The sequence below is a fragment of the Pelodiscus sinensis genome, chromosome 15, assembly GCF_052426305.1.
Source record: "Pelodiscus sinensis isolate ZL-2025 chromosome 15, ASM5242630v1, whole genome shotgun sequence".
Classification (NCBI taxonomy): Eukaryota; Metazoa; Chordata; order Testudines; family Trionychidae; genus Pelodiscus; species Pelodiscus sinensis.
Window position 1 is genome coordinate 11,896,742 of NC_143066.1, and position 72,089 is coordinate 11,968,830.

Sequence of the window (72,089 nt, forward strand, 5' to 3'; positions counted from 1 at the left end):
TTATACTGAGTTAGTAGATAAGGATATTTATCTGATGTTGTTCGCTCTGCACAGAAACTCTTCTGATTTAGATGATAGATAGAAACCATTTATACAGATAAACACAGCAGGGGTCTAAACATGGATCCCCATGGAACACCAGATGTGAGTAAATGAACATTTGATTTTCCTCTTGTCTGCTTCTGACAACCTGATGGATAAGAAACCATCCCCCTGAATTCCCTTAAAACCTGATAGCAGTAATGCAGATAATAACACTGAGAGAGAGATGGTATTAATTAAATCTGCTCTCTAAATATTAATAGGACAGCATCTGTGATCTTTCTACTCTTTGACTGTACTTCTTAAGCACGGTGTCACTTGCTAACAAAGATAAATGCACTATATGGAAGCAGAGGCTTTAAAGACCACAGTAGTTGTTAAATGCTTAAGGTTCATCCAATTTAGAAATTAATATTCTACCTCACAATTGATTAAAAAAGAGTGTGAGAAGTTTACAAAATTGCTTTTAAAATGGAAATAGATTTTTGTGAATGGAATAAAAAGAGGCCATGTTAATTCTTTCTCTCCTATTCCCCCACGAGGGTCTAATGCCAACCACCAAAGAGCATATTAGCAGCAAGGATTTCAGCATTTTATAAATTAGAGATATCATCTTTAAAGTGTCAGCATTTTTCTCTACTTTTTTTCTTTCCCTCTCCATTTCCTCCATATCACAAAGATGAAAGCTTTGTAGAGAAAGAGGCCACTGGAGGCCATGTCTTGGCCAGATGCTTTTATTCACTATGTCATGTCTTTTCCAAAGTTAGCTGTCAAGTGCACTTGTAGTTCAAGCCTTTCTGGAAAAACTCTAGTGCTATAACTTCTTTCCTAAAGCTAAAGCAACCAGGGTTCTTACCTTACAAAAAAAAACTCAGGCTCTGAACTCCCTTGAGCTTATGGGAAGCTTGAAAGCCACATCATGAATCAACCTTTGCGAGACAATTACACATGTCCAAATAAACACAAACTGGAGTGGGAGGAGGGTACATCCTCCATTCTCCTACAATGTTGAAGATTGCAAAGGAAAAACAACTGTGTTGACAACAGAATGGCAAATAAATATATTACTTGGGCAAAATCCCCTCCACAGTGCCAAAGGCCCAAGTATGCAGGTCTTCTGAATGACTGGGAACCTGGACTCTTCCGGACCTGGACTATAGGAGTGATCTCAACTTACTATGATTGCACTGTTATCTTCTCTTTTATCACATAAGCTATGTAGTGCAATGTGACGGCGCATGCAGGAACAAAAGAAGCAATAGATCAAATTATAGAACTGAGTGTTAAAAGTTCAGCTCCTAACATACACACAAGTAGGCTCATTGTCGGGGTGCTGAAAACCTGCAGTTTGCATTAACTTCCACGAGAGCGATGAGTTCTTCTCACCAACAAAAACCAGGCACTTTCATAGGGGTATAGGAGTCTAACTATAGACATGCAGGTTTTAAAATTTGGGGTGATGTTATTAATATTTAAACTACTTATTTGAAATGCATTTGGCCACAGGGTAAACAAATTTCTTTGCTAACAATTTTCTGGACTGCTATGCACAAAATCTATCAGCTCATACTTGAATCGGTTGATTGATGATTTCATACTCCTCACTAGGCTGACCAGCCATCTCGTGCAGGACAATTCAGAAATGCACAGTTCAAGTCCCAGTCTCGGGTCTGAATGAGGCTCAGGGGTGGTGCCAGCCTCTTCTTTTGGGGGAAGTAAGGGGCTGAGTTGGGCCTTAGCTCACCAGGAGGCCTTGCCCCATCCTTTCCCATCCCCCAAGAAGCTGGAATGAAGCAGTAGTTAGCGCTGCCCAAAGCATCCAGACCACTGTAGGGATTCCCAGAGTTGCAGACCTTCCACCTGCCCTAGGTGTAGGGGGCATGGACAAGGCACAGGGGGAGGCAGCTCCATGCCCCTGGAAGGGGCAGGGCCTCACACAAAAGGGGCAGGTCTGGAGTGAGTGTCTCCCAGGTAGCCCTCAGCGCTGCCCAGAGCGCACCGCAACTACATCAGGCAGCCTGAATTGTGCTGTGCAGCACTCTCGCAGTGATTTAAAAGGCTGCTGCAGTAGCAATGATGGTGGCCAGGAGCCCTGGGCCCTTTGAATCACCAGGCCCTGGGACAGTTGTCCCCTTGCCCCCATGTGGCTGGGCCCGGGTGCAGGGTTGCCAGGCATCCAGTTTTAGACCAGAATGCCCAGTCAAAAATGAAACCTGGAAGCTCCAGTCAGCACCCCACGCTGGGCGGTTAAAGGTCTGGTCAGCAGCAGGGGCCTGGGCTATGGCAGGTTCCCTACTTTCCCTGGCTCTGTGCAGTTCCCAGAAGTGGCTGCCAGGACCCTGTGGCCCTTCAGCGCAGGGAGGCTGTACGTGGTACTCGTGCCCAAGTGCAAGCTCCATCCTGCAGCTCCCACTGCTCAGGAACCAAAACCAATGGGAGCTGCAGGGGCAGTGCCTGCAAGAGTGAGGGCTACACACAGCAGAGCCTCCTGGTCACCTCCCAGGGGCTGCAGGGACCTGGCACCCATTCTTGCACCTCAACCTCCTGCCCTAAGCTGGTGACACCTCCTGCATGCCTCCTCCTTCTGTTCCACTACAAAGCCCACACCCCCACCCACAGCCACCACATCCCAGCCCAGAGCCTTCTCCCACACTCTGAGCTCCTCAATCCAAGCCCACTCTAGAGCCCTAAACCCCACACATGTGTTCCAATTCCTAGCCCTGCCTGGCACCCTCTCCCACACCCCTGCCCCTTATCCAAGCCCTTTCCAGAGCCTGCACCCCTCACACACAATCTGCCTCCAATGCCCTGCCCCATCTCTCGCACACCCTGAACCCCTCATTTCTAGTCTTTTGTGAAAACCGCACTCCCAGTTGGAGCACTCATGTCCCTGCACTCCAGTCCGCTGCCGCAGCCTGGTGAAAGTGAATGAAGGTGGTGGGAAGAGTATATATATATATACTATTAAATATATTAGAGGGATAAATACCAGGGAGGGAGAGGAATTATTTAAGTTTAATACCAATGTGGACACAAGAACAAATGGATATAAGCTGGCTAGTAGGAAGTTTAGACCTGAGATTAGATGAAGGTTTCTAACCATTAGAGGAGTGAAGTTCTGGAACGGCCTTCCAAAGGAAGTAGTGGGGGCAAAAGATCTATCTGGTTTCAAGATTAAACTAGATGGGTTTATGAAGGGGATGGTTTGATGAGATAACATGATCTTGGTAACTAATTGACCATTCATTATCAGTGGGAAATAGGTCAATGGAGGGATGATAGGAGTTACTACAGAGAACTTTCTGGGTGTCTGGCTAGTGAGTCTTGCCCACATGCTCAGGGTTTAGCTGATCGCCATATTTGGGGTCGGGAAAGAATTTTCCTCCAGGGTAGATTGGCAGAGGCCCTGGAGGTTTTTCGTCTTCCTCTGTAGCATGGGGTACAGATCACAGCTGGAGGATTCTCTGCATCTTGGGGTCTCAAAGTATTTGAAAGCTTCAATATCTGAGATATAGGTGAGAGGATTATTCTAGGAGGGGTGGGTGAGATTCTGTGGCCTGCACTGTGCAGGGGGTCAGACTAGATGATCATAATGGTCCCTTCTGACCTTAAAGTCTATGAGTCTATGAAGAGTGAGCAACTGAGGAAGGGAAGATAGAGGCAGTGCTGAATGAGGCCTCAGAGAAGGGAAGGGCCTGGGCGGGCTCCAGGGAAGGGATGGGCTGGAGGTGCTCAGTTTTGTGCTGGTTTGGGTCTCCCAGGAGTTGGGGGGAGCTCCTGTGTGTGTCCTGCTTTTGCCTTTTCAGAAAAGGTCATCACTCTACTTGCCACTGGTTCTTTAAGAAGAGCTGGGCCTGTGAGTTAGCAGCTGCCTCCCAGTGATCTCAGATTAGTGGCTTAATAATCATTAAAGACCCTGGGTATGTCTACACTACCACCCTAGTTCAAACTAGGGTGTTAATGTAGGCAACCAGAGTTGCAAATAAAGCCCAGGATTTGAATTTCCCGGGCTTCATTTGCATTTCGCTGGGCTCCGCCATTTTTAAATGTCCGCTAGTGAGGACTCCGTGCCGCACGGCTACACGCGGCACGGACTAGATAGTTCAGACTAGGAGTAACGGTAGTTCGGAATAGGAAGCCTAGTCCGAACTACCTAGTCCGTGCCGCGTGTAGCCACGCGGCACGGAGTCCGCACTAGCGGACATTTAAAAATGGCGGCGCCCGGCGAAATGCAAATGAAGCCCGGGAAATTCAAATCCCGGGCTTCATTTGCAACTCCGGTTGCCTACATTACCACCCCAGTTCGAACTAGGGTGGTAGTGTAGACATACCCCCTAGCTGTCAAAGGGTCAGTGAGGATGACATGGTGAGAGAGGAGAGCCCAGAAGTGGACAGCCCAGGAGAGAAGAGGTAGGCAGTTTCTGCTCTCTGGGATGGGCCTGGTGAAGGCAGACTGAAGAGATCCCTAGGAACAGAGGCGGTCTCTGTGATGGCCCTGGAAAGGCAGCAAAGCCCAGTGAGGCTGTCCTGTGGGTCTGTGTTGCATGGAAGGATTAAGGACCTGGGAGCAGAGCAGTGGTCCCCAAACTTTTTACCACATTCCCCTCTTAACTCCTGTCCACACCCTGCCCTGGAGCTGGGGCCAGATTTGGAGCTGCAGCTCTGCAGGGAGGGGCAGGTATGGGCACAAGTAAGGGATCCAAGGCTGGAGCCACAGCTGAAGGTGGGATTGGAGAGGCTGAGGCTGATTGCCAGGGCCCCAGGCATGGAGCCTCAGGCCAGGATCAGAGCTGTGTGGCTAGTCTGGGCCCAGCTGCATCCCCCTGAAGCTTTCTCCATGCCTGTGCACCCTACCATTTAGGGACTTTGGGCCTAGAGAGAAGTGCTGGGAACCAGAAGGGAGGCTGTATTAAGAGGCGACTGGGAAATAGTTTTGGAGAGTGTAAGTGACCCAGAGAGACAGCAGCATGTCCAAAGAGGCAGAACTAGTTGTTTAACACGGTGTCTTTGTGGCAGAATCCAATGCAAAGGGCCTGGGCACAAGCCGCATAGAACCTAGAACCTAAAAGCCCTGACACAAAGACCACTAAGCCCAGGATGGGGCTGAGGATTGAGTTCAGAACACAGGCTGAGGGGCATCCCGAGAGGAGTGAAAAAGAGATCTGTTTGGATCATTTGGACTTTCGGCAGGACTTTTGTCACCCCAGGAGGGTCCAGAGTAGACATGACTTAGCTGGAGTGCTATATTGGGGTAAAAAAGAAGTCATTAAGGGGCCAAAATGGCAGTCATTTGAGTGCTAGAGGCCAAGACCATTACAATGCCACACTCTAACCATAGAGGGTGCTAGAATGGTAAGCACAACTGAGTATTATACCGAATCCAGTGTTTAGAATAAATCCGTTAATGAGAATGAACAGCGAATGGTGATCTACTGAAAATGATCCACACTGTTTTTGCCATTCTGCTGGTTAGAAATTGGACTGTGGATAATTGAGATGGTGTGAAACACTTTACAATTTTTTAAACCATTAATTCCTGCACTGTCATGCACCTGTATTTGGAGACTGTCACAACAGCTTAGTTCATTATAAACAATTCTGCCCCATTTGCTTTTGAGTTTTGTGCTTGTTAGTCTATTGATATGTGGAATGCAAGCTTGCAAATAAAGGAACTGAGCTAGTAAATTGTGTTGCCAGTCCACTGTTTTACAAAGGGATTGGGGGCACATTTTATAAATAGCAATGTACATTTTGACACAGATGCTAGAATTTCTGCTTGGAGACTACTGGGGTAATTTCAATTCAGAGGCTCAGTCCTAAACTTGACTTGAAGCTGATGAGGATTTTAGAAACATCATGGTTAAAATTATGCTTCACTTCTTTGATCTGTTATCATGTAATAATATCCCTTATTTCATAGAGGGATAAGGGATCTTTCGGAAAAGGCTTTATTTTCCGCAAGATCTGCGTCTAGACTGGCGCTTTTTTCCGGCAAAGCTCCGTGCTGAAAAAAAGCAGCAGCCATTTTTATGCTAATGAAGCAGGGGAGATTTAAATTCCCGCTTCATTAGCAATTGCGATACATCTAATTTACATCCCTTTTACGAAAAAGGGATGTAGTCTAGACGTAGCCAGGGAGTATCTTGTTATAGTCCAAATCATATAGATGTAGCATGTTTGAATTTTTAGTGAAATTGTAATAATTAAATAGCCAAAGACTAGATAATCATGGGAAACGAGGAACGAAGATGACATCCTACATCAATCATTTGTACTTCCCTTCATAGTATGGCTTTGGTGAAATGATTTTTAGGTTTTTTCCAAATTTCCAAGGTAATTGTTCATAGTTCACAGACCTGTTAATTTGCCTCCTAAAGATATACCACACTGATTGGTCCATTGTCCCAGAAGCAGCCGTCAGAAATGCATACCCTGCACTCTGTTCCCCAAGCTAAAATGTCCTGGGTCTGGGAAATCTTACCTAGTCATTCTTTGGCCTCAATACAGCTGGGCTATCCTCAGTTGGGCCTGCAACAGAGAAGTGATTTGGAGGGGGTAACTGGGAATCTAATGTTCATTGTGAAGGAGCAAAAATTCTCATAAGATCCAAGCCTCTCCGCCTTTGGTTGTTTTTTTTCCTTCACTGGCCCATACAGAAAACCTGCATCCTCTCCAATGTTGCAAATGATTTTGTTTGCTTTTTATAAAGGAGATATCAAGCCTCCATTTTTTCTTGTCTAGATCTACAAGAGTCTGATCAACCTAACAGGTATAGAGTGCAGGAGCATTTTTCGTAGTCATATGGAGAGTACCGTCCTGGGCTCTTTTTATCTTTTATTACCAGACTGACACTGCTGCCTTGATAGATTCCTTTGTTGGCAGGAGGATACTACAAGTTATATTAATGTACTTAATTTTGAAATGAATATGCCTTGCCCAGGCTCACTGTTCTCTGGGTTGGTGTTATCCCTTCATAAATAAAAGGCTAAAGAGAAAATACAGCTAAGACAGAGGCTGTAGTAAAAGGATCACAGAAGAATGAATATTTATTTCTGTAAAAATTGTTTCCGTTCCATTGAATCCTAGGGTTGGAAGAGACATCAGGACGTCATCGAGTCCAACCCCCTGGGACTGAAAAATGTGAGGCTAAGAATAGAAATTTCACCATCTCCTTATGAAACCGATTCCAATGCTTCACCACCCTCCTAGTGAAAAAGTGTTTTCTAATATCCAGCCTAGACCTCCCCCATTGCAGCTTGAGACCATTGCTCCTTGTTCTGCCATCCGTCACTACTTTGAACAGCCTCTCTCCATCCTCTTTGGAACCCCCCTTCAGGTAGTCGAAGGCTGTTATCATATCCCCCTCACTCTTCTATTCTGCAGACTAAATAAGCCCAAATCCCTCAGACTCTCCTCCTACGTCATGTGCTGCAGCCACTTAATCATTTTTGTTGCCCTCCGCTGGACTTTCTCCATTTGTTCATTGTGGATGGGGCAGGGCGGGGTGGGGGGAGATGAAGGAAAGCCCACACTCTAACCACCCCCGTAAGTATTGATATAACTCACACTACTATAGTATCACTTCCCATTTAAAGTGTTTACTTAAATTACTGATTATAAGCCCTGGTTTTCAGAGGCATTAAGTATATGGAAATCCCTTTGCATTAAGTCAGAGATACAGGTATGCTCATAAGGACATCCTTAGGATTTATGGGGCCTCATGAATTACTATTAAACTGATGCCTCTATGCCCAATGGCAGCTCGGGAGGAGGGATGATGATTTTTTAGAGATGTAATTGTATAATCTTTAGCAACAGGTTAATGAAATATTTTAAAGCAAATTTTAAATTAAGATCCTGTAGACTAACGCAGTAAATTCAGAAACTGACAGCATCTGCCTGGGGTTGGCAAATGCCTGCTAAATGGCTTCATTACCACTTGAATAACTCTTTCACAGGTTCAGTATCTGCTAAGAGGGCTGGAAAGGTTTTTCACTTTTCAGGTGGGTAGACATTAAGACCCAGTGGTGCCCCAAATTTTTGAGTGCCCCATGCAATTGTATATTCTGCATATGAGTAAGGATGGCCCAATACTTAAGAAACTTAGGTCCAAAGTTTCTAGAAATGTTATGGATGTTTGCAAAACACTATTTGAATAGCAGTTTTGGAGTAGAGACATTCAAAAATCTTTCTTCACTCTGGATTCTCACGTTTCCTTTAGAATCTATGAGCACTAGAGGTAAAAATTCGCCCTCTCCCAAAATTTGACTTTATTGCTGATGAGATACATAAGACAACATAAAGCCTAACATGGCTTAGCTGCTCAGCTACACCTAGGTGCTTTGTACTTCACATCTAAGAAACTTCTGTGCTTGACTCCTAAAAAAGAAATGCTAGAACATACTTCCAGTACTGTTACTCCTAAGCGATGGTACCATATACATGTTCTGGTTCCACAAAAGAGCACCAGAATGGTACTCAGTACTGTTTCAGCTCGACTTGAACCCAGATCTTTTCCCAAAGCATCTCAGCACAGCAGTGGCCCTGACTTCTGTTTCTGTCTCTAGAACAGACCACTATCCTCTTCCTGACAGGTCTAATAGGAGCTTTGTCATCCCATCAAAGAAAACAAAGTAATATTTTAGTCACTCTGTTAGCTTCATATTCAATAACTTTTTTATGCATGTGTATCGTCTCACTGAGGTCTGTGATATAATTCACATGATCTAAGTACATAAATATCTTCTTCATTTAGGAGCATGCAACCAGATCCTGTGCCCATTGAATTCAAGGAGGACTCCTACTAACTAACTAGTTCGAACTAGTTCGAACTAGGCGGTCGCCATTTTGGAAATTGACTAGCCTGGAAGAACTGCCCGCGTCTACACACGGCAAAGAAGGGCAATTCTGAAATAAACCCCTTACTTCGAATTACCAGTTAAACCTCATTCCTAGTTCGAACTAGGGGGCTAGTGTAGACATACCCTCAGAGTTTTAGGGTTCCAATTTAGAATTGCACTGAAGTGCATGTTTCAGTTCTATTGCCTCAGTGGGATTTAAGCATGTGCTCTGATTTAGGAGCCTAAGGCTCTATCTACATAGCAGAGCTATTTCGTGATAGCTATTCCATGTCTTAAGAGCAAGCCCGTTATATTGAAATATTACAGGCTCACTATTCCAACGTCTCTGTAAACTTCATTGCATGAGGGATAAGGGACATTTTGGAATAGCATCTTATTTCAAAATCTGGCTTAGCTTATTTTGAGGCAAGGGTGCTGCATAGTCATACCCTAGTAGGGGAAGAAGAGATGGGGCTGGTTGGCAGAGGAGTGCTGGAGCATATGACCCCAGATAAGGTACAGATGTGAATATGTCAAAAACTTTTTAAAAAATCGATGGGATCACTAGAAAACAAATATTGGTGCCTGAAAAAAGTCCATTTCAGGAAACCCAAATTGAAGGGAGGACTGAAAATAATTCCACTCTCATTCCAGTTTCACAGTAAAAATTAACACTATCAAGGCACAGTAGCAGCATATAGCAAATGTACTCCTTTGCTTTCCTCACCACTGACTGTGCTAGCTCCAGGAGCCCAATGTCATTGCTAAGACCCTGAGGACAAAGCCCAAGCAACAGAATCACAAGTGAGAGCAGCTGGAGGCAGGAAAATTTATGCTCACATTCTATTGAAAACCTGTATGCTAGGCAAGCTTGCCTTTTATTATTCTAGGTAATCAAGTTTTACAGGCAGAGCAGCTCAGGGACCTGGGGACAGTGCGCTCAGCAGCACTCCTTATAGTTAATTTAGAATTGCACTGTGCATTGTACCATAGCCTTTTCCTGGGCCCCAACAGGTAAGCCTAGTGGGGAAGAGCCTGGCCTATGCCCTAGGGGCAAAGGAGATTTGCTGGAACCTATTAACCAAATCCCCTGATCAGTGTCCAAGGTCACTGTTCCACTTGGCTTATGCATAGAATGGAAGGCTAGTGAAGAAGAAAGTCTCTTTCTCTGGTGCAGACGTGTACTCACACACATGACAAGGCAGAGCCTCGCCATCAGGCTGAGCTCAATTAACATCAAGCGGAAGGAGAAAAGCAAGCACTTAAATGCTACAGTGTTTGGAGGCTCACAAACGTGGAATAAATGGAAATATGAACTATTCAGTTGCTGCTGTAGGCGTTTTGGCAGGGCATGTTTTATTGGTCAAGCTGTGCTTCTCTCTCCTATTCCCTCTTTACTTCCATCGCATGTTTTGGGATGAACTTCCCAATGAAAACAGAAGAGGTGAACGGTTTTATATATTTTTCTCCTCTCTCTCTCATAAGCACACTCCGAGTCTCGAGTGTGAGTGCTGAAAGAAACCAACCTCAAAGTCTCTTCAGCTTGGCAATGTTGAATTGGCCATTGGAGAGGCATTGCCATTTCTAACTTCTTTTTGACAAGGCTCACTTGCTTATGGGCCAGTGGTCTCCAACCTTTTAAAAGCAGACGATAATTTTTTTAATTTAAGTGCAATCCAGGATCTACCTCAAACCTAAACACCCTTGCCCTGCCTCCTTCCTGCCCCTTCTCCGAGGCCCCACCCCTCATCACTCCATCCTGCCTCCCCCATCCTCACTCATTTTATCAGGCAGGGGGCAGATGCTTGGGGTGTAGAAGGGGTTCAGAACTGGGGCCAGTGTTCAGAGTGCAGGCTCTAGCTGGGAACAGCTTACCACAGGTGGCTTCTGGGTGTTGGTGCAGGGAGCTAAGGCAGACTCTCCACAACCATGGCCCTGCACCACTCCCAAAAGCTGCCAGCAAATTCTCTCCTGCCCTGCCCCCCTGTGCTCTGTAGAGACGGGGTACAGGGTGGAGGGAGGGGCACCACCTTCTTTTCTTCCTGTGCCTTGCTCAGCAAGCAGAAGGCTCCCAGGGGTGAGGTCACTTCCAAGGCAGAGGGCAGGAGCAGCTTGGCAGTGCTGAGAGGGGCAGTTGAAGTGCCATCACAGCCTTTAACTGTGCTCTAGCTCCTTTGAGGAAGTTCACAGCAACAGCAACCAATCTGTTAACTGGCAGATGAAGTGCCAGCACTTAATAGACTGTTTTGTTACTATTGTGAGATGACCAAAAATCTGCCCATTACTTGGAAGTTTTATACCAGCACAATAATTAAAGCAATGGCTACGTCTAGACTGGCATGATTTTCCGCAAATGCTTTTAACAGAAAAGTTTTCCATTAAAAACATTTGCGGAAAAGAGCATCTAGATTGGCACGGACGCTTTTCCGCAAAAGCACTTTTTGCAGAAAAGCCTCCGTGCCAATCTAGACACGCTTTTGCGCAAAAAAGCCCCGATCGCCATTTTCGCGATCGGGGCATTTTTGCGCAAAACAAATTTGAGCTGTCTACACTGGCCCTTTTGCGCAAAAGGACTTTTGCCTGAATGGGAGCAGAATAGTATTTCTGCAAGAAGCACTGATTTCTTACATGAGATCGTCCTTGTTCAAGCGGAAATTCAAGCGGCCAGTGTAGACAGCTGGCAAGTTTTCCGCAAAAGCAAGTGCTTTTGCGGAAAAACTTGCCAGTCTAGACACAGCAAATTTGTTTTCTACTGATGTTATAACATTCTTCTTTTTTACTATGACTTGTAGCCTAGTCTAGAGGAGAGATTGCTGCCTTGAATCTTAGGGGGAGGTCTCAATTCTCTCCCTGCTACACGTATGATCTTGGGCCCCCTCCCAACTATTTATCTGTCTTGTGTATTTAGCTAAAAGCCATTTGAGACACGCATCGTCTCTTACTACGTGCTTAGCACAACAGAGCCTTGATTTCAGTTGGTACCTTCAAGTGCAACTGAATATAAATCATTGTTCCTACAACTGCTAGAGCTTCTGAATCCAGATGCAAGAGACGTAGTTCCACTGCATCTTCAAGCTTGGTGACGCAATCTGTGGGGCATGCCTACCCTAAGCAAATTCCTAGCATGAAAACCAAAGGAATCACTTACATTTCATATTATTCTGAACTTAAATTTCACAGTAATTGAATCTGCTCCTGGAACTAGTTCAGTTAGTAAATTTCTGGATATTGGCTTTAAAGTGGCAGGAAGGCATATCTTTCCTATTTGCCATAAAGGGACAGAGCATAAATGTAGGTAGCATCAAGAAGTCTGAGCTTCAAACTGCCCATAATCACACATTAACCTTTCTGATCATGCTACAAATTCTATAGACTCTGTTTCACACGCTTTCTAGCTTTCAAGGATGGGAATCATTTACAAGCTTCTGTGCATTTGCCTGCTAAATCAAACCCAAAATGGCTTTTATGCTGAGATGTAATTTATATGATCAAAACTGCAGGATCCACTAAAATCAGAGCAAATGAAAAGTGACTCAAACAGTTTTTTTATGTAGACGCACTATGCCGAGTAAAAGTAAAACACAGATTAGCAATTGATGATGGGCAGTCAAGCTAATCCTGTGCAGGTCATGTTCAGAGAAACATGTCTCAGGGTGGAAGAAAAAGAAAATAAATGCAATTGGGAAAGGAAAGGCAAGAATACTAAACCTTAAAGGTATTGCATCAGGCTGAGATAAGGTGAGTGGCATAGTAGTGAAAAGGTGGAATTGTACATTAGGCAGGCCTGTTAGAAACCTGCACATGATTAGCTTAACTGGCCATCATCAATTGTTAATCCATGTTTTATTTTTCTCTGCACTGTGCTTCTACATAAAAAACTGTTGGAGTCACTTGTCATTTGCTCTGATTTTAGTGAGTCCTGCAGTTTTGATAATACTCTCTTCAGTTTTTTTCAGTGCAAACAGACCCAAAGCTCCATAGTTCAAAGGACTCCAGGACTACCAGCAGATCCCTTGGCCTCTGCTCTAGCTCCTTTGAGGAAGCACACAGCAACCAATCTGCTTCTTAGATCACCCATCATGACAGATGACAGTTGTATCAGGCTATGTCTACACTACAAGTTTTCTCAGCAAAAAATATGCTAACGAAGGACTCATTTGCATGAGTCACAATCTCATTTGCATATTTTCTGCCAATCCGTTTTTGCACTAGGGGTTTTTATGAAAAAACAAGCAGTGCGGACGTTTTCTTTTTGCCCAAAAACCCATTTTCCCACAAGATCCTTATGCCCCAGTAGGATCTTGCGGAAAAGGGTTTTTTTGTGCAAAAAGAAAATGCCCACAACACTGCTTGTTTTTGTGCAAAAACCCCTAACCCAGATATGGATGGGCAGAAAATATGCAAATGAGATTGCAATTCATGCAAATGAGTTCCTCATTAGTGTATTTTTTGCTGAGAAAACTCATAGTGTAGACGTAGCTTCAGGGAAATGAGGTTGCCTGTGGTCTCCCTGGCCTCCACCATTCCCTCCCTGGATCTAAAGAACTGGTAAACTAGCCTCAACATAAAGGAAGCCTATTTTCACATTTCCATCTTCTGAGGGCCCAGAAGATACCTCAGATTTATCATGAACCAGACCCATTACCAATCCACCATCCTTCCCTTTGCTTTATCTGCAGCCTCTTGGATTTTACAATATGCATGATGGTAGTAGCAGACTCTCATAAAGTGAGATGTCCAAGTCTACTCATAGCTTATCAATTGGCTCATCAAACTGGCCACTCAGAGGGTCAAGGAAAGAACAGAATCATCTTGGCCCAAGCCATCTTGGGTATGTCTAGACTGCATCCCTTTCTTTCTCGATAGATCTCCGTCCAGACTGCCACTTTTTGCCGACACAGGGTTGAGTTGGCAAAACGTGGCGGCCATTTTTATGCAAATTAGGCATGGGATATTTAAATCCCTGCCTCATTTGCAATGTCGACCTGCCTAATCTGCATCCCTCTGCCGACAGAGGGTTGCAGTTTAGACATACCCCTTGTGACCATGGGTCTATTGATAAATGAACAAAAGTAGACTCTCCTGCCAATACAGAGAATAGAATGTATTGGGATAGTGCTACACTTGACTCAGAGCAGACCCTTCCTTCTAGGGGCTCAATCTCCTAGATCTGATATCCAGAGTCATGGCCCACTCCCTTACAACAGCTTCCTTTCATCAAGCTTCTGGGACACATGTCTACATAACTATATGCACTTATGAGATATGACATGCAAGGTTACAACTCTGACCACTGGGAGAAATTCCAGAAGACTGGAAAAGGGTAATTATAGTGCCCATCTATAAAAAGGGAAATAAGAACAACCCAGGAAACTATAGAGCAGTCAGTTTAACTTCTGTGCCAGGGAAGATAATGGAGCAAGTAATTAAGGAATTCATCTCAAACATCTGGAAGAAAATAAGGTGACAGGCAACAGCCAGTATGGATTTGTAAAGAACAAATCACGTCAAACCAATCTGGTAGCTTTCTCTGACAGAATAACAAGTCTTGTGGATAAGGGAGAAGCGGTGGACATGGTATACCTAGACTTTAGTAAGGCATTTGATATGGTCTCGCAAGACCTTCTTATCAATAAACTAGACAAATACAACTTAGAGAGGGTTACTGTAAGGTGGGTGCATAACTGTCTGGATAACCGTTCTCAGAGAGTAGTTATTAATGGTTCACAATCATGCTGGAAGGGCATAACAAGTGGAGTTCCACAGATTTCTTTTTTGGGACTGGTGCTGTTCAATAGCTTCATCAATGATTTAGATGACGGCATAGAACAGGGGCCACAGTAATACTCACATACTCACAGCACATGCTAAGGGCCGCAACTTAAGTGTGGTTGTATATACATGCAAATATATATGCAAATATATGCAAACAGCTTCTTTCACACTAACAGGCAGGAATACAAAGCATTTCCAAAAATTCCCCAGCACTCCTGGAACTTTTCCCTGAGGGCTAGAAATGCCAACACTCTGTACCCGTCTGTTCCAGCCAGCCTATCCGCTTTCATCTTTCCATGCTCACCCCACCTGGGAGGCACCTCGCCATTGTGGAGCATGTTCCCAGAGGAGGCCATGTTCAAAGGAACCCCCCCTGCAGGCCGTGTGTTGAGCCCCATGTGAACCCAAACTACATCGTGGGCCGAAACAAATGGGCTGCAGGCTGCATGTGGGTCACATATTGAGTAGCCCTGGCATAGAGAGTATGCTTATTAAATTTGCAGATGATACCAACCTAGGCAGGGTTGCAACTGCTTTGGAGGATAGGGTCATAATTCGAAAAGATCTGGACAAACTGGAGAAATGGTCTGAGGTAAATAGGATGAAGTTTAATAAGGACAAATGCAAAGTACTCACTTAGGAAGGAACAATCTGTTTCACACATACAGAATGGGAAGCAACTGTCTTGCAAGGAGTAGTGCATAAAGGGATCTAGGGGTCATAGTGGACCACAAGCTAAATATGAGTCAACAGTGTGACACAGTTGCAAAAAAATCAAACATGATTCTGGGATGCATTAACAGGAGTGTTGTGAGCAAGACACAAGAAGTCATTCTTCCACTCTACTTTGCACTGATTAAGCCTTAGTTGAAGTATTGTGTCCAGTTCTGGGCACCACATTTCAAGAAAAATGTAGAGAAATTGAAGAAGGTCCAGAGAAAAGCAACACAAATGATTAAAGGTCTAGACAACATGACCTATGAGGCAAGGGTGAAGAACTTGGGCTTGTTTTGTTTGGAAAAGAGAAGACTGAGAGGGGGCATGAAAGCAGTTTTCAGGTATCTAAAAGGGTGTCACAGGGAGAAGCGGGGGTGGGGGGAATGGCCTCTGATGATAGAACAAGAAGCAATGTGCTTAAACTGTAGCAAGGGATGTCTAGCTTAGACGTTAGGAAAAACTTCCTAACTGTCAGGGTGGTTAAACACTGGAAGAAGTTGCCTATGGAGGTTGTGGAATCTCCATCACTGGAGATATCTAAGAGCAGATTAGACAAACATCCATCAAGGATTATATAGACCGGGCGCAGACCTACCATGAGGGCAGGGGACTGGACTTGATGATCTCTCAAGGTCCCTTCCATTTCAAGTATTCTGTGACATGGTTAGCTTCCATCTAGGTCAGTGAGTGACCCAGCCCCAAGTGTCTGACCATACTACAACAATAAAGTCATGCTGCCAGGGAGTTGCCCACTAGCTGCTGGTTCCAAAACATGCCAGATGGGTATTCAGAGCACAGAAGGGAGCACACAGAAGTTAATGCTAATTTCAGGATCAGACTAGACCAGCAGCTCGCAAACTGAAAGTTGGGACGACAAAATGGGGGTCCAGGAATGGCTGAGGCCTGAGGCCAGAGCCAAAGCCCAAGCCCCACTACCCAAGGCCAAACCACAAGGGCTTCATCACTGACTGGTGTGGCTCAGGCTGTGTCTACACTGCAGCCTTCTTGCTCAAGAATCTTTTGTTGGAAGAGATCTGCTGCAAAAACATCTTGTGCAAGAGCTGCAAAAGTGCATCAGAAAAGCGATGAGCTTTTGCAAAAGAGAGCGTCCAGACTGTACAGACACTCTCTTGAAAGTAAGCTCTGATTGTTATCGACAGAATGGCCACTAGAGCACCTGTGCTTTTTCCTCTTTATGCAAAAAAACCTTCTTCCCCGTCCACACACACCTTTTTGCGATAGAGCTCTTTTGGAAAAAGGCTTTCTTCCTCGTAGAATGAAGCATACCTATGCTGGAAAACCCCCTCTGTTCTTTCAATTTTTTTGCACAAAAATGCACTTGAGGTGTGGATGCTCTGAGAGTTTTTTTTGAAAAGCAGCCGTTTTTCCGAAAAAATTCTGTAGTGTAGACATATCCTCAGGTTATAAGCCCTTGCTGAAGTTGAAGCCCTTGGGCTTTAGCCTTCCCACCTGTGGCAATGGGGCTTGGGCTTCAGTTATCCTTCCTGGAGTTGTGTAGTAATTTGTGTTGTCAGAAAGGGATAGCAGTGCAACGAAATTTCAGAGCCTCTAGACTAAATTCAAGTATCAGAGGAGTAGCCATGTTAATATGAATCTTCATAAACAACGAGAAGTCCTGTGGCACCTTACAGACTAACAGATTTATTGGAGCATGAGCTTTCGTGGGCAAAGACCCACTTCATCAGATGTATGTGACATGCATCGGATGAAGTGGGTCTTTGCCCCTGAAAGCTTGTGCTCTAATAAACCTGGACTAGATGATTACAGTTGTCTTTTGCAGGCCTTAAAATAAGCTTCTGTTGCACCTACCAACATATTTTGACTATTATTTGGAGTCGTAAGGTATTAAGAAGGATCACATCAAACCCTGCCTTTTGTTGCTGGGTAGTGTTTAGCTCATAATCGCCCCTTGAAGAGTTTCATGCAGGCAACTTCTGAAAAAATCCTATCTGCACCAAAATGCAGTCGACTTTCCAGGGATACCTCCCTAACTCTTTGCAAAAGTATCTTACGACAATTCATACACTAGATCCACATTCATAGTTTCTAATGATTTATGAAAGACTGTGATTTCCATTAGGCTGCAGACAGGGGATAGTGTGGCTCTCTCAGTGCGCAGAACCCTATTTGTTTCTGTTCCTGTCAGCAGTTTGCATAAGTGAGTGATTTTATTTCATGTGAGAGAGGAGGCAAACACACAAGTTATCCCAGCAGTGGAAGATTTGTCAAATAAAGCTTTTAATAATGGTGGTGTTTGACAGTTTTATAGTGCTTCAACTTTTGAGCAGTTTGAAGGTGGTAGGTTTTCAATAAAAATTAAGTCCTTCTCTGCAGGAAACTCAGTCCCCTGTTGTTTTTAAAAGAACTAGTCCTGGATGTATTGAAGCACCTTAATTCACTATAGAAAGTAAATCTCAATCCTTTTCTGTATTAATAAATCTTGCAATCCATCATCAGTAGGTGTTGTTTGTAATTTTCACCCTCATATGTCTAGAGGGCCTGATAAACCATCTTCCTAACCAAACTTGTTGGGTGATCATTATGTTGCTCACAAGAATAAATTATCCAGTGTAGTTCTCTGTAGTTTACTTAAATAGTCCAGTGATGTTTCTAGTCACTTTTAATTACTAATTTAATTTGTTTAAGGGGTTTGGTAAATTGTTCAGGTGAAAGGAAAAGGGAATGGAAAGGTGCTGGTTTTCATAAGGTCAGTATTAATCCTATACCTGTTCATAAATCATCAGACATCATTGGACAACTCCTCGCCGCTCTTTCATAGGAAACTGCTATAGTGTTAATAAAAACCAAGAGTTCTGCATTGCAAACAACTCTGTTGTTTATGACTGGAATTTCCACAGGACTCTAAAGGATTGAGATGCTCAAATAATCCAGTTTAAATGGAACACGATGGAGACTGAAGGATTAATACATAGTACCAACATAGTGTTTCTTTATCAACAGTTCTTTTACAAATAATAACAGACTTTTGAGAGTATGCAGTGAAGTAGATAATTAAATTAACTTATCCCCATTTTACTAATGGGGAATCTGAGATTAGAGAACAAAGGTTTGATTCTGCCATCTTTGCTCATTCTGTGTGGTACCGTGCCCTGAACAGGTGGAATGAAGTACTACTCACCCACAGTAAGCATGACTTATACAATTTACAGTCAGAGAGCATCATTGTCGGAGCCAGGATTTGAACACAGGAGTTTCTTGGATCCTAGTTTTGTATGCATGCCACTAGTTTGCTAAGCTACCCAGAAGTCTATCCCTTAGCTACCATCATTTGTTCAATGGATATTTACAGGAAGAACAAAAGTAACTAGGTAGAAAGTAATCTGAAAAATTGATTGGATGTATATTTTATAGTGCTCATTCTGGTTTCTCCTTTCTTGCAGTAGGGCCCAATCACAGGAGATACTAGAAATCTTTTTGCCACGGAAAGCACAAAAATGCATATTTTGCATATTTACTAAGAATCTTTAGGGAAAAATGGATAGAACCCCATTTATATGAACCTCCATTATCCAGCTCTCCAGATTAACAAAGCCAGCCAAAGTCCTGGGAGTGGGGGCCCTGGCTGTTAATAGTGGGGGGAGGGTAAGTGCCTTACTGCCTGGGACTAGCAGTGAGAGCCCCCACTGCTCTCCAGATTATCTGAATTTTTAATTAATCTCAGTCCTAATTAGATTGAATAGATGAAGTTCCACTGTATATCAATTACACTTTGCATTAATTTGCTACCTAGATGTATTATGGCTAGAGAACCTACAACTCTGTATTTCAATTTAATCACAGCATACTGCAGATTTTTATGTTTTTTTACTGGAGAATTTTGTGATTTTTTTTTTAATCACAGAAAACCAAGATCCCTGCTGATCACCTATTGCTGAGCTCTCTCGTGATTATTTTTGGGTGATGATTGTTTTCACAGAATTCAAAAGGGTGCAGGGTGCTTTATAGAAGAAATAGAAAGAGATGGTCTGCATTCCAACAATTCCAGAAGCAGGTCTAGTAAATATAATAGACAGTAGCAAAGTAAGGTGAGGGTAAAACGAGTCAACAACAAGATTGTCTGATGCAGTTTTCTGTGTGCATGTTCGGATGTGTCCCATGAAAGGGATTTTTTAAAAAGAATAATTAGAACTGATTGAAACATGACATTTTTTGATGAATTTTTTTTAAATGCCCCCTTTTTGGAAGGAAAATTTTGAAATGTGAACATTTTGTCAAGTTCTAAATAATAATCAGCTCTACACAACTCTTTGTGGCAATAACAGAGGGTATGTCTACACTACCCCGCTAGTTCGAACTAGCGGGGTAATGTAGGCATACCGCACTTGCAAATGAAGCCCGGGATTTGAATTTCCCGGGCTTCATTTGCATAAGCGGGGCACCGCCATTTTTAAAACCCCGCTCGTTCGAACCCCGTGCTACATGGGGCACGAACTAGGTAGTTCGAACTAGGCTTCCTAGTTCGAACTACCGTTACTCCTCATTCCACGAGGAGTAATGATAGTTCGAACTAGGAAGCCTAATTCGAACTACCTAGTTCGTGCCCCGTGTAGCCGCGCTGCATGGGGTTCGAACGAACGGGGTTTTAATAATGGCGGCGCCCCGCTTATGCATATGAAGCCCGGGAAATTCAAATCCCGGGCTTCATTTGCAAGTGCGGTATGCCTACATTACCCTCCTAGTTCGAACTAAGAGGGTAGTGTAGACATACCCAGAGAGAATAAACGGCCTGCCGGCTCCAGCCCAGATAATCTCATTCTGGTGTGATACAAGCAGGTGGACATCCCACCTCCTGCTATCACACCGTTCTGAGACAATAACACGAGAATGCCACACCTGACCACAGCCCCAACAACAGTCAGTCTCCCCACACCAAACTGGTTCCCGCTGGATCAGTAGCTCTCTGGCATGGCGAGTTTCCACAAAGTGATAGCAACCCACTTCTGGAGGGGGACAGAGGGTTGCACATGGGTGTCCCATCACCTGAGGGCTGGGGCAAGCCACTCATACAGCTGCAGGAAGATGTCCTTCCGCATGTGGAAGTTTTGGAACCATTGCTGGTCTCCCACTGCTCCATGACAATACTGTCCTATCAGTCAGAACTGGTGTCCCGTCACCAGAAGTGGCATTGCACGGAGAGTGGGAGGAGTCATGCTTCATGAGCAGTGAATGGAGAGAGGAGGTGCCCTGAAATGAGCTGGGGGTCCTGTTCCTGCAGGGCCAGGAGGGCAGCCTGCAGTAACTGCAGCAGGAAGTGTGGCGTGGGGTCTAAGCGCTGTCAACTGCTTGGAGGCAGATCCGAATCCACAGCAGAAGAGCTGTGGTGTCCACAAGGGTAACCAGAGCGGGCAAAGGAATGGGTTTGCTGTCCCTCAAAGAAGAGGAGCCTGAGTCATGACTGTACAGGGGGGTCCCTTTAAGCACAAGCCTCAGGAAGTGAATGCTGTCCTGATGCCCTGCCCGATCAGGGGGTTTTAAATGCGACTGAGGCTCCAATCACTGTGGATGTGCGATTTCGAAATAGCTCAGCGCTATTTCAACAGGCATTTGCAGAGTAGAAGCTCTATTTTGAAATAAGCATGCAGTGTAGATGCACCCCGAGTAAGCCTCCTAATGGGACACAACATTAGCTAGTCATCTGACTGATTTCCCAAGCCCATTCTCTCCCATTTACACTGAGGAGCACCTTGCTCCTGGAGATCCCGTTGTAAGACTGAGTAAGGATGAGAGAATTTGGACCCTAGATATTAGCGACTTGGTGGGGGGAAGGATGTCTAAGTCCAATAGAAGTCAGCGGGATTTATATCAGCCTTTCCCTGTGATAGCCTCAGACTGAATGCACAGCTGTTTCTGTTTTATATTCAGGCTACTCTATGTATGTCTTCTTTTCCGTATAGCAGAGTGTCCTATTCCTTTGTCTCCTATGAGGAAAATCCAGCAAGATCTTTCTACTTCAGCTGCTCCCTCCTGTCTGTCTTTCTCCATGGTCTCCTCTTGCTTCCTGTTGTTTTCTTACCTCCCTCCATCTTGCTCCTGCTGTTCTCAAATGGCTTGCTTTGCTCAAGATCCACAGACTGGCATGAGAGCAATATGTTCCCATTAAATTTACTCTCTGTGATTCCTTCCTAAAATTAAATTGAATTTTTGTTTGTTCAGATCTCATAATCAAAATCTCCTTGGGTGCAATCACTTTTAATCAAACCCCTTGCCAACATTTACAGTGATAGAGTGCTATTAAAAAGGCCATCTCCAATATTTTTTACAGGGACAAATAAATATACTCCTTAAAATGAGGGGTTCATTTAAAAATCAAATTAACTCTTAAAACCCCAGTGAGGGTTGTGCTCCTTATATGACAGGGATGGGTGACTGGTGGCCAGTAATCACATCTAGCCAACTAGTTCATTTTACTTGGCCCACCAACCAGAGGAGACAACTGTGCCAGTGCCTGGAGTGAAAGAAGAGGCGAGAGGCTTTGCCAGGCTGGAGTGGAAGCAGCTCCCTTGGTATAAGCGTAATGCACAAACCTGTGAGGAACTCAGTACCCTCAACTCTTATTAAAGCAAGTGGAATTTAAGGTTGTTCAGGGGCTCTGCCCTGATCTCCTTCATCAAGGTATCCATTAAAATCACAAATAGAACTGGGCTTAAGGCTGGCCCTTGGTGTAGGCCCTCAGAGTAAATGACTACAGCTGCTTCCCACAGCCTCATGCGTGTCCATGATCATTTGAAGACATCTCTGATAGTTTGCATGACTGCAAGCACCCAGTAACAGTTTTTTAGGAACTCATTCGTAAGCCGTCTCTAAATCCACCACAATGAATGCAATTGCTTGTGTTACTCCCTGTTCTCCTCTAGAAATATTTAGGCTGCACACACTGCATTCATTGCTTCCTGGCGCAAAACTGTATTGTTTGTCATTTTATTTTCTCACTTCTCCCGAAATCATTTCTCGATAATTCTTTCCAGCCATTTCATTGTGTAACTCATTAGCTTGAAGTAATTAATGCATTCCTGCACGTCTCTTTGGTGCTCGAAGATAGGGATTTGTGTGCTCTTAGAATCATAGAACAATAGAGCTAGAAGAGACCTCAGAAGGTCATCAAGTCCAGCCCCCTGCTCTAGGTAGGACCAATCCCAACTAAATCCAGGGCTTTGTCAAGCCAAGACTTAAACACCTCTAGGGATGGAGACTCCACTACTTCCCTAGGTAACCCATTCCAGTGCTTCACCACCCTCCTAGTGAAATAGTTTTTCCTAATATCCAACCTGGACCTCTCCCACCACAGCTTGAGACCATTGCCCCTTGTTCTGCCATCTGTCACTACTGAGAACAGCCTCTCTCCATCCTCTTTGGAAGCTCCCTTCAGGAAGTTGAAGGCTACTATCAAATCCCCCCTCACTCCTCGCTTCTGCAGACTAAGCAGACCCAACTCCCTCAGCCTCTCCTCATAGGTCATATGCTCCAACCCCTAATCATTTTGGTTGCCCTCCGCTGGACCCTCTCCAATGCGTCCACATCCTTTTTGTAGTGGGGGGCCCAAAACTGGACACAATACTCCAGATGTGGCCTCACCAGAGCCGAATAAAGGGGAATAATGACATCTCTGGATCTGCTGGCAATGCTTCTGTTAATACAACCTAATATGCCATTAGCCTTCTTGGCTACAAGGGTCAACACTGTTGACTCATATCCAGCTTCTCATCCACTGTAACCCCCAGGTCCTTTTCTGCAGAACTACTACTTAGCTGGTTGGTCCCCAGCCTGTAACAATGCACTGGTCGGGAATTTTTCAAGTATGGAGAATGAAATAAAAAAAGGGTGTGTGACGGACCCGGCGGGGTCCGCACTCACCCCGGGCGGGGGATCACCCCCTCTCCCGGAGCCAGGCGGGAGGGTCAGGTGGCTCGGGAGACTGCAGCAGTCCCGGGCAGGCTGAGACCTGACTCAGGGAAAAGCGCTCAGCCCCGCACCGGGGAAGGTGGGGCCAGGAGCGGCATCGGCAGGCGAGCCGGGAGCCCGAGCGGCACGCTGGCCGGTCGGGGCCGCGCAGGGCTGGCGGCGGGGAGGCAAACCCTGGCCCCCATGTCGCGGAGCATGAGGACACCCAGGGGGCGGAGCCAACGTCCCCGGCGTCCTCGCCTGGGACGTTTGAAAAGTGTCTGGGCAGGACAGCTGGAGGCGGCACCAGGAGGAGCCACCAGCGACCCCGCAACCAGGTGGAGACCCCTCCCCCCATTGGAGGACCAGAGGGCCAATGCTGGAACCACCAGGACGGCCGCCGGACGGGGCCGACGCTTTGGGCGGGGTAAGCGCCACCGGCAGGCATGCCGGCAGGGTGGACGGGAGTGGGGAGTGGGAGGAGCCCAGGGCAGGGGCCTTCTGGCACCCATGGACAGGTGTGTTACAGGGATAGTCCCCACCTGTCATGGGAGGAACGCCCCGTTGTTCACCCACTTAGGACCCCGGGCTGGGACCCGGTGGAGAGGGTGGGCCCGGGTCCCCCACACTCCGCCCCTCCACGCATAGTCTCGCCCCGCCCTGCAAGTCCCATCAAAGCCACGCACGGCTCAGCGGATGACGGGCAATTGAAACTGCGCAGTTAGACGCTCAATACTCCTCACCCCGCTCCCGGCGAGGACCTTGCCCTCAGACAGGCCGCCGGGACTTCCCACCACCTTTCCCCCGTTTTTTACTGTCTGACTGAACCCAGGGACCCCCAAAAGGGCCAGGGCAGTGAGTTCGCCGAACCCCGGTCCGGACCTCCGGCCGGGTGATCGCACTCAAACCCCGGGACAGTAACGGGTAACCCTAGACGGCGGGTCCGCTGAACCCCTCTGCCCTGTCAGAAGGGGGCGCTCGCACCCATAAGAAGCCGTCACAGGGTGTCATTATACTTTCCCAATGGGGATCTGGAGGGGGTATTGGAACAGGATGAGTTTAGAAGATGCAGTCAATCCATGGTGCTGAGAGAGGAACCTGTAGTTCTGACAAATCTTTTTCACTTTGAACCACTCACATGTCACCTATGAAGAAATTCAAACGATGAGGGGCACTGTGACAGGTCCAGTGGAAAATGTTTCTTTGAAAGATCTATGTTGGAATCTCTATTGTCTGAAGAGATTAGAGATGCTGTCATTTCCTGGAATGTAGGTGGTCAGACCTAGTGAGGAGAGAATGGACAGTCACGTCTGACAGTTGTGACAGAGGTGGTCATGCCTAAGAGCAGTCAGTGACCAGGAATAGTGCTGAAAATCAAAGTCCAAATCAGGAACGAAGCAGGAAAGCAAGCCAAGGCAAAGTGAACAGGACAGGAGCAAAGCTGGGAAGGAGGCTGGAACAAGGCTAGAAGCAAGGCAGGCATAGGAGAAACTGCAACTGCAGGCATGTGCATTGAGATTATTTGTTACTTAACACGGTCATTCCCAACTGTCTGTCTGTGGACTGGTGCTGGGCCATGAACATCTAGCTGCCAGGCTGTGGCACATTGCAGCATGATGGGTACAGCAGCAGCAGCAGCAGCAAGAGCTGGAGGAAACAATCACTGGCTCAGGTCCAGCAGCAAGAAGCAACTCGCAACCACTGCCCATGGGGACTCTGGGATCAAGGTTCCAGGCCGGATCCCTGAGTCCCAGTGGGGGCTGCTGCAGGGCCTCTGGAGCCTGGGCATCTCCAACAGGGACAGTCCCCAGCAGCCTCTCCCAGGAGAGCACCCCTATCCTGGCCCGGGCCCTGCTCGGCCCAGACTCTGCCAGTACCCTGGGGATGCAGGGGGAGGGTTTTGCCCTGAGCTGCTCCCAGAGGAGCTGGCTGCAATCCCTGCCTGGGGCCCAGGTAAGCTGTCACCAGCTCCCAGCATGTGTGGGGTCAGGGGAGCCAGCCCTGGGGGGGTTGGGAGGAGGCCAAAGAGGGACAGGGGTAGAAAAGGGAGGTGAGGGGGAACAGGGACATGAGAGCTGGTGGTGGGAGGGGGATGCAGGAGGTACTGAAGGGAGGTTGAGGGGATATAGGGGAGACTTCTGGGGTGGATGGAATCAGGAATGCAATGGAGGGAAACTCTGAGGGGGGTCACAGGGAGGGAAAGGGGGAATGAGGGGAGGGGAGGCTGGGGGAGACTATGGGAGCAAGAGCAGCCTGGGGAAGGGAGTGACACAGGGCAGGTGCTGTACAGAAGGAAATGGGGGAGGTACCATGGAAGCTCCCCCACTCCATGGGGCAGGAGAGGGGGAGGGCAGAGGTGACTGGGGGTAGCCCTCGGAGACACCAGCTCCTATGCTCCTGACAAAATTTCAGTTACTAAATAGGGTGCCCCACATGCCCGCTGCCCCTGTGGGTGCCCCTCTCTGCGCCCCTCCCTCTGCAGGCACCAGTTGTCCCTGGGGGAGGAGCTGCCCCACCCAGCAGCCAGAGGGGAATTCTTCCTGTGAATATTTTTTTAGTGTTCTAGGGTATGTCTACACTACCCTCCTAGTTCAAACTAGGAGGGTAATGTAGGCATACCGCACTTGCAAATGAAGCCCGGGATTTGAATTTCCCGGGCTTCATATGCATAAGCGGGGAGCCGCCATTTTTAAAACCCCACTGGTTCGAACCCCGTGCAGCGCAGCTACACGGGGCTCAAACTAGGTAGTTCGCACTAGGCTTCCTATTCCGAACTACCGGTACACCTCGTTCCACCTCGTTCGAGCCCCGTGTAGCTGCGCTGCACGGGGTTCAAACCAGTGAGGTTTTAAAAATGGTGGCTCCCCGCTTATGCAAATGAAGCCCGGGAAATTCAAATCCCGGGCTTCATTTGCAAGTGCGGTATGCCTACATTACCCTCCTAGTTCGAACTAGGAGGGTAGTGTAGACATACCTGTAGATATCTGCAAACTGTGATCCTTTACGACATGTACAGTGTGCATACAGATGCGATGCAAAATAATACGTGACCTCTTAAAATTAGTTACCATCATGAATATGCAAATATGCAAATAAAATTTTACCAGTTCACCAAAAGTTTGCGAATGGGTTTGCCAGTCTGTGGTATAAAAAAGGTTGGGACCCATTGACTTAACAGATCGGTCAGCCAGGTGCAGAGGTCAGTTAGGTGATCCTGCTGCAGCTCAGCTGTGCCCAGACACTGAGTCACCAGTTAGGCATAGAGCCAAGACTATCTACTCCCCCATCCACCTGAAACTAATTCCTGTAGACCTGGAGCCAAGGTCAAGCAGTCCTCTTGAGGCAATAAAGATACTTGTTACTGTCTGGTTCCTCCCAGTGATTTAGCTGAAAGTTTTCTGACTGCATCAAAACAAAGGGGGCAGAAATTGAGGGAAAACTTCAGGATTTGGACCTAAGCTATCGAATAAAATAATATGCAAGCACAATATCAGACAAAGCAAGAACAGTATTTAATGGGTTCTCTGCTTGGACATGCTTTCGATATTAATTGTCACTCTCAAGAGCAGTTATAATATTGAGAAGGCTAATAAAACACATGCTTTAGACCATCAGAAAATAAGAGTGATTCCCTTAATTGACTATTGGATAGCAATAATTCCACCCTATGATGTGCTGTAGTCCCAGAGACAGGTTTATTGGCTCTCCAGTTAGGCATTCTCCTAAGCCTTAGTATTTAGTTGTCTGCTTCCACAATATGAGAACATGGGAAGAGATTGGGAGTTCTCAGGTGAAACTCAGAGTTTGAATCTTTCCTCCTCATTTTCTGGAATGGTAACTGAAATAATCAGTCATTCCCTATGTGAGCAGGACACAAAGGAAAAGGGAGTCAGACAAATGAGCTGATATTTGAATTTAAGGAGAGAAAGGGTATGTCTACACTACAAAGTTAATTCGAACTAACGGACGTTAGTTCGAATTAACTTTCATAGGCGCTACACTAGCGCTCCGCTAGTTCGAACATAATTCGAACTAGCGGAGCGCTTAGTTCGAACTAGGAAAACCTCATTTTACGAGGATTAAGCCTAGTTCGAACTAGCTAGTTCGAATTAAGGGGTGTGTAGCCCCTTAGTTCGAACTAGTGGGAGGTTAGCCCTCCCCAGCTTTCCCTGGTGGCCACTCTGGCCAACACCAGGGAAACTTGTCTTCCCCCCTCCCAGCCCCGGAGCCCTTAAAGGGGCACGGGCTGACTATGGTACCAGTGCCAGGTGCAGCACCCAGCCAGCAGACCCTGCACCTGGCATGGATCGAGCCACCCACCCGATGCCCCCCAGCCCTCCCCCTCTTCCTGAGACCAGGCTGGCGGCTCCCGGGAGCTTGCCCGGGACCGCAAGAGGTGGGCACCCACCTGGGCTAGTGCTGACATCGTGGACCTTGTCCACGATCTTCACACTAGGCACAGGAAAGTGGCCAGCTAGGGCAGGAGAGCTGCCAGCCTGGCCACCCAGGAGCAGGTGTACATGAAAATCAAGGTGGTCCACTGAGACCCCCGACCCTGAGCCCTGAGCTTACAATGGCCGTCCTGGGTCAGACCAAAGGTCCATCTAGCCCAGTAGCCTGTCTGCCGACAGCGGCCAACCCTAGGGACCCTGGAGGGGATGGACCGAAGACAGTGACCAAGCCATTTGTCTGGTGCCATCCCTCTCCAGCCTTCCACAAACCTTGGGCAGGGACACCACTCCTACCCACTGGCTAATACCACTCCATGGACCCAACCTCCATGACTTGATCTCACGTCCCTTTAAACTCTGTTCTAGTTGTAGCCTTCACAGCCTCCTGCAGCAAGGAGTTCCACAGGTTGACTCTTTGCTTTGTGAAGAACAACTTTCTGTTACTAGTTTGAAGCCTGCTACCCATTCCTTTCCTTTGGTGTCCTCTAGTCCTTCTTTATGGGAACTAATGAAGAAATTTTCTGTATGCACCCTCTCCACCCAACTCCTGCTTTTAGAGACCTCTATCCTGTCCCCCCTCCGTCTCCTCTTTTCTAAGCTGAAAAGTCCCAGTCTCTTTAGCCTCTCTTCATATGGGACCTGTTCCCAACCCCTGATCATTTTAGTTGCCCTCCCCTCTCCCACCCTCTCTCTTCCCCTCTCCCACCTCCTTTTCCCAGTCTCCCCCAGTTTTGTTCAATAAAGACAGATTCCATTTTTGAACACAATTGTCCTTTATTTTGTACATCAAGAAGAGGGGCTAAGGAAGGTTAAGTGGAAGGAGGTGAGGGAGGAATGGGGCACGAGCCCCCGATGGGGAGGACTGCGCTGGCTCTGCGGGCTTCTAGGGGTGGAAGCTCTCCTGCAGCCCCCCCAATTGCCCCCTCTCCCCAGATGGCAGCCTGCGGCAAGTGCAGCCGGGCTGATGGCCGAGTGCTGTGATGTGCCCAGTGTGGGTACTCCGGGCACTCCAAACCAGGACTGCGTTGCAAGCGGGGCACCCCTGAGAACTGTCTGTCCAGGGTGGGTGTTGGGACCCTTTAAGCACAGCCCTTGGCTAGCCTGAGACAGCATCTCCATGCTCTAAGTCCTCCTCTGATGCCCTGCCGGCACTGCTTCCAGCCATCCTTAAGCCCGGTTCAGGGTCCACTTAATATGGACTTGCTAGTTCAAATTAGCAAAACGCTAATTCAAACTAGTTTTTTAGTCTGGATCCGTTAGTTCGAATTAGCTTAGTTCGAATTAACTAATTCGAACTAAGTTAGTTTGAATTAACGTTGTAGTGTAGACATACCCAAAGAGAAGATTATGAGGCCTGTTATATAATCTATAAGGCCCACATTCACACTGTAATTCTGTCTCTTACCTCGCTTAGGGTTCGTCTAGATTGCAGGGGTTTTTTTTTGGGATACCTTGATATCCTGGAAAAACTCTGCTGCGTCCAGAGAACGTGTTTGCTTTTCCACTTTTTTTTGAGGAAGAGCAAACGTGCTCTTTCAGAAGTCCTGTCTTCCTCATTCTGCGAGGAAGAAGGGATCTTTTGGAAGAGGGGACTTTTCCAAAATCTGGCCCAGTGTAGACAGGACAAATTTCAGAAAAGCCTCTTCCAAAAAAAAATCAGAAAAAAAATCAGAAATCTTTTTCTGAAAAAAAAAAAGGTGTAGTTTAGACCTAGTCTTAAACAGAAAGGCTGTGTCTACACTGGGCCACTTATTCCGGAAAATCAGCCGCTTTTCCAGAATAAGCTGCGAGCTGTCTACACTGGCCCTTGAATTTCCAGAAAAGCAACGATGCTCTACTGTACAATATCAGCCACTATTCCGGAAAAACTATTCTGCTCCCACTCGGGCATAAGTCCTTATTCCGGAACACTGTTCCGGAAAAGGGCCAGTGTAGACAGCCCCGTAGTCTTTTCCAGAAAAGTGCGTCTACATTGGCCACTGACGCTTTTCCAGAAAAAGGGCTTTTCCGGAAAAGCAGCCTGCCAATGTAGACGCTCCTTTTCCGGAAAAACTTAAAACAGAATAGTATTCCATTTTAAGCAGTTCCGGAAATTCATGCTAGTGTAGACACAGCCAAAGGTTTAGAAATAGCCAGGTGGATGTGGACTCCAGGGAGAGCTGGACAATGCAACCACTGTGTTTGTTAGAGATTAGGAAACAGGTCACATTAAAAAAATAACCCTAATTGACAAGAGAGCTGAGTCACATTAAATGTTTTCATAGTTTGCTTTGATAAAAAGGTGGAGAACATAGCCCAACGAAGGTTATTTATTTGCACCACGCTAAGTTGTAAACAGTGACAAACAAAGTCAGCAACACAGTAAAGAAAGCACAGCTAGCCAGTTCAAGAGAACTGAACAAAGTTTTGGCAGAAGGAATCAAAGGTTAGAATCATAAACTAGAGTTGTAGGAGACAGGCTAATGATATACCACTGATTTGTATTATCTAGGGTTGTAAGACCTTGAGAGACCTTTTGGTCTTCTTGAGGATCTTAAATATTGCCACGGTACTTCCCTATCCACTAGGAACAGAATGGCAAAGGATTAGCTCTCCATCACCTTAGAGATAAATCTTCAGACCTTGGCAACCTTTGGGAAAAAATATAATTGTCTTCCTAATTAAAATTGATTTTTTTTCCCAGAGAATGTGCCCTTCTATAGTTCTCCCAGTTGTATAGGCTGCTTGTACATCCCTTATTACAGCTCATATTTATGGTCACCAATTGACAGCACATTCAGCACTGTACGATATTGTCATTGGCACCTATCCCAGGGTAGTTAACCCTTTCAGAATATACATACCTTGTTAACGACTGGCTGGATAGTGCAGTTTCCATTTGGCTTTGATGAAAGCTTGCTTCATGGGCTATGTATCAAAGAGTTATCTTGATTACATTTTTAAGAATGAAGTTTGGCTAAAGGTGTTAGTGCCTAGATCTATAGAAAGTCTATAGGAGTTCACCAAATGAAATTAATGGGTAGCAGATTTAAAACTTATAAAAGAAAGTTCTTCTTCACAAAGCGTGTAGTCAACCTCTGGAACTCCTTGCCAGTGGAGGCTGTGAAGGCTAGGACTATAATAGAGTTTAAAGAGAAGCTAGATGATTTCATGGAGGTTAGGTCCATAAAAGGCTATTAGGTAGGGGATAAAATGGTGTCCTTGGTCTCTGTCTGTCAGAAGCTGGAGAGGGCTGGCAGGAGACAAATCGCTTGATCATTGTCTTCGGTCCACCCTCTCTGGGGCACCTGGTGCTGGCCACTGTCGGCAGACAGGATACTGGGCTAGATGGACCTTTGGTCTGACCCAGTACGGCCGTTCTTATGTTCTTATGAGTTGGGTGCGTAACCCTGTTAGGCCCCCTTTGTATATCCCAGATTTAGTTGTTTAGTCATAAAAATAGCTCTCAGGTGTAAATGTTTGGAGATTGGATGCTAGATTTAATCCAATTTCCTATGCCAGCCTTATTAATCTTGCATGATATAACTTACTCTCTCTTCAAATTGCACATCCTTCTACCATCACTTCTGAAGAGGGGTTGTGTGACTAATAGGAAAAGAACCAGCTTGATTATCAGATCACAGAGCCAGCACTTAGGAAAACAAAACTCCAACTACCTCCCTTTATTTGTAAACTGAGGAAAAATCCTATGAAAACACTGAGCACTAATAAAGCTGGACCCCTATGGTAACTGGGTCTGTGAACATGGGGAAGTCAATGGATGTGATATACATTAGCAAAGCTTTTGATATGGTCTCCCGCAATATTCTTGCAAGCAAGTTAAGGAAATGTGGATTGGATAAATGGACTGTAAGGTGGCTAGATTGTCAAGCCAATGGGTAGTGAACAATAGCTAGATGTCAGATTGGTGGTCAGTTTCAAGCGGAGTGCCCCAAGGATTGGTTCTAACATTGGTTTTGTTCAACATCTTTATTACTGACCTGGATGAGGGGATGGATTGCACCTTCAGCAAATTTGCGGATGACATTAAGCTAGGGGGAAAGGTAGATATGTTGGAGAGCAGAGATAGGGTTCGGTGTGAGCTAGACAGATAAGAGGATTGGGCCAAAAGAAATCTGAGGAGATTCAACAAGGACAAGAAGGGAAGAATCCCAAGCACTGCCGCAGGATGGGGACTGACTGGCTAAGAAACAGTTCAGCAGAAAAGGACCTGGGGATTACAGTGGAAGAGAAGGTGGATATGAGTCAACAGTGTGCCCTGGTAGCAAAGAAGGCTAATGGGATATTAGGTTACATAAGGGGAAGCATTACTAGCAGATCTAGAGAAGTGATTACTCCCCTTTATTCAGCACTAGTGAGACTACAGCTGGAGCACTGCATCCAGTTCTTGGGCCCTCCACTGTAGAAAGGATGTGGACGCATTGGACAGGGTCCAGCGGAGGGTGACCAAAATGATTAGGGGGCTGGAACACATGACCTATGAGGAGAGGCTGAGGGATTTGGGCTTTCTTAGTCCACAGAAAGGAAGAATGAGGGGGGATTTGATAGCAGCCTTCAACTTCCTGAAGGGAGGTTCCAAAGAGGATGGAGAGAGGCTGTTCTCAGTAGTGACTGATAGCAGAACAAGGAGCAATGGTCTCAAATTACAGTGGGGGAGGTCTAGATTAGATATTAGGTAAAACTATTTCACCAGGAAGGTTATGAAGTACTGGAATAAGTTACCTAGGGAAGTGGTGGAATCTCCATCTATAGAGGTTTTTCAGTCTCAACTTGACAACACCCTGGCTAGGATGATTTAGTTGAGGTTGGTCCTGCTTTGGGCAGGGGGCTGGACTTGCTGACCTCCTGAGGTCTCTTCCAGCCGTTTGATCCTATGATTCTATGATACCATGTTCCTGAGTTACTTTCAGCAGCATAAGCATAACACTCTACCCCTTCAGCTCAGTTAACATAAGAACATAAGAACGGCCGTACTGGGTCAGACCAAAGGTCCATCTAGCCCAGTATCCTGTCTGCCGACAGTGGCCAGCACCAAGTGCCCCAGAGAGGGTGGACCGAAGACAATGATCAAGCGATTTGTCTCCTGCCATTCCTCTCCAGCCTCTGACAGACAGAGGCCAAGGACACCATTTTACCCCCTGGTTAATAGCCTTTTATAGACCTAACCTCCATGAAATTATCTAGCTTCTCTTTAAACTCTATTATAGTCCTCGCCTTCACAGCCTCCTCTGGCAAGGAGTTCCACAGGTTGACTACACGCTGTGTGAAGAAGAACTTTCTTTTATTAGTTTTAAACCTCTCCCCATTAATTTCATTTGGTGTCCTCTAGTTCTTCTATTTAGGGAACTAATAAATAACTTTTCTTTATCGGCCCTCTCCACACCACTCATGATTTTATAAACCTCTATCATATCCCCACTCAGTCTCCTGTTTTCTAAACTGAAAAGTCCCAGTCACTTTAACCTCTCCTCATATGGGACCCGTTCCAAACCCCTAATCAGTTAGCTAATATCAATAGTAATTTCCTGTATTTTGTGGAGGAGCCATTACAGGGGAACACAACCTGCCTTGTAGCGGTGGGTTAAGCAGGGATGTTACCTCAGCTCTGACATATTCTTCATGGATTCTAATAAACAGTTATCCCCTTAGTGCCATTAGGATGGACCAAGTCTTAGCTGACACACTGAGGATTAAACTAGAAACTTTCACAGCTTGGCCTAATGAGCCAAGACTCTGTAGCTGGGCTTCTGACAGACTCATATCCTATGCAGATAGGGTATAGAGAAGGATGTGTAACACACTTGCCATGATAGGAAAGTCCCTTTTTCCTGATTATTAATTGGTTGAGTGCTCCTTACTACACCAGAGGAGGATTTTTTTTCAACTACTTTCTGGTAAGTAAATTTGAAATCTACTTCTCAGCTTAGATGAAAGCAGTATTGATATTCTCAGATGCAGTGCACTGGAGGTGAGAGAGAAAAAACTTAGTAGCTTGGATTAAAAAAAAACCCTAAGTGAACATATTAGTCATCAAATATTTAAACCATCAATATCTCACACAGATGTGCAAAATGTTTAATTATGTATCATTTCAGTTATTATTCATGTTAGATCTTAGACCTTAAGATGTACATACATTTTTAAAAAAAGATTTCAGGAAATATATCCATGGTGTAGAGCAGCATGAAAAATATGTAACATTACTGTGCGCTTTCATATGGTGATTGAGCGACAGTGTCTAGGTCTGAGCATTTTGGTTTTGGTTTTTAGATTATTAAATATATTTGGAAAGCTCTATGTGAACAATATGTATGTCTCTACTGAATCTTTCTGCTGATACACTGACCTGTCCAAGGAAGATCTTTAAAGTTTTAAACGGACTGCCTCCATGTGTTCTTTTACTGCCTTCTTCACTGTGGTCTCAAAAGGTATGTCTACACTACAGCATTATTTTGAAATATCTTATTTCAAAATAGTTAATTTGAAATAAGTTATTTTGAAATAACTTGTCTATACACAAAATGCATTAGCGTTTTGCTATTTCGAAATAGCGCGTCCACACTGAATCGTATTTAAAGCCGGCTGGAACCAGGTCCAGCAGGGCATCAGGTCAGGAGTTATTTCATTTGGCTGCTGGCTAAGGCTATCTGAGGCCTGTGCTTAAAGGGATCCACCTCCCCCCACCCCCCCGGACAGCTGGTTCTCAGGTTTCCTTGCTTGCCTACCTTGATGAGGGACAGCAAAGCATTTTTTCTCTGCATGCTTTGGTTGCCCTCACTTGGGACACCACAGCACTCTGCAACATGGATCCAGAACTGCCCCTGGGCACTCTGGTGCTTCTCTTGGACATGTTGCTGTGAGCCTGGCTGCACTTTATGCAAGCTGCCATCAGGAAGGTCCATCGGGGGGTTGTCAGTATCCAGAAGGCCCAGCGGGAGAGGTTCTACCCTGAGGAACACTAAGAGCCTCCTTGGTGTGCCCCACTGGGGGCTTGGGCCTCATTTCTCCCTCACATCCTTCCACTTACTCCTCCCTAACCCCCCTTCCTGATGTAAAATAAAATACACTTATTTTCATAAACACAAACTCTCTTAATTTAACAAAACTGGGGGGAGGGGTTGAAACTCTGGTGAGACTGGGGAAAGGAGGTGGGAGAGGGGAGAAGAGAGGCTGAGAGAGGGGTGGGGGAAACCTGGGAGGAGGGAACTGGAAGAGGGAAGCAAGGGGAAGGAGGGAGAGGGGAAGCTTAGCGCTCAGGGTTTGGGGTCTCACCAGACCAACTTGATTTTCATGTGAACCTGCTCCTGGGTTCACATGTGGCCTTTGGTGGCAAGGCTGGCAGCTATCCTGCCATAAACAGCCACGTTCTTCTGTCTAGTGTGGAGATCATGGACTTTGGGGGCATCCCCCCAAACCTGAATAAAGTCCATGATCTCCACCCTGGACCAGGAAGGCTCCTGCTGTCTCTAGGCCCTAGTAGGCTCCTGGGAGCTGGCAGACTGCTCCTGGGGAGTGGTGGAGGGCTTGCTGCCAGTGGCTTGCTGGCTCATGTTTTGGGGCCACTGGGTCAGGGGCAGTGACTGCTGGCTCTGGGCTGGCAGGCTTGGAGCCGGCACAGGCACTGTGGTCAGAGTCAACCCTTTTAAGGGCTCTGAGGGGTGGGGAGAAGGAGCGGAGTGCTCTTGGTTGAGGCTGGAGTGGCCACCAGGGCACCTGGAAAGGCTGGAGGCCCCCTATTTTAAAATAAGTGTCTACACAGCACTTATTTTGAAATAGCTATTTCTAATTTAGAGTTATTCCTCATGGAATGATGTTTACAAAATTCGAAATGGCTGTGTAGATGCTAGTAAAGTTCGAAATAACTTTGCTGTGTAGACATACCCAAAGTGTTTTCTTGTTGCATTAAGTGATGTGACTAACACCTGTCATATATGGTTTATTCTTTCTCTCTCCTCTTCTCTTCAGAGGGATTTGTTTTGGTGAGTTTTGTTTCATTAAATGTAAAAAAGATGAAGAGTGCACCTGGCACTTGGAAGAGAAGGTGTTTGGCTGTGTGTGATGATCCTTAGTTTCAGGGAGATTCATGATGCTGCGGATAGTCTTTTTGGGAAAACATTTTCAGGATTGGGCTTTAAACTCTTGGGGTACGTCTACACTGTAGAGCTATTGTGGGATACTGGGAGTATCCTGAAATAGTTTTCTGTGTCTATTGAAGCACTCTGTTATTTTGAAATAATGGGCGGCTTACTCCAACATCCCGGTAACCCTCATTTTATGAGGGTTAAGGGGAATTTTAGAGTAGTGATTTCTTTCAAAATTTGCAGCTGTGTAGACAGTGCCAAATTACGAACTAAGCTATTTCAAAATAGCATTGAAATAAGCTATGTAATTTGTGTAGTGAAAATTATATGGCTTAATTTCAAGCTAAGAATGTTGTGTAGATGCATCCTTGGATTGCAAAATAGAAATTTTTTAGAAGTACTATACTCAACACATGACTGATTTGTACCAGCAGTGTGTATGGTACAAATCTATTTCCCCAGACTAAGTGGGGATGTTAAGAATCTGCATAGACTCAATGGAAATGACTGTCTAGCTAGCAGGACTATGGCTCTCTGGGATGGCCAGGAGGCCAGAGGGGGCAGAGGCAGGTGTTCACATGTTACTGGGGAATAGTGAAAGTGAGTAGTATTAAGAAGTGATGTGAAATATATTTGACCACCACTTTTTTTTTCTAAATAGAGATTTTAAAAGACATGTGCCAAAATCCCTCAACTGGCTCCGAGTACAGACAGAATTCAGTCCTTTGTGCTGAGAAATCTCTTGTTGTAGAGCCTGATTAACAGGCATGTTCAATCTAATTGTATGCAGAAACATGTTAACCAGTGCCCATCTTTATTAAGGATATTGAGTCTTTTTATGGCTAACCAAGGATACCTACCTACTCTCTTTATCAACATACGTAAAGAAAAAGTCATTGACACTGAATAGAGACATCAGCTGGAATTCACATATGACTCCATCTGTGTGCTCAACATTAAAAATAAAACTATAATTAACTCAACCTAACTATATATATGTTTTTAGTGCATTAGTTGCTCTGTGAATGCCATAATACATAAAAAATAAAGGTTATCCCATCTCTTGTGTTGACATTGCAGGAAGGTGGCCAACAAGGGGCCAAGTTTAGGAATGTCCTGATGGCCCTCGTTGATTTAGAGAATCATCTGTGACCCTAATAGCATCCCAGTGTAAGAAGGCAAAGCACTTCATATCTGACAATAAGTATCAGCCAGCCTGACCAATTGAATGTACCCTAGCTCACTGTCATAATATGTATTTAAAGCTGTCAAGATTCAGTGGAAAGCTATTCATATTCAAATTGTTAATATTGTTGTGTGGTATATGTACAGAAGACAAATTCAAAATTACAAACATATTGAAAACTGTATGTCTGCCAGGTAGAGTTAAAGTTACTCCACCCTCGACAAAGGAATGAGATTCAAAAACCTGCAAGCAAGGACACCATTTGGGACACCAAGGGGAGGCAGTAGCCGTGCATGCCGAGACATGGATAGCTTTTCAAGGAGCGAGGGGAAACAACTTGGATTCCATGAATTACTCTTCTGTTCCCTCCTCTCACCATCCAAGAGTGAGATGTGTGCACAGAATCCTAGTACTTTCCCCTCGCGCCCTGATAGTCAAGGGAATGGGAAGAAAGGCAAGCCACATTCAGGTACACATGACTGCTGCCCTTCCTTCCTCCCCCCCACCCCACACACTTATCTCCCAAAATGGCGTCCTTGCCTGCGAGGGATCACAAAGGCACATTAATAGACAATGAGAATGCAAATTACATTGAAACCAACAGGACCTACTGTGTAACAGAGGGAGGCGATTGAATGAAACTAATACATTTGCATTTTGGCAAACACCAGAGGGGACAGAAGCTAGCCAGGCCCCAGGGTCACCTTCCTCACTTTGAACTTTACTTATGTGTGTGTGGTGGAGCTTAATCTTCAGAAGAATCCATTTCAAAGGGTGCCTGGGCTATAAAAGAAAGGGTCAAAGAGCTGTAAGATAGCTATCAGCAAAGAAAACAAAGGCTTTGAGCACTTCAGGCATTGTGAAAGCGACAACGAGTCCTGTAGCATCTTATAGACTAACAGATGTATTGGAGCATAAGCTTTCGTGGGCAAAGACCCACTTAGTCGGGCATTGTGGGAGATCCTAAGCTAAAGAGTAGTTAGCCATCTTGCTGGATGGTGAACTGGTAAGAAAACGACCTTGTCCAAAAGCTTTACCTTGTACATTAAGTCTTATCCTCTAGAAAGCATTTTTATTTACGTTTATTTGCTTGTAACTATTTTGAAGATTATACTTAAACTCACATAAAATTCTATCTCCTCTTGATAGTAAACTTGTTTTAATTTACACACACAGACCCCCCCGTAGCTCCACTGATTTAATTTCAATCAGTGCTCAGGGGCTCTGTGGGTATCAGGATGGACACCTAAATATTAAGGCATCCAAATTTAGTGATGCCTTTTGAAAATTATGGCCTGAGCCATTGCTGGCTGACTGTTTGGCATTGTCATGGTTCTTCTGATGCTTCAGGAGGAAGTCTGAGCTTGTGACAGAGGATGAGAGAAGTGACCCCGAGAGCCCTGTTTTCTCCTACATATATACACTCACCATCTTCCACTGATAAAATAGCTCAATTGCAGGCCTGGATTCCATATTCCTCCACAGACCAGAATTCACATGCCCTTCTATACAATGCCCTCCATTTCCAGGCCACCTTCACCTGTACAGCAAAGGGGGGTATATTTTGGCATTGCTAAACAGTTTTGCCCAGCAGGCAAAATTAAAGGCCATCTATGAGACAGGACAGTGAATGTCCAGCATCCCAAGCAACAGAGCCATTTATTCTAATCTTACATCCCAACTCGCTGCCTGAACGTGCGGTGACCGCCCCCCACCGGGACAGACACTATTAGGGACTGCATGGGGAAAGTGAACCCTTTCACTTTCGCTATTGGGACACATGATCAGCTAAAAGCAGAAAGCAAGCCAAATATAGTAAACCGGAAGCCTGTCTACCATTCTAGCAGGTGAATAATCTTTGCCATTTGTTTAAAAATAAAGTTTGATTCCGTGTGAATGTAGCTTTAGTTATATGCACCTTGATTTCAAAGCATCCAATAGATTTAGCCACATTGAAAAGTGGCTTTTAAAAAAGCTCCAATTGGAGTCAATAGGAACAAAGCTGGGTCCCCAAAGATTACACCGAATTCTAAGCTTGTGCCTTTCATATTGTGCTACAGTATACCTATTTGTGCCTTGAGATTGAAAGCCTGTTTGAGGTAAACATTTATTGATCTGGGCAGTTCCCTTGTTGCATAGTCGTGAGCATCTGTGTAGAGCTCTGTTATATACATTGCAAGATGCATGTAGGGCTTTGTTGACATGAGTTTGAGGCGACCATGTTTCTCGGGGCTACTGAAGACATGAAATGGAATTCTCTCAGCTTGGTTCTATGCTGAGATTTCAGGTTCATTTAAAACTCAAAACAAGTGTGTGTGTGAGGGGAAAATGTGAGCTCATATGGAGGAAAGGCTCTCTAGATCCTCTTTCAATCACAACTGTCAACTACTCATAGGTTTCCTGACATCCTACCTGAATTACAGAGTATTACATCAACTCTCTGCTTCCCAAACCCATAGGGGACAATCAGAAGCAGAGCACTGGTGTAAACATTACCTGCATATGGCCTTAGAAAATGGGGTATGTGAAGGTGGCCAAAAGCCACCTTATTATTCCACTCCTATCTCTGCCCCAAGTGTAGGAACAGAGGAACTGAGATTCAGGATCAATATTTACCAGTATTACAAATTAACTTTTTTGTTGTTTGTTTGTTTTTCTTTGACCTTCCTATCACCTGAGTCCTCTTCTCTGAAGGGAAATGTGTGGAGAGAACTTCAAATGTGGAATCCTTAAATCAGACCTATCTATACACTTGTACTCAGTTTGCTAACTGCTTTTGGATGGCCTGGCTCAGTGCTGGGGGAGCGAGATCTGTAATGCCCAACCTGCAGCCTCTCTGGAGAAATAGCAAATAGTGGGAGTTGAATCTCATATGAGTTATGCCGGTCTTGGAAACATTGAGTTCATGGGTTGCTCTAATGGTTTTCAAATTTGTTTTCAGTATCACCTTCTTATCTATCCTAATTTTATAGCATTCAGAAAGAAAACAAAAATTATTTCTACCAAAAACAATGGGTACTAGCCTTCTTAATGGAACCAACTCTGCAGACAAAGCTGAGTGCATTCATGAATTCCACTGAGCAGCATGGAAGACTGCCCTTTTGCCCTAAAACTCAACAAATAACATTACAAAACAATAACTACCATATTGTTTCAGTCAAGCATGTATGAAGCTACATGGAGATGCCATCATACCTTAATGAATTCTCTCAGTAGTTATTTAGATAAGTTAAAGCTGACAATGGCATAAAATTATGTTAAACCAGTACACAAAATATATTACATAGTTATCTGCCAATTTAGGGTATCCTGCTGTGAAGCATGGTTGTATTTTGCAAAAAAGGCTCATATTTTTCCCTTTTCTTTTATGCTAAAAGTACATTTCAAACCTGTGAATTCTTCTGCTACTTTACACTTAGTATACCTGTTAACATCTTGATTTGGGTCATTTAGCTGTGTCTGTCATCCATTCATTCCCAAACATGATTTACTTTCCCAAACTGTATTATGGAGATACAGAGTCTCTTCACAGTTAAGAGCTTGACGAATTTTGTGTGATAATCCTAGGTTTTGAATCCTCTTTTCCTCCCTAATTTTTTTCATCCTGAACCAACCTGCCAATCTCCCAATCTTAAGTCCTTTACTAGGAAAGAGGAAAAATGGAGGATTTTGGATAAATTATTAAACTCACTGTGAAAATTCAGAGGCATTTCACTTTTTGAAATACCACTTGTATTCATTCAGTGGTTATAACTGCCAGATTATAAAACTGCCAGATCTAGATTCAAACCAGGACCACAAGCAGATATGACTAATTTGCTAGATAAAGCTGTCATCACAAGATGTCCAGCACAACTTTTAAACCCAAGAAATTAGGTTTAGACTAGCTATATTTTGAATAAGAATCAGACCATGTCAGTACTTAATGAATTATTATTACAGTAGAACCTAGATATTTCAACTGATATCAGACTCCACTATGCCAGGTGCTGTACAAATCCTGGTTAAGAAACAATCCTTGTCTTCTACAATCTAAATGGACCAGAGCAACAAAAAGGTGGATGACAGTGGGTATTATTAGTACCATTTTACACATAGGCTGTGTCTACACTGGCACCCTTTTCCGTAAAAGGGATGCTAATGAGACACTTTGGAATTGCAAATTCCGCGGGGGATTTAAATATCTCCCGCAGCATTTGCATGAACATGGCTGCCGCTTTTTTCCGGCTCAGGGTTTTGCCGGAGAAAAGCACCAGTCTAGACGGGATCTTGTGGAAAATAAGCCCTTTACCGATAGATCCCTTATCCCTACTTTCAAGCTGTCCTTTATTTTGAAATCTATTTTGAAATAACGGACTGCTTCAATAGTTGCGGAATAGCTATTTTGGGATACTTCTGGTTTCCTGAAGTAGCTCCACATTGTAGACGTACCCTAAGTGTCTTGCCCAAAGTCACAATGGAAATCTCTGTCAGAGAAGAGAATTGTACTTAGATCTCCAGAAACTTAGGGCCTGAAAAATACCTGCCTTATTTTTCATTTGTTTATAGTGCCCCAAAATGTACTTGGTGCTTTATAGAACAGATAAAAACACCAGACACGGGCTCTGTCCTAAAGAGCTCAAGGGGAGGTTTCATTTGCTACCGTGCCATAAATCAGCGTGGCTTCCAGAGTGATATTTTAAAGTATGCAGAGTATGGAGAGGCCTAGCTCTGTTCTCATTGAAATCAATGGGAGATTTACTAATGACTTCAGTGGAAGTGGGGTTAGGTCAACCCTGGAACCCTTTTGAAAATACCACTCCCAGCACCCAATTGTATACAACATACTTGCTAACTAAATTCTTTGTCTTTTAAGATGCACCTATCACTGCTGTTGGCATACTTTTTCCTCTTCACCCCCAACACTGCAGTTGCCCTTTTAGATCAGGAGGCTGATTTGTAAGTATAGACCTAGTATATACAAACATTGCATGTCTAAATTTAATAGTTAGGTATTTCAGAAGGATGTAAATCACCGGTACAGTTACGGTGCTGGCCTTCGGAATGTACAGAATAGCCTTTCATTCCATTTAGTATTTTATTTAGTTCTGCTTGACAGCACTTTATATCTTTGAGGAATGATCTACATTATTATGAGATTCCTGTTTATGTGATGTTGTTGGGGCATGTGTTATGCAGCATTTTAGTTACACAGAAGGCAAAGTAAGGATGTCCCCATCAGGGAAGAGTGTTTCATATTAAAATAGAAAAAAAGAGAGAAGAATCACTTCTTAATATAGGTTAACTCATGGACACCAACCCTGAGGGTGTGTCTGCACTATGGAGATTATGTCAGCACAGGAATGCAGATGTAGACCTGTACCATAATTGCAGCCTATGCTGAGAGGAGGGGTTATTCTGTTGGTGAAAGAACATCACCTCGCCAAACAATGATAGCTATGTCAATGGAAGCATGCTTTTGATGACATAGCACATCTACATTGTGGTTATGTTGGCATAGCCACATCTGTCAGACGTGTGTGTTTTTTGTTAACAACTTTTCAGCATAGACCAGGCCTATGTAAATCATTTCTTTCATGATAACACACAATCCTTGTGTTGAATACTGCAATACAGAAAAGCAATCTTGAAAACATGTTTAACATATTTTGAGCTTCTTCCAAGGTAGTTAAGCAGATGGAATCAGAATGGGGAGGTAGCACCAAGTCACTAGGTAGCTTGTGGTAGACCACTAGCAAATATTCCATGGGTCAGTGTGAAAACCCACGTACAAGAACATGGGTTTATGCTACTTACCATTACAACCATCCCATTGCAATCACAACCCTGGATTTAGCAGTCTAGTGCTCAAATCACTTGTATCCCTCCCTCCAGTACAAATTACCTATCTTGTAAATCCAAAACCAGAGGGGACCTTGAGTCAAGTCAAGACCATTGCTCTCAGGGCAGGGCCAAGCACCCTCCCTGACAGATTTGCCCCAGATCTTTAAATGGCCCTCTCAAGGATTGAGCTCACAACCTTGGATTTAGCAAGCTAACGCTCAAACCACTGAGCTCTCTCTTCCCCCAATAAGCTACCTACAGAAGCTACAACTAGCTTAATTAATTTCCTTAGGCCTTATGGTGACCAGGCTTAAGGATACATCTCCCAATTCTCTGCCCATGTCCCACGTTATCTTGCCCATTGTGCTTCTGAGGGACAGAGCGGACTTGTACTTTTTGACCTTTTGAAGTGGGGACGTGGCTGTATGAACACACACACACACACACACACACACAATATTTTAAATAGAGAGGCGGATAAAAATATTTAAATAAATAAATAAAATAATATGCAATTTGAGATGTGTGATTTAGTAACAAGTGTTAAAATCAAAAACTTAATTTTTAATTTTTTTTTCATGTTATGACAGAAAACACAGTAAAAGTGTACAAGACAAATAGACTTAAAAATGTTCAGGCTGTGATTATATTGAATTTGGTTCTGGAATATTAATTACAAGTACAATTTGTGTCCAGCATGATCAGAAATCTGCATTATGGTTTGCTTTGTAGAACAACGATCAGTGTATTTCATTGTTTCTAAATCAATTGATGAGTTTCAGGTATAGGAAGGAAAACAGTGGCCTATATAAGCTGAAATCTTCACTATTAATTTGTTTTAAAATCTGGCTTCTCTTCCCTTTTTCAAGCTCCCAGGTAGCTTTTGTTTTATTATGGCAGGGCCCAGGGGATTTTGCATTTATTTCTAAGCTGCAAATATTGTGTTTGCTTGAGGAGATGAAACATTTTTGGACACTTAGAATGCTCTAGAGATATTCATATCTAAAGCATGTAGGGATAATGGCATTAGCTCTCTTTGCACCTCAGTAAATTGTTTCACCGTATTAAACAGTCAATTTTCAGTTGATAGGGCATGAATTCTCCTGATGGGAGTGAAAAGCTTTGTATTTTTCAAAGCAAAATATTGGCCTCAGAATCAATTTCAAAAAACATCTTTGGATCAAGACTTTGTAGATTATATATGGCAGTCAGGGGAGAAGATCTCACTTTGCATAGTTTGGTGAGGCAATTGATTAAACAACTGGTTGCATCTAGCAAAGTATTACTTTCACCCTAGTGAAACTTCAAGTGAAGAGCCAGATATTTAAAATAAATTAATATTTTGTACATGTAATAATTACCCATATTACACAGAGAAGGCCTACTCTTCGGGTATGTCTACACTACAGAGTTTTGTCAGAAAAACAGCTGGTTTTCCGACAAAACCTGAGTTACATCCACACTGCAGTTGCATTCTTCCAAAAGTAAACCGAAAGAACAGAGAGGTTTTTCCAGCATTGGTAATCCTCTTTCTATGAGGAAGAAATCTTTTTCTGAAAGAGCTCTTTTGGAAAAAGGCGTGTGTGGATGGGGAAAGGGAGTTCTTTCGGAAGAAAAGGAAAGAGGAAAAAGCACAGGTGCGTTGGTGGCCACTGCATCCATAGTAATCACAGCAAAAATCCAAGATAGTGTCCATTCAGTGGACTTTTTCAATTTGCTTTTGTGTGTGGATGCTCTCTTTCAGAAGAAGTTTTTTCGGAAGATCTCTAAAAAAAAGGGCTCTTTTGAAAGAAGTCTGCAGTCTAGACATAGCCTTCTTTACACTTAACACAACAGAAGTTTTGTCATTGTCTTCAAATGTATCAGGATCAAATGCAATTAAACCTTACAAAGACACACCATGTATGTGAATGCACGTGATGTGTACTACCTGAAACTCATGATTAGAAACACCATTTGTAGTTACCTGGCAATAACTGGGAAAACTGTTAGAGGTGTTTGATGCAAGTGCTACATTTCTTTGTTCCAGATCTCTCTTTCTTGTGAAATTAAAGGAAGCTTGCAAAGACTCCTTTCTTCCTTCCAAGACAATATACCACCTCTTATCTTCACAATTTAAGTGTTACTTCTTGACCTTTTAATTTTGCTGCCTCCAAACAGGAGCGGTCCAAGGTGGGCTGCGGCAGCTGGCGTCCCAGGTGGAATGCGCTATCGGCGCCCCTGCCTACACGACCATCAATGTTATGACATCATCATCAGGCACCCCGTGACGTCATCATCAGGCGCCATTGAAGGCGGTGTCCTAGGTGACGGCCGAGTCAGCCTATAGCCACGGACTGCCCCTGCCTCTGAATATGCCAATAACAACTCTCATGACCTTGATCTGTCTAATTCTCCTACATATAACTAATGTACTAACATACACTATTTAAAAAACTGAGTTTGAAGATGACACTAACCTAGGGGGAGAGGTAAATACATTGGAGGGTAGGGATAGGGGCCAGAGTTACCTAGACTTATTGTAGGATTAGGCCAATAGAAATCTGAGGAGGTTCAACAAGGACAAGTTCAGAGTCCTGCACTTGAGATGGAAGAATCCCAAGCACTGCTACAGGATGGGGACTGACTGGTTAAGCAACAGCTCAGCAGAAAAAGACCTGGGGATTACAGTGGATGAAAAGCTGGATGTGAGTCAACAGTGTGTGCCCTGGTAGCAAAGAAGGCTAATGGCATATTAAGATACATTAAGTGAGCCAGCAGATCTAGAGAAGTGATTATTCCCCTTTATTCAGCACTGGTGAGACCACATTTTGAGTATTGTCCAAATCTGGGGCCTCCATTACAGAAAGGATGTGGATGAATTGGAGAAAATCCAGGGGAGAGCAACAAAAATGATTAGGAGGCTGTGGCACATGACTTGAGAGGAGAGCCTATGATTCTATGGTACCAATGTAGTACATATTTGCTATATGGCCCAATACTGAGACAAACTGACATTTTTTATATTGTGAACTTTACAACATGAATTTCTCAGAACGGAACTGCCAAATTTAGAATGACTGTGTCCCCAAACTTCATAAGACTGACTGTTTGAGTATGGTGTTTTGCTTCTACACAATCAAATTGAGAAGTGCTTTCTACAGATGTAAACTGTTCATGAGTGTTCAGACCTGGAATTTTGTCTCGGGGTATATCACTATTCAGGACAATATTAATAAGAGAAGCACTCACCTTTAAAATCTGTAAAAATAAGTTTTTTGTATACAAAATGCAGGACAATGTAGCACTTTTTTGTATACAGAATCTGAGATCGCAGGTGGCATTAGTTGTCAAGTAGCACTGGGGAAGTTTGTATAAAAAACCTGATAGCATGACATGGCCTATGGCAATTACACTGGAGGCATAGATTACTGTGAAAAAATGGATTAGGGAATTAGATGTGAAAAAGAAGTTGATGCATCACATTGGTCATTTTAAACCATCGTTTACATATCATAGTGGAGGGAAAAAACAAGTTAAATGGAACAAACTTTATAGAAGAAACATCAGGGACCAATCCTGCATGGAGCTCCCTTTGGTCACACGTATCTGAGCATCTTCTAGTGAGTGATATATTTTCTATCTGCAGTATATTCTGCTGATTTCTTTTTAAAGGACAGCTGTTGAGCAAGAAATCTGCCTTGGGCAATATCTGTTAATTGAAGTTTCCTTAAAAATGTAACAAAAATTGTGAGGTGTCTAATTCCTAACTACATAGCATGACCCTAGACTGCTAAAAGAAGCAGCTGCTTAAGAATAATCCTTTTATAGCTGCTGTTTGTCAAATATGCAAATACACAAATCCTACAGAACGAGGGGAAAAGTGAATTTGGAGTTTTGGAAAAGATCCAGTGTGTTGCAAACAGGACTCAGGAAGGGGGAGTAACTAGCTGAGTTCTTCCAACTTCTGACACATTGTGGAGCAATATTTTAGCAATTCCACCTAGAGTGAGGTATTGCAAAGTAACCTCCTCTGCAAGGGCAAATGGAGCCAACCTGTGCAGCTCTCAAATGAGCAGATCCCACTAAAGGGGACAAGTCCTGAGCATGTGGGAACTGCTGACTCAGTGCATCTCTTATGGAGTCTCTCCAAGAAGTTAAAGCTGCTACGTTAAACCTGTTATGTTGTGCTACCTTGACAAAATACCCTACACCTACAGGGTGAAGCAAACTCCCTGGCTAGGCAGCCAGTGAGATGCAAAAATTCAATAATGCAGATTTATAAAGCAAAACTATGTTCCTTTGAGAACATTTTTAAAAACCTTCCCACACTCAGTATCTAAGGGCATGTCTTCACCACAAGCTGAATTTACGGGAAGCGATTGATCCAGTAGGGTCGATGTATGGCAACTAGTATAGACACGATAAATCAAACACTGAGCTTTCTCCCGTTAACCTCCACTACTTTACCAAAACAAGACGACTAAGCTGAGTCAATGGGAGAGCATCAGCTGTTGACTTACCTCTGTGAAGATACTGTGGTAAGTATGTCAACTTAGCTATGGTATTCTGTAACTTAAGTGACCAGCCCACAATAGTATAAACAAGCCTAACAATAGTTTATTCATTGCAGTGGGAAGAGGAAAGGCAGCCTAAATAAAAGTGCCATGACAAATTTTGCTGATCTATGTGTAGCTATAAAATTAAATGCATAAGAGGGGTGGGTAAGGTAAATAAACCTTTCAGAAAATTGATCCAGACTTGCTTATAGATGAAATGACCTGAATTTGAGTAGCATTACCAATAAAATAAAGCATCATGTGAATATAAAAATGACTGAAGTTTTCTTAGATTTGTGTGGAAAAAGTAACAAGCTTTTTCTACCTGCTATCATTGTGCTTAAAGTTGGAAAGGTGAAGATCAAAGGACGTATCACATGCTCTTGTCTCCATGTGAACTGGGCATCAGTTATTGAACAGTTCACATTCACCTTGGGAATAGCATGATGGGGTAGAGAATGCTGGATGGTAGACATGGCTATCTTATTTATCCTACAGCCTGTTCAAGACTGTTACCTATAATATTAGTTAAAATTTGTCTAGTTTTAAATGACCTAACTAATAAAGTTTTCATCACTCCCCCTGCTGAGACTATTCAGCACTCTATGAGCCCTTAGCAATGTTTTAATACCTAATCAAAATATTCCATTCTTAATTCTTATTGCATATGTGTGGAAGCAGAAAAAAAATCCAATTTGTCAAAGTTACCTATCTGCATCTGATTTTTGCTTTGGAAATCAGCAGTCTATTTTTTATTGGGACAAAGCAAATTTGTTTTAGCCTAATTTCAAGCCTACTGTGGAGTCATAATTAGGAAAGACTCTTATGAGGGTCACAATCCATTTGTATCATGATAGCAGACTAATTCTCCAGGGCTGCTGAGAAATGCTGCATGTTCTTGTGATAATCCTTACCTCATCAGGAAAAGGAAGGACAGGAAATCTCATAAGAGAATCTGGTCTTGTGAAAATCCTATCCCAATTTCACTGATACAAGTGGTTCAGATGAGCTTCAGATAACCATTAAGGGTTAGAAGTGTTCATCTTCAGTATTTCCAGGTGATTTTGAGATTCACTCACCACTAATAAAAAGGTCTGATTGAAAGCAAGAGAAGGTATTAGTTACCTTCTCCCCTATCCCAGGTGCTCTCACTCACTGCCAAAAACCACTGGGAAGAACAATGCTAGCTATTTTTTTGTCCTGCACTTCAGTAATAACACCCTAGCTGTCAATATGACAATTCCACTCCCAGAAAATGGAGAGCTATTTCATTTTTAGTAGGTTGTACACAACTAATTGTTAATAAAAGACTTCACAAAAATGATAGCGGTATTCCCAGCCGATGGCAGAGGTTCAAAGGTGATATGTGATGCAATGAAATCCCATGCTCAAAATACCCCTTGTTAAAATGACTTGTCATGGAAACCTCAAGCATCAGCCAGATCCAATTATAACTTTGGTTTCCCATAAGAGAAACACACTGTAAAGGGCTCTGCCCTTCTTGTGAACGCCCTTCGGTGGCAAAGGGAAATCTTATAGTCTCTCTACCCGGCTGTCTGCGGGAGAGGAAGTATGTGGCCTGGGATCAGGCTTCTTACACCCTGTCGTGACTGCTGGGGGTTGGGGAGGAGAACCCAGGCCCACCTACTCCTCTGGGTCCCGGCCCAGGGACCCTATAAGTATCAGTTACCTGCTGAGTCTCAAAGAGGACAGGTGCTGTCACATTCTCTGGGCCCCTTCCCTGGGAAGCTGCTCTGTCCAGACCTTTCTCTTGCGGCTTGTGGTCAAGTCCAGGATTCTGCAAAGGGTTGCTGTTGGCTTACTGGCCAGTTTTCAGCCTCTGGACCAGGTCTGAAGTCCAGCTCCCACTTGGAGCTGTCTGCAGTGCTGCTGTTCTCCCAGTCAGCCCTTGGGTCTGCCTGGGTCGAGCTCCAGGAAGGAACTGGCAGGCCCTTGCCCAGCAGCTTCTTTTATATCGGCCTGCTGCAGCCTCTGTTTTGCTTGGAGAGCCTCTCTTCTGCGCCTGTTGCTGGGCAGGCTGCAGAAAGGCCTCCAGTCTCCAGCAGGAATATCGGGGCCTAGTGCATCCCATCACACACATGTCAGCAGCAAATGGGTGTGTTGTACAGTACATGGCTCCGCCTCAAAGCTCTGCGCATGTCTGTCCATCTAGCTGTTCATCCATCCATCCATCCATCCATCCCCAAATATGATTCCAAAGAGTTTGCCTAATTTTAAGTGAGACAATTGCTTTCTTGCTTTTTTCTTGGCATTCGCCCACTGAAACACAACTCAGACTGGGGGTCTGATTCCGTGCTGCACGTCCTAGTGTGAATGGGTATGAAAAGATGGTTTTAAGCCAGCTTCGTCTCCTCCTGTCTCCAAGATTTTGGTCCCCAATGTAAGAGCCACATCTGGCTTTGCTATCTTATAACAACTGCTCCTGGGTTGCTGTGCACCCCAGAATACTCATAGCACCATCATGCAGTGTGGGCTTGCATGTCCTGGCCACTAGCGACATTAGGGATTGCCTGCATGCTGCCATGAGCCTAACAGGGAGACATCCATATACAAGGTGTATTGGGGAGTAGGAGAGTGAATGAACTGAATCTGCTTCCCTGTTGCTAGGCAGATGTGCAGTTAGCACTCCACTCTCCGAAACTGGGTATGGCAATTTTGGGTGTGCTTAATAGACTCCCTCTTGCTGAACTCAGACACCTTGGCTATGTCTAGACTACATCCCTTTTTCGGAAAAGGGATGTAAATTAGACGTATCGCAATTGCTAATGAAGTGGGGATTTAAATCTCCCCCGCTTCATTAGCATAAAAATGGCTGCCGCTTTTTTTCGGCACGGAGCTTTGCCGGAGAAAGGCGCCAGTCTAGACGCTGATCTTTCGGAAAATAAAGCCTTTTCCGAAAGATCCTTTATCCCTCTTGAAATAAGGGATCTTTCAGAAAAGTCTTTATTTTCTGAAAGATCAGAGTCTAGACTGGCATTTTTCTCCAGCAAAGCTCCGTGCCGAAAAAAAGCGGCAGCCATTTTTATGCTAATGAAGCGCGGGAGATTTAAATCCCCGCTTCATTAGCAATTGTGATACATCTAATTTATATCCCTTTTCTGAAAAAGGGATGTAGTCTAGACGTAGCCCTTGAGGGCAAGTAATCAGGCCAGGTGCTTTACAAGAGGCAAAGTGCCCTGTGTGAGTTGGAAGAAACTGAGCTAAGGGGCACAAAGCAGAGGGTTTCCCTCTAACTCTGAAGCATTTTGAAGATTTTTTTCTATATACTTAAACTGAGTGATTGGATAATTAGCTGACTAGCTAACTGAGCCTGGTCTACACTAGGGAGTTATTTCAAAAATAATTCCTGTTATTCCAAAATAACAAGCAGAGGTTCCACACTATCAAGCCCGTTATTTTTAAATAAGGAGCTGGTTATTTCAAAATCATAACTCCTGCTTTCCATGAGGAATAAGGCTTATTTTGAAATAGTTATGTCAGAATAGCGGTAGTGTGGACACTCCACTATTGCTATTTCAAAATAACGACTCCCCAGAGTCATTCAGAGTAGTTACTCCCTAGTGCTTCCTGGGGCTCTAAGTCAAAGTAGCATGTCCATATTAAGGGAGCCTGCCTGGGATTAATTTCGAGGCTTCCCTGTAGTATTCCAAACTAGTTATTTTGGGAGTTATTATTTCAAAGTAAGTTATTTTGAAATAATTTTCTAGTGGAGACATGCCCTGCATGATATCAGAAGAGGAAGAGTGCTGGCCCAAAGGTCAACAGACTGTAGATTTTGTTGATCAAAGATTGTTGGCTGAGACTCAGGTGATCTCAGAGTTTTTGGGAACTTGGAATCTTTTCACACTGTCTTTCTGTGGGGACTGCCCTGTTTAATTTTAATTGTTTTTCTTTGTGTTTATATATATGGATTATGAGGTAGCCTTGTAATCTTGCACTGTGGACATTTGATTGATGGTTTTGTTATTGTTATTATTATTTTTCTTTAGCATAAAATTATATAAAGTTTTGTTAGATATTTGGCTGCACATGTGTCAATGGAATAGAGAGACTGACTGGGATTCTTGGGTGGCCCCCAATTTAGGGTGGGCAATGCTCTTGCCAGGAACCAGTTCTAGCACTCCAACTAGAGGAGAAGGGAGGGCTGGCCATGGGCATGGGTCCTGCTTCTTCCACCCAGAGATCCTGCCAGGGAGCATGGTCAGGGCACAGCGGCTTGCCCTGCTATGGTGCTCCATCTGAGGAGTGGAAGTTGGGAGTTTGCAAGCCCCCAGTGTCCCAGTCCTGCTCCCCGGCAAGCACAAAGCAAGAGGAGCAGGACAAGTCCCTGCCTGGGCTCTTCAGCTGGAGTTCCAGGCAGGCAGATTGGCCCTGCATCCCAACCCTGGACCCCAGAAGGAGCACCAGGCGGGAGGAGCAGAGTGAGTCCCTGCAGCCAGATCCCCTCTTCCCAGCTGGAGTGCAGGAAAACACTAAATCACTCATCCATTTGTCATAATTTGCTTTACATTGCTGAAATTATATTTGTTCATGAGTTTTAAATAGTGGTTATACTATTAAAATTTAAGCAAGGGACAGAAAGAGATTTGTATGCTACAACTGGAGTTAAAGTATTTTTACATGGTTTAAGCAAGAGTTGTTTAATTCTTATAGTGGTAAAAATTATCTGAACTCTGTTTATAACATATTAACCGACCTTTTCTTTTTGAGTAACATGGAGGAATTTGTTTTGTTTGTTAGACTTAACTTTTTTTGGGCGGGAGCAGGATAAAAATACAAAAAACAGTGATGCAGCATATGAGGATCTCCTTAGTGCAACTCGACTTATTTACCTGCTGTATATACTGGAAGAGAGGTGGCCACAAATGGCATACAGGCAATTCCTTCTTTCAGGGATCTCAGTCCAAATTACCAATGTCCAATTTCTAGAAAGCAACTCTGACACACAAACTGAGTATCCTTAGAGACTGATGCAGAGTAATTACTCCCTCGCTTCTTGCCACAACTTCCTACAAAAACAGGCATTGGTGACTCCTCTAAAATAATAATTTAAAATCCATACTCAAATGACCACACCACTCAATATAACTTAGTTCCCTGATTGTGAAAGGGGGATAACACTTCCCTTATCTCAACTTTAGTTTTTATCATCTCTTTAGATTTTAAGACGGTTGGGCTTCAGACTGACCCATTATTATGTGTGTGTATAGTACTGATTCTCTTCTCAGTCGGAGCTTTTAGGTTCAAGTGCTTTATAGATAATAAGTTATCATAGCAATGAAAAATTCATGTGGCTGGTTCACCCAGGCTAAACATTGGCATATTGTTGGATGTTTCTTTAGTACTTAAGTGGGGTGAGGCAGAGACTATTTTGCACAGTGGAGATAGCTCACCATTAGACAGTCACATGTAGACTCACCCACTTTCCTTTCTTTGATCAAGGTTATGGGGGGAAATGTAGTCAGAACCCTTTGGGATATGGAAGACGGTTGAGTTTGGTATATTTTGGTTATCTTCCATGAAGTCAAGAACAGTGTCTCCAGACCTAACTTAGGATGGCCATATATCCCACTGTGTGGGACTAACCCAAGCCTTTTCTGCCTTCCTCCTCCCCATGAAGGGCTAGCTAGAGCCACTCACCTGAGCCCCTCTCTCTCTGCATAGGGCTGATGTTGGTCCTTGCCCAAGACCTGCCTGACCCCCCGACCCCCCGCCCAACATTGCTGCTCAACTGAGCCCTGCCTGACCTCCTTCCCTGCCCCCCCAACCACACAAGCTCTGTCTCCCCCACTGCCTGGGTTTGGCATCACAGCTTGCCCCCTGCCCATTCCTCTGCACCCCACTAAATATGTCCTGTAAAATATTCTACTCAGTGACTGCTCTAGCTTCAGGCACTGAACAGGAAGGGTCTTTTTGTAGTGAGCTAAACCTCACAGCTGTTGAAATGGTCAGCTTTGGAATGAGTAGTTCAATGAAAATCTCCAGGGTGAAAATGGTGATGTGAGGAGGACAGCACAGGCAGAGTCTGCAATTAAATAGGCATTAGCCTATATTGACGAGCAGATATGGAGCCTCCAATGGTTTGTGCTCAATGTGGGTCAGTGGAATTCTTTATATAAAGAATCTGAAACAATTGATGGACTGATTTTCAGAAGCTTTGTGTCTCTGCAACTTCTGCCATTTTTTCTTGGAGTAAGGGGTGCTGAGTAACCTTGGATGTCTCAAGCTCACATTTAAAATTAATGGGAACTCTTTAAAATTTGGAAAAAAACATGTAGCCTCCTCAGTGTATTCTTAGACAATCTGTACATTATATCACCATGGTTCAACCAGTGACAAAGTAATTGGAAACAGCAGTCCTTTGGTTCAGCTACACGCAATGGGACTTGGTATTCAGTGTGAAATCCACTTTGGATATTGTTGTTGTAAAGAATCCATATGGATATTAAAATTGAAAACATATTCTTGGCATACTGCTTTTTTTAAATGGGATTTGCTTCACCATCTGATTAATTGTTATTACAATTTAGGTGAGCTGTCATTAGCCAAGGTGGATGTGATATTCCTGCTAAAAATAAATTTAGCTTTACTTGAATTTAAGGGATGCAAAATAGAAAATGTTTGCTGGATTTTATTAAAGTTCTGTTGTTACTCATTCTTTATTGATGACCAAGGAGTACCTACAGAATGCAAACTGGTATCATCAGCATAAAAATGAACTGAAGAGCTAAAGCACTAAATTATTACTATAAAAGAAAAGTCATATTGGGACTAAAATAGACTCTTCTGCAACTCCATTAGTAATCAAATTTGGCTGGGAAATAAAACTGTCTGATTTAACACACTATCTAAAGATAGCTCTGGAAACAGTTCAAATAACCTGTAAGTCTATTTAATAAAACAGTATGATCCACTGTAGCCAGCACTTTCAACAGGCCTGTGAAGGTGGCTCCACAGCCTGATGCAACAGAATTGGAAATGGAGCTGTCCCTTCATAGAGTGTAGCTTGTGAAAATGGAGGACCCAGTTGACGGAGTCAGGGGGGCAAAACAGCCTGAGCATGGTGTAGGAAGGGGCCTGGCTTTGTGCCTCTGGAAGGGGAGGAGCCTCCAGGAGAAGAGGTGGTGCCAGGCTGCTAGCTCTCTGCACAGCTCAGAGCAGCAGCATCCTCCCCAGCTCTCAGTGGTGCCAGGAGCACAGCACAGTGCTCTGGTAGTGGTTTAAAGGGCCCTGGACTCCAGCTATTACTGCTGCTGCAGTACAGAGGCAGCACCCAGAAACTCCAGGTCCATTTGAATTGCTGGGCTCTAGGCCAATTGCCCCCTTTTCCTCCCTCGGTTGGCAGGCCTTGATGGAGCCACAGCTATATACTACCTTAGTGCCCCCCAATCCTGGGTTCTGGTCCTCCTCCCAGAAAAAACATTACAGGCTGCTTTTTAGGTCAGCTGTTGTTGGCCCCCAAGAGTTGTTCTGGCAGAGGTAAACTGGCTGACATGACACTTTAAAACACCCCTTTCACTTGGCCAATTCAATACTGCCAATAGTCAGGAGGAGGAGCTGCTATTGCAGCTTTGCTCCATCAGAGGGAATCCTTTATTGGACAACTTTAGCTGGGTTTAGAGCTCACAGAGCAGTACCAAGTAGTTTAAATATGCCAGCAAATCAAGCCAAAAATTCATTGCACATTCAGTTGTTTATCACTCCCCAGATACGTACTGTTACCCCAGCATTGATAACATAGGAAAAAAACTGTTCTCTCAACCCTGTGTGATAACAATTTTAAAAAAGTGACTCATTAAGGTTATGCATCATAAATGATCAAAATCAATATATTTGTGTCTATATAGAACTACAATCAGCTGCCAAACATTACAAGGAAAAACATATTCTAGTCCCTCAAGTAGGTCCATACTCCACAGCAGGCCTACTCCAAAGAGGCCAATATGTCCTTAACACGTAATAAACCGGCAGGAATGGTTAGCAGAAATGTTCTGCATTAGCAAGTCTTCTAGAGCCACATCTTATTCTCCACACCAAGCCTGCACATAGGGGAAGTAAATCCCCTATGATGGACCAGGAAGCATCATTTGTGACAGTCAGGATAAGTTGGTGAGAACTCATTGGTGCCAGACAGAAGATAATAAACTTCAAATAATACAAGCCAGTGAATACTGTTTTTCAGGGCAGGCAAAATGAGCATATAGCAAAAGAAGAAAGAAAACATAGGAAAATAAATGTGGTGGCAGCCACCTTCTACTAGGAGTTCCTAATCACAGAATAATGCTCTTCCTCTACAACAGTTTGTGAACCTCAGAGAGCCATTGAACTAATTTACCCTTCCTCACAGGGTAAGTAACAAATGTGTGTGCGCCTTTGCTCTACACAGATATAATCTGCTACAGGTTCTTCATCTCTTCTAATTCGTCACAGGCCTCGTAGTCTTAAAAGGAATGACTTCATGATTAGGGAGGGAAGCAGAGGCAAGTGGTTCATGATATTCAGCAGCGTTAGTGTTTTGCTCATTGGGACAACCTGTGTTATACAAAGGAAATACTGACTTTTAGAGAGGTATCAAGATATATTGACCAAGACAAAATAGGAATCAGTATTACCTCAAGAGTCAATAAATCCTAATGTTGACCAAAATAGAAAATCAATAAGTATATTTTTCTGTTCATTCAGAATGTCACCAGAACTGCCTGGAAATCTCTCTATTATATATCTGAATTCCAAAAGTGTGACAGATTTTCCCTTCCAGCTAACACTCTGAGGGGAAGATTAAGTTAAGGATCCAGAAAAAAAAAAGCTGCCTGTGTTGTTTCATTCTTAGGACTCAGTCAGGAAGTAAAATCTGCTTTAGTCAGCAATGAATGAGTTTTCATTGCATTCAGCTGTTAGGGATGTATTCATCAGCACACAGTGGCTGATGGGTTAACTACACTTCAGCTTTGTTTGCCTCTGTGAGATCTGAGTTCAGAAGGTTTCTTATTTTATCCAAACTATTTGGTCAACTTCAAACATTGACCCTAATGAGCTTGCATACACAGACAATGAAATTCATTTTAGCACAGTGCAGCCTATCAACTTCCCTTGTCAAACTTTGCTTAAGACCTCACATAGCTTCCTGTGCTGGGAGTGAATCCCTTTGCCAGGGAAAAATCTCTTTCACAGCTCCATTGCATAAGTCAGAAGACTTGGGGAGGAAGCTGGGAAGCCGAACTAACTTTTAAGGATATTAGGAAAAGGAAGTCAATACTAGTTACATGAGAGCTGTGTCTAGACTGGCAAGTTTTTCCGTAAAATCATCTGCTTTTGCGGAAAAACTTGCCAGATGTCTACACTGGCCACTTGAATTTCCGCAAAAGCACTAACGATCTCATGTAAGATTGTCAGTGCTTTTGCAGAAATACTATGCTGCTCCCATTCAGGCAAAAGTCTTTTTCCGAAAAACTTTTGTGCAAAAGGGCCAGTGTAGACAGCTGAGAGCTGTTTTCCGCAAAAAAGCCCCAATCGCGAAAATGGCGATCAGGGCTTTTTTGCGGAAAAGTGTGTCTAGATTAGCCACGGACGCTTTTTTTGCAAAATGTGCTTTTGCGGAAAAGCATCCTGCCAATCTAGACGCGCTTTTCCGAAAATGCTTTTAACGGAAAACTTTTCTGTTAAAAGCATTTCTGGAAAATCATGCCAGTGTAGACATAGCCGAGGAGAAACAAGCAAAAAGGAAAAAAAACAACAAATGGTCTGGTAGCACTGTATAGACTAAAAAATCATGTAGATGGTATCATGAGGTTTCGTGGGTATAGCCTACTTCTTCAGATGGCCATCTGAAGCTCATGATACCATCTACATGTTTTGTTAGTCTATAAAGTGCTACCAGACAATTTGTTGTTTTTTCTGTAACAGACTAACTCGGCTATCTCCTGAAGCTCTTAAGCAAAAAGGAGGAAGTCTCAGTCCATGGAGAAGTGGAAAAGGCAGACATCATTACAAGCACTCACTACCATAAAAGGCATAATCAAACATCGTGCTTCTGTGCAATCTGTAAATCTGACGTATAGGCTGTCATAAGCAATGAGGATACTTACAATACTTCCAGTAGAGCTGTGCAGAGAACAGAAAATCCATTTTTCAAAGGGTTTCAAAATTTTGGCATTTTCTTTGTCCAATTAGGTACAAAACCAAGAAATCTAAAAATGTTTTGTGAAAGACTATTCTGAAGAAAAAAAGTGATTTGAGTTAATCAAAATGTATCATTTCATCAAAATTAAACTGCGTTTTATTTTGGCCTTTTGTATAGTACAAAAGAGATAACTGGCTGTGTTATAGTTGGACCAGCAGAGAAGGAGCTAGACATAGAGGCTATGTCTACACAGCTGCGTTATTTCAGAATAACTAGTGTAAGCAGGGGCTGTACTGCTGCTTGCTATCAGCCAGCTAAAAGGAGAGAGCTGCCCTGGGGTGGGTGTGCCCAGTAAAATTGTTTAGCTGTGCAAGATAATTAACTGTTAACTGTTGATATGCAAATACAGCTCATGCCATGATGGGGAGGGAATACAAGGTGTGGCTATGTAAATCCAATTCAGCCAGGGCTGAATCAGTGTTGGAGAATCAGTGTTGGAATGGAATGTGGTATATTGTACATAATTTGGGGCTGTTGTGGGGGTCACAAATCATGCTACCCCTAAATGTAGGAACTGTAAAACATGCCACCAGTGCTTGCAGGAGAGACACCACCATCATTGCAAGAAGTCTCCGAGGAACAAGCCTCCCCCCCCTTCCGGAGTTGAGTGGACTGAGCTGGCGGGAAGGGTTAAAGGGCTTGAGTCAGCCTGCTTCACACCTGCCAGGTGTGAGCTGTAAGACTGGCCCAACCTGCCCGTTTCCCCCTTTGTTTTAAGGACAGACCTAAAGCAGACTCCGTGGCTATATCTACACTCACTGCTTCTTGCACCAGTATGGCTGTTCTTGCGCATGAATCTGCAGAGCGTCCACACTGCCCGCCCACTCTTGCGCAAGGAAATTTACAGTATGCTGTGGTAAGAGAGGGCTCCTTGCGCAAGAGGGCAGCATGGACGCTCGGCAGAGATTTCTTGTGCAAGAAAGCCCTATGGCTAAAATGACCATCAGAGCTTTCTTGCGCAAGAGAGCGTCCACACTGCTCGCACATGGCAGTGTGGACATTTTCTTGCACAAGATTTCTTGCACAAGAACCCTTGCACCCCCAGTGTAGACATAGCCCATGAGGAGTCTTTTTTTGCTAGTCTAGGGGAAGCTGGAATCCTTTGCTAGCCCAGGTGGTGGCTAAAGAGTTGAAATCACTAAGAGCTGAAATCACTGGTTTGGCTGGGAGCCAGACCCATTGCAGCCTGCGAGGAGCGGCGACCAGCGGCGAGGTGCAGAGCGGCGGCAGGCAAGGAGCGGTGACCAGCGACGTGGCGCGGCTGGTTGGAGCAGCAGCAGGTGACCAGCGGAGCATCTGGTCATGTGGAACGAGACAGCTGGTGGAGCGTGGCAGAGTGATTCGTAAGGTGCCCCGTATCTATCCTCCCCACCCCCATTTCTACCCAGGTTGGGAGGTGAAACCCTGCCGGTGAACTTTTCGACTCTGGGTGGCACTGACCAGGGACAGAGATTTTTGGGGTGTCGGACTTTGGGACTTCGGGTGATTCTAGGCTGGGTCCGGGGGGCTTAGCTCATGTTTGGGTTATGAACTCTGTTTGTGGTATTTTCCCAAGTTAATGCCATATGACTTCTCTCTCAGTTTCATTAAGGCTGTGTCTAGACTGGCAAGTTTTTCCGCAAAATCATCTGCTTTTGCGGAAAAACTTACCAGCTGTCTACACTGGCCGCTTGAATTTCCGGAAAAGCACTGACGATCTCATGTAAGATTGTCAGTGCTTTTGCGGAAATAATATGCTGCTCCCGTTCAGGCAAAAGTCGTTTTGCGCAAAAGGGCCAGTGTGGACAGCACAGTACTGTTTTCCGCAAAAAAGCCCCAATCGCGAAAATGGCGATCGGGGCTTTTTTGCAGAAAAGCGTGTCTAAATTGGCCACGGACGCTTTTCCACAAAAAGTGCTTTTGCGGAAAACCATCCTGCCAGTCTAGACGCGCTTTTCCGAAAATGCTTTTAACAGAAAACTTTTCTATTAAAAGCATTTTCGGAAAATCATGCCAGTGTAGACGTAGTCTAATTGTTTCTTCCCTACACTCAGAATCTGTGCTTGTGAGTGGGGAAGCATTGCCTCTCAGAGGCACCCAGGGGTATGTGAATTTCCTAGGTTACTGGGTGGCAACTCGAGCCAGTTCTGTGTGAGATGGACCCCAAGATATTGAACCCGGCCCTGGTTGCTGCCAGGCCTATCCGGCAGAAGGGCTACTGTAGTGTTATTCCACAATAACAAAGAGTGTGTCTACACTACAAGCCCGTTATTTTGAAATAATGGTGAGCTGGAAATCTTATTCTGACTCCTGTAACCCTCATGTCAAGGAGTAAGGGAAGTTGAAGGAAGTGTTTTTCCTTTGACTTCCTGCTGTGTAGACAGCGTCAAATCAAATTAAGCTCTTGTGACGTCAGCTACACAATTGATGTAGCTGAAGTTGTGTAGCTCAGTTTGAGTGTTGCCCTGCTGTGTAGATGTTCCCTCTAGAGAGAACTGATAGAAACACTGTTGCACAGAAATCTGCAATTCAAGAAGGACATGCTAGCCTGCATATAAAACTAGATTCAGTATCACTTTGAAATCTTCACAAATTTGGATGGAGCCATCGTATTTACTTACTTACATCTTACTGGCCTGACAGGCATCATTCTTTCACTATGTGAAACTGATGACAAGACTCCAGTGTTCACTGAAAAGTTCAAATAGGCTTCCACTGGAGACTTCAGAACAAAAGGCTCCACTCTGGGCTTGCAACTTTTTGTCTGGCTGTCAGACTTAACAGTGAGCTTCACTTACATGCCGCCTATCTGACCAACTTCTTTTGCAAAAACTTGGAGGCTGTGTCTAGACTGGCCAGTTTTTCCAAAAAATCAGCCGCTTTTCCGGAAAAACTTGCCAACTGTCTACACTGGCCGCTTGAATTTCCGCAAAAGCACTGAATTCCTACTGTAGGAAATCAGTGCTTTTTGCGGAAATATTATGCTGCTCCCATTTGGGCAAAAGTCTCTTTTGTGCAAAACTTTTGCGCAAAAGGGCCAGTGTAGACAGCTGAGATTTGTTTTCCGCAAAAAAGCTCCAATCGCGAAAATGGCGATTGGGGCTTTTTTGCGCAAAAGCGCATCTAGATTGGCCATGGACGCTTTTCCACAAAAGCACTTTTTGCAGAAAAGCATCCGTGTCAATCTAGACGCTCTGTTCTGAAAATGCTTTTAATGGAAAACTTTTCTGTTAAAAGCATTTCCAGAAAATCATGCCAGTCTAGACGTAGCCGTAGTGTTTACATAGTATTTTTCCAAGATTGCAAGTTGCTTCATGATTGCCTTGATCTTGGTTCAATTCATCTTTAGTTTCTTAACCCAACCTCTGCCAAATAAGATGTGTACTTTTCTTCAGTCACATACAAGGGTAAAATGACTGACTGCCCATCTAGTTAAACTTCAGAACTATGGAGGCATACCAGAGGATAAATTATGGCAATAAGTAGTTGCAACTGCTACACTTTCAACAGCCTTTTTGAATGTAAGCACTTATACCATTAGTAACGTCTTCTGGGTATGGTCATTGCATAGTTCAGAGACCAATTTTTCAGGCAGAGCATCACTGAATGTTTGTCCAAACTGACAACATTCTGATTTCCTTAGAGCATCAACAAATGATATTACCATATTTTCCACTTCCCTCATGCTGATGATGAAACAGATACTGTTCTACTGTTATCAATGAGTTAGGAGAAAAAATATTCCTGTATTGAACTGAACAACTGAACCATATGTGTTAGTTCCAGGCACAGTTGGGGACAGTAGACCATGCAATACTCCATGTGCCTTCACATCCATCACTGTCAGCAAATTTGAAACTTGTCCATCAGCTACAGTGCTGCAGGTTACAAATTGCTCACAACATTGGGGCTACACCACTTGTGGTTGTTGTCTAATTCACTAATGTTGCCAACAAACATTGCTCTTTCTTTGCTCTTCTCTTGGACTTTACGCCTCCTGGACATCTTCACTGCCATAGAGAAACTGCAGCATCTGAGCTAGTTCTGCCTCTTCTGGGCTCTACTGTTTAAATGGACAAATTCTTCCTTTGGCTGTACTCAGCCTCCCTCTGCTGGTTATAATCCCTTAGTGCAGGATAAGTTTCATGTTTCTCTCTGATTGCACATGGTCAGTCAATATGGCTTCTTGCTTTCCCCTACTGCTTTGTTTGAACAGCTAGTAGTTGCAGGACATTTCTCCTTCATGCTAGTATTATTTGTCTACAGCCTTCAATTCCTATATGAACTTTTTCTTTTCTTTCTTTATGTTATCTACTGACTCTTCTTGTTATTGTTGTTCAGGCAACAGTCGTACTGGCCACTTGTGTGACAGAAATTCTGCATTGCCAAATCCTATATTTGGATCCGCATAGAACAGAAGAAGAGAATAGAAACCCAGCTTCCAGTTGTGCTTCCTGTAGTGTCCAGACTGTGAAGCTGAAATCAACATGAAGATGAGGCTTTGCACATGGGTAGCGGGGAGTGTTCAAATATTTAAAGTGATAGGACTTCACAGGATGTTTCAAAATGATTGCAACTTTATTCCTCAGTTGTTCTAATAAATGAAATTTCAGCAAAATTGGCATGATTTTACAGACTGCTTTAACTGTAACAGAAATGCATTCTTCAGTGAAATATGAGCTGGTGACATTAATCTGATAAGCTCTAGCTGTCAGTTTGGAAAACCCATATAAAGTGTAAAACCAGGTGCTAAACTCAGATATTTACATATTCAGTTCCAGTAGCTGTTAGGAAATGAGTGAGTATTATTAGACTGTCACACCTTCCTGTGAATAAACCATATGGCCTAGAAATAAACTTGAGACCATGATGTCTTCAGAGTCTTGAAAATCTAAAGAATTTTTAAGCCTTTTCTTGCCTTTTTCAATACACACTTGAAGTAAAGGGGAGTCTTTCCACTGACTTCCTTGGATTGTGGATCAGCCTGTAGTCAAATGACCAGAGCAAGGTTTTTACTGGATCTTCACTGGTGATTCTATGAAACAAGAAAGGGAGCAGATTGGGGACTTATTTCCTGGTGGGAGAAAAGAAAATTGGGAAAGCCTGGAAAATAAAACAGTTATGAAATTCCAAGAATAAAAAGAAAGATGTTTCATGCTGGATAAAATGTCTTGTTAATGGAGCTTTTCAAAACTCTTTGTGGTCTATTCTTGTTCCATAAACCAAAATTTCTACTTGACAAATGTGATTCTCTACATAATCCAAATGACTCTTTCACTGCAGCAGTGATTATTATCCTGTTTCAATAAAAGATCTGTGTTTCTGTAGTAATTATACTATATCCCTAATTAATTATTTCTCAAAAATATCTGTTAAAATTCTTGCCAGCCATTTAGAAACAATCACAAATTATTCCCTTTGATCAGACTTGCATTGCTAAAGGCACATTAAAAACACAAAGTCTGGAAAAGCCTTGGAAAATCAGCTATCCAGCCAAAATTATGTTAACTACAGCAGCAGCTCTTACTCTGTATATTCAAAATTTGATTGTATACAAAGGGAATTGTTCTCTCTGGACAAGATTTCAAAAAAAATTAAGTTGTCTATAGTTTATAAGATAAAGCAATCAGCAGCTAATGGGAATGGTGGTGCATAAAATAATAAAAGTAGGGATTCAAAGTCTTGTTTGAGCCCCAAAGCACATCACAGATACCAGCCTGGTACAATTACTACAATTCTGGGATGTAAAGTCACAACCATCTGGTGTTCAGCACACTGCTCGATAGTCAAAGGAGTGGACAACCTTGCCAAGAATACTGGGGATTAACCCCTAATCTCACAAAATTCTCCAAGAAACTTAAAATATCATCACAGAACAGAAAAAAATCTTAGATGTTCAGGTTTCCTCTTAAAACCGTGGAGCTCTGAGATTAGCTACATTGCCACAATTCAGATCTGGGGTTTCAGGTTTGCTCTTCAAACATCCAGTGCTTAAATCACCACCAGGCCCTCCTCTTCTTTTGTAATTTCCTATCAGTTTTCATTCTGAAGGGCAGTAAAGGATGCTCTCCCTACATGTTTTTATCTTAGCATGTGAAGGAAGTGCTCTCAAATATGGGCAGTCCAAGTATAATAGCTACGCTTTCTTTGTGCAGTTTGTAGGTAAGTTACACCAACTTCAGCTATGTTAAAAAAACTGCAGAGGGGTAGCCAAGTTTGTCTGTAACTGGAAAAACTTAAAAAGCTACAAATAGTCTTGTAATACCTTAGAGACTGAAAAAACATGTAGATGGTATCATGAGCTTTTGTGGACACAACCCACTTCTTCAGATGAATGGAGTTCTTAAAGGTCCAGTTTCTAAATAAATAGGGGATGGGGAGAGAGAAGGGGGAGAAAAGGGGGAAAAGAACCAAAAAAGGGGAGAAGAAATAGAGTGTCCATGCTACATGAAGGTTATAGAGAAGGTACTAATTGTTCTTAAGTACTCATTGTGTGGCTTTTTTATGTCATTAGGATGTGGAATGTAGCCAGCCATCCAGCCAATGTCTTTATTCAGAGATCTGTTACAGAAATCAAATTTGTAAATTAGGAAACGGGGGATGAGGAGTTTTTTGTAAGACTGTCTCCCCCCCTTTTTTTCTCTTTAATTTCAGTTATTACTGAAGTAGCTGATGTGGACTACATGCAAACACATGTACAGATGTATACATTTCCTAAAGGTAAGTATATGAGCCTAATAAGATTCTGATGTGTCTGAATGAAATGTATCTCAGTGCTCCTGTAGAATTTAGGGATGGGGTCATTGTGTTTGAGGCTAAAGCCCCCTACCTTTTCTGGCATTGCTGGGGTACAGTTTGGTCTAGTGCACAAGCTAAGGCAACCTGTAGGCCTCCATTAACTTGTTCTACATTGCCTTCTGCACTGGAAGTATTCTCCAGTGGGTCAGAAACACTGTCCACAAACAGCTATTTTGCAGTGGCATAGCTGGTACAAAGTCTCCATTGTATAGGGATGAATTCCTCTTGCTGAGCTTGATTCTCCTCTCACTTGCATCGGTGTAAATAGGGAGTAACTCCACTGAAGTCAGTCAAGTAACTCTGGTGTAAAACTGGAGCAAGAGGAGTGTGAGGATCAGCATCAGAGGGAGGTGTTTGCACGGCATCTGTAGATACCAGAAGTAGCTTATTCTAGCTAGCATGCACACCAATAGCAGTGAACAGCATGGATTTCAGTGTGATCTGCATATGCCTGACTGAGACCCTGGGTCATTTCCAGTGGTGCAAGTGGAATCCATTTCTTACCAGTATGGCAGGCACCAGCTAAAGGTGAACCTTGTGATCTCCCCATGTCACCTTCTGCGTGACTCCTGCCCTCAGCCCAGGCTCACATGCTCTTTTCATCCCCTCTCTATCATCTACCCATGTTGCCTAGAGGGGAGGGGCTCTGTCCTCCTCCTGTTGCACTGGAGATTTCAGAATTGCAGCAGCAAAAAGAGCAGAATGTGAGGCTGACAGGTAGCTCACACCAGCAACTCCTAAGGCGTGGCTCTACCATCCCCAGCCCTGCTCCCTCTCCCTTCCATGCAGCTGTACCTATCCAGGGTCTATACAGTAGCCCCATTGAGGGTGTGGCTGGGGCAGTATAGCCATACATACTGGACGAGCTGCTAGCATTCTGCTCCTTTCCCTGCTATGGCTCCCATGAGAGCTCTGAACCATAGGACTCTCCTTGGAACTACAGCACAGATAGGAGCAATTTCCATAACGTCTTGCACTAAAATATGTGTTGGAATCTTGCACTAGAAAATTCTAGGGAATCTGCTTTAGTTAATGTGACTGAGCAAAAGATGAACATGGTCTCACAGAAACCCAACGTTTATATTTTTTCCCTGATACATACCATGAACACATTGAAGAGAATGTAGAACACGCCCACAACCAAAAATTTAAAAGGAACCTTTTTTCCCCTTGCTACATGTATGTGCTAGTAATAGAAATTTTGCGCACTTCAAGAGGAAGATAAAAGTAATTCCCATATGTTGTAATTGCCACAGGGAGTTTGTAAGGCTCACTGATGGTGAATTAGCCAATTGTGTATACATTTTTAAAAACAGAATCAGACCATAAAAATCCTACATATAATTACTCAAGCATTCATTTCTCAGATTGTCTCTTTGCAGATATTAAAGTCTGAATGTTGTTCACTAGAGAGTGACTGATATTAAAGAAGTGATTGACAAACTTATTACTTTGGTTTTTAAAATAAGTTTGCCAAACTCAAGAGTCCTTTCAAGTCCCCTGAGATATGTGGTTTCTTCTTCATAGTTAAAGGCTTTAATTGGAAAAGATATACACAGAGGAAAAATAGACTTTATTACCAGTGTGTCTGTATTATTGCATTTAAAGTGTGTAAACTCAACATATGAGATTTATTGTAAATATCTAATGGGCTTGAAGGGGGCAGCTTATTTTAGCCATTAAGGTGCTGGATTAGGAGTCAGAACACCTGGGTTCTGGTCCTAGCTCTTCTACTGCATTGCTGTGTGGCCTTATATAAGTGACTACTACACTCTGCACCTCCGTTTCCATACCCATAAATCAGGGACAACGATACTGGTGTTGCTTTATAAAGTACTTTGAGATCTATGACTCAAAGGGGCTGCATGTCAGCCAAATAATATTAATCTTTTTTACTCTCTTATCAGTCCTAGCTAAAAAATACCTTCATTACAGTATAATATTTGTAAAAGTCCTGATTCCCCCTGTATCAAGTCCTGTGGCTTTAAATATTGTTTTGTTTTTTTCCTGAATTTGTGGCACGCTCCTATAATCAGTCAACCACCCGAAGTCAGTATTTCTCTATTTGACTAAGTGGGATACTCATGCTTGTAAAGTCAAGCATATGTGTAAGCACTGTGGTCTTATTATTATTGACAGCACTTTCCATTACAAAAACCCCACTAGATACAAAGGCCTTAATCTCAGTAGTAGACATGACAGCCGACTGTGTTTGTAGGATCAGGCCCAATGTCCAAATACAGACGGGACAGTAAAGACCTGATCCAAAGCCCATTGAAGTTGATGCAAAGACTTTTACTGAATTCAACGGGCTTTGAATTAAGCCCTGCAGTCCTTGTTCAGTGTTTAGGCAGAACCTCCAATGAAATCAGTGTGAGCGGCTTTAGCCCCAATCCTGTAGCCATTTATTAACACACTTTAAGCAGACAGGCCAGAATTCAGGAAAGCATTCTGTCACCTGCAATGCTTTATGAAAATTGGCTTATGAATATGAATATGCATAACTTGTAGATGCGTTAGACAAAATATCTCATATAGCATATCATTTTAACATTACAATTTGCTGACTGTGTATATCCTATTTTTTGTGCATGTATCATTCTTGTATGTGAAGTTAGAAATATGAAGTGTGGATCCATTTAAAGTTCTAAATGTGCTAATGAGGGATGCAGTTAGTGGTACTTCAGGTACCTCTGAATGGTTGTATTTGTCCTATAAGCCCACACAATGGTTGGTCCTAGAAAGACGTGACTATGCCACGTGGTATTGAAATTCATCTTTAACCTGAAACAAAATACAGGACTATGTAGCACTTTAAAGACTAACAAGATGGTTTATTAGATGATGAGCTTTCATGGGCCAGAACCACTTCCTCAGATCAAATAGTGGAAGAAAATAGTCACAACCATATATACCAAAGGATACAATTTAAAAAAATTGAACACATATGAAAAGGAAATCACATTTCAGAACAGAAAGGGGATGGGGGGGGAAGTGTCTGTAAGCTAATGGTTTTAGAGGTGGGGAAAAGGTAAATGTCTGTGAGCTAATGTCATTAGAGGTGTCATTGGGGAAGCTATCTTTGTAATGGGTAAGATAGTTGGCGCCTTTGTTGAGACCCAACACATAGAGTGTCGAATTTTAGCATGAATGACAGTTCAGAGGATTCCCTTTCGAGTGCAGATTTAAAATGCTTTTGAAGCAGGATGCAGGTAGTTAAGTCATTGAGACAGTGTCCTTTCTGGTTGAAATGGCAAGAAACTGGTTTTTCTATCACTATCTTTAACCTGGTATTTTTCCATGTGGATGGGAAGTGCAGAACAAAGGGTCCCTGCCCTGGAGAAAAGTCTATTTAAGGAATGAAAAGCCATCAGTCCTTTCTTTTCAGCTGGCCTTTGAAACTGCCTGGCCCACCCTAAGAATATACAAAGGACTTTGAGGAAGTTGTAGACCTGGGCTAGAGTAAAGATTAACTCTGACTTGAAGCTTTTTACCTGAGATAAGAACCTCTGTAACATAAGAATTTGCATGTAAGAAGTTTCTTAGTGGACCAGAATTCACTAGCAGGGGTTTTTCTGTTCATTTTAATTTCGTAATTTACTTTGTTCTGACTATTTTCCCTTGTGACCACTTAAATCCTACTTTTTATACTCAACAAAAACACTTTTGTTTATTATCAAGCCTATTGTAAATAATTTTTACCTGGGGGGAGCAAGCGCTGTGCATGTCTCTCTTGCATTGATAAAGTGGGCAGACGTTAAGAGCTTTTTCTGTGTAAAACTTTTACACAGGGTAAGACAGATTGATTTTGGGGTTTGATCCCTTTGGGGGTTTCCTGGCTGCTGAGCCCTTATAGCTGAACCCTCCTTAGCGCTGAAATGGGTCAGTATCTGTGTTGCTCTGCAGGTGGGTGGTTATCCCATCTTTAGTTTGGCTGGGAGAGATCAAAGTCTGTGGCCCAGCAAGACAGCTTGGCTGTGTCTAGACTACACCTCTCTGTTGACAGAGAGATGTAGATTAGGCATGTCAAAATTGCTAATGAAGCAAGGATTTAAATATCCCACGTTTTATTAGCATAAACATGGCCCATCGCTTTTTTTCGAAACTGAGCTTTTTTTTAAAAAAAAAGGCAGTCTAGACGCGGATCTGTCAAAAATAAACCCTTTTTCGACAGATCCTGTAAACCTCATTTTTTGAGGAATACAGGATGGCTGTGTCTACACTGCACCCCTTTTCCGGAAAAGGGATGCAGATGAGACAAGTCGGAATTGCAAATGCAGCGGGGATTTACATTTTCCCCGCTGCATTTGCATGAACATGGCTGCCGCTTTTTTCGGCTTGGGGCTTTGCCGGAGAAAAGCACCAGTCTAGACAGGATCTTTCGGAAAATAAACTCTTTTCCGAAAGGTCCCTTATCCTCTTAAAATCAGGAATAAGGGACCTTTCGGAAAAGGGGTTATTTTCCGAAAGATCCCGTCTAGACTGGTGCTTTTCTCCGGCAAAGCCCTGAGCCGGAAAAAAGCGGCAGCCATGTTCATGCAAATGCAACGGGGAAAATGTAAATCCCCACTGCATTTGCAATTCCGACTTGTTTCATCTGCATCCCTTTTCCGGAAAAGGGGTGCAGTGTAGACACAGCCGATCTGTTGTAAAGGGGTTTGTTTTCGACAGATCCGCATCTAGACTGCCGTTTTGGGTTTTTTTTAGAAAAAGCTCTGTTTTGAAAAAAAGTGGTGGCCATGTTTATGCTAATGAAGGGCAGGATTTTTAAATCCCTGCTTTATTAGCAATTTCTATGTGCTTGATTTGCATCCCTTTGTCGACAGAGGGATGCAGTCTAGATGTAGCGCCTGGTAGGGAGCTCTGGAGCTCTAAAGAACAGGAAAGCGGGCATTAATGGCATGATCACCACACCAGGGAAAAACCCTACGGGGACTTCTGTGATCTAACCCATCACACATTCCTCTTAAGCACAAGCTTAAGTTTTGTTGGAATCAATAGAACCTAATACGTGCTTAACTGTTTTGCTTGCTGTGAGAAGTGCTACTAAAGCCAATGCAACAATTCACTTTTAAAATTAGCTGGGTGTGCAGGAGCAAAGTTAAATAAGGACTTACTGTCTAACCTCAGGATAATTTATTGAAACTTGCCTTTTCATCATTTTATAAATCTAAATGTACAGAAATAAAAAATCAAGGCCAACATTTCATTGACACAAATTCTACTAATGAGAACAAGCTAGCCAGCTGTACCTTCCATGTGCCCGCGTCTATGCTGCTCTTCAAAATACCTAAATTAGATATCTGCATAGCTGCCTTTCAAAAAAAATCCAGGGCCAGATGAAAATCTAAGTGTGAGCTTTTCACTGGTAACTTTCCATTTCAGTCTGAGCCATTTGCTGTGAGAATGAAATCCTCAACAATGAACTTACACACTATTACTTGAAGCTGTTGCTTTTCTCCTAGCTGACTTTTTAAACTACCAAAACTCTCTCACTTTTTTTTATCCAGGACCACCTTTTCTTTTCTTTTTCTCCTCACCACTAACTCTTGTGGTTAGGGTGTTTGCTATGTTAGATTATTTCACCATTGGCCTGAACATCCATCCCTAAACATACATAGCTGCTGCTTCCGGAGGGTGCTCCGGCATGTTCCCAGTCTATCTAGCCACTTACAGACTTGCAGCTTGTTCTGATTTGAGTTGTTAACTAGTATTCTGGTGCCAAGATGTTTAGCCAGATAACACAACAGAACTCTGCGTTCTTTTCCTCCCATGTATTTGAGATTCTGAATAAGCCGTAAGATGTACTATACGCAGTGTATGGAATCAGCAACTAAACCTGGCTGATACTCATTTAACCCATTAGTCCCTAGGGAGAACTTGATTAAGGAGAGGAGTTTGTGATTAGCATATCAAATAGGTGCAGGGAAGCTAATGAACTCATTAACAAGGAACCTGGATAAAAGAGCACAGGAAAGAAGCCCGAGGAGGGAGAAGTAGAAAAGAGAGAGAAGCTTGTAAGACTTGACAAAAGGGAATTTTCTGGGAGGAGACACCTTTCCCATTACCGTGAGAAGGGATAGCAAATCTGGGTAACATTATACATTCTGTGAATGTACTAGGATGTAAGGTGGTTTAGTGAGATATTGTAAGTTAACTACCTGGTGGTATCTAGGTGAAGAAAACTCTCTGACCAGTCTGAGTGAAGAAAAGAAAATGGTGTGAAAGGTATCACACCACACATATCCACATATACAAAACTACCTGGCAGTTCTTTGGGATGATAGATGGATGAACATCTGCTGAACACCTTGCAATACTGTTATGTATTTTGTATATGGGTATGAAACACTACTAACGGGTCTCATCCCATGATATGCTGATTGCAGCATCTCACAAGGATCATGTTTCAAATACTGTCCCTTTGAAGAAATGCATCTGTTGACATGGGCTATTGTCCACAAAAGCTTATGCCTAAACAAATTAATTAGTCTTTAAGGTGCCACAGGACTACTCATTTTTGCTGAAACATACTAACACAGCAACCACTCTGAAATATGAAGAAATTGTGCACCGGTGAAACAATGCGGCATAGCTCTGTGTCATCCATGGGCGGCAGGTAAAAGCCCAGCTGGGGAAGGCAAGCCCAGCCCCACCCCACCCTGCCCTGCACCACCCTTTCCACCTGAAGCCCACCCCTGGATCCAAGCCTCTCCCCACTTCACCCCGCCCCTTCCTCCCCACCAACCTCCAGCCCAATCCCTCCTGGCCATTCCACGAGGAGTACAGCTAGTTCGGATTAGGAAGCCTAATCCGAACTAGCTACTCCATGCCGCGTGTAGCCGCGCGGCACGGGGTTCGAACTGCCGGCATTTAAAAATGGCACCAGCCGGCTTCATGCAAATGAAGCCCAGGAAATTCAAATCCCGGGCTTCATTTGCAAGTGCGGTATGCCTACATTACCCTCCTAGTTCGAATTAGGAGGGTAGTGTAGACATACCCTATGATTTTAAGAGGAGATGTGAATTTATGGTCCCTTTGCATAAAATTCCAGGTTTTCTTACTCTTCCTCCCTCCTTCCTGTTTCCTGTGCTTCCAGATTCCTAACAGCCAGTGCTCCCAGTTCTAATTACAAGCAGCATGTAAAACACCACAGTATAGACTCATAGACTTTAAGGTCAGAAGGGACCATTATGATCATCTAGTCTGACCCCCTGCACAATGCAGGCCACAGAATCTCACCCACCCCTCCTAGAATAATCCTCTCACCTATATCTCAGATATTGAAGCCTTCAAATACTTTGAAGACCCCAAGATGCAGAGAATCCTCTAGCTGTGATCTGTACCCCATGCTACAGAGGAAGGCGAAAAACCTCCAGGGCCTCTGCCAATCTACCCTGGAGGAAAATTCTTTCCCGACCCCAAATATGGCGATCAGCTAAACCCTGAGCATGTGGGCAAGACTCATCAGCCAGACACCCAGAAAGTTCTCTATAGTAACTCCTATCATCCCTCCATTGACCTATAGAACGCTTCCTTCTTGTTTGGAATGGAGCCATTATTTGTAAGAGGGGCAGGGGAAAAGAAAATCATTCCCTTGCTATTCAAATATATATCACCACTTCCCCCTCTCACACAGACCCTGAGCATCAGTTCTTGCCTTTTGAGCAAGCCATTGGACTGACCAAAATTAGGGATGTAAGCGACTTGTTGACTAGTTGACTATCCAATAAGCATA